Below are 72,089 nucleotides of genomic sequence, written 5' to 3' on the forward strand. Positions count from 1 at the left end.
TAGTACACTATTAACTAATGTTGTAGATTGCAGACACAGCACAACCAAAGACCACCTAAGGAAAATTAGGAGGGAGAATGATGACTTTTAACTTTGTTAGCCTGCTATTAAACTTTTGCATATTCAGAAATCTTTCTTCTTTAAAATTGCTAGTCTTTCCTAAGGAAATCTAAGTGCTCCATGAATCTTCAATAGTGAATACAGGACTTTTGGCCATAAAACATGTTTGAGGTCAATTAAATGATTTCTCATTTGTTCTGCAAAAGAAAGGAATAACCTGAATCCTCAAGGCAAGAGTGAACAGGTTTTGTAATGTCTTTAAATGACTTTAGATAGTAGTACTGAAGACTACTTTAATAAAACAATGAGAAAAGACAATTTTTCATATTTATATAATTCACTTAGAGCACTACCTTGTAGGTCAATGAGCTATGAGGGAAGGCAAGAGTAGGAATTTGTACTTTTTTCATCCTTTATTTTCCTTTTCTTTTTACTGTGCTAAAAGGTACCAGTGCAAAAGACAATTGAAAAAAACAAAACAAAATGAAACAATAATTCAAGATGTCAGCTGTGAAGGAATTAGTATCTTCTCCAAACAAACTTACTGCATAATATTACACATTTCATCTTGACAGCTGGATCAAAGAAAAAGTATTTTTTAATTAGATGGTAAACTTAAAGCATGTGTTTTGAATGTCTTGGTCACCAAGAAAATACTTCAATACTGGTGGGGGAAACTCTGACCTCTGAATCTTCTTCTGAGTGGAATTATTGGAGCAGCTATTGCTTTGCACTCCTGAAAATGAGAATTTGTTAATATTTTATTCTAAATAATAAAGAAACTGAGAAACATGTTGAAGCACAGTTGGATACAGTAGGAATTTTTACCATTCTTAAGGCCTTCCTACTCTTCTGATAAGGGGTTGGAGACTTCTGTATGTTTTTGAAAGTGACTGCAGAAAAAAAAAAAAAAAGAAAAAAATTGTTGGGATGCTACAATCTCTGAGTTTTCAAAACTGACTTCTACAAAGATATTTAGTAAACATACTGGTCGCTTAAACCGTTTTGGAAAAATTCCATATCTATTAGATGTGCTACTCCTCAGATTTTATTGTAAAGCTCTAAATTATTGTATTGGTATACCATTTTCCTTGTAATCTGGCAGAAGCTACTAAAAATTTTTGTTAGTTCTCAAAGATTGTTTGTCACTTGAAGAAACATCAACACTGAATTATTAGGATGCAAATAAAATAAGATGCAGCAAGTGGTACGCATGTAAAATGCTCTTCAGCATTGCTTCTGGAATCTAATTGATTCCTTTGTTCTCTTGTGATTGCTTCCTTTTTTTTAAGTTTTGCTCTCTTCATGGAACTGCCCCAATGACCGGCTTTATCTATTGCTCAGATTGATTCTTCCATAAATCCTTTTGCTTTGATCTAATGCATCTCTCAGGATCAACAGAGTCCTGAAGAGCAATCCTGAGTCACTACCGATAATGACACATTTTAGTATACAACCAAATTTTGAAGAACCTTTTTTCCTTTCAAAAGACTCTGCAGACTAAGAAAGTGACACTCAATATCACACTGTTGGGTCATGACAAGAGCAGGAGAGATGATAGCAAAGCACACACTCTATACATTCACTAATGTAGGTGAAGTCAGACTCTTGAAAATTTGACTGTGTACTCAAGTCAAGCATCAGGTATTACAAACTTTGTTTAATGCAACCAACAATGATAATTCTCACCCTTAATAAATATTAAAAATGTTTAATATGTACCATACATACTTAACTATTTTATGTGAATTTCAAAATACACTTTGTCATGCAGACTCCAAATGCTTTCATTCTCTCTGCTCTTGAAATAAATTTCTTATTATTCATTTTCAAGGTATCCCTTTATTAGAAGTTTCAGATACATTGACAGTTATGTGGGCTTTCATATGTAAAAACAGTTTTCTGATTTTTCCTACACTTCATAGACTTAACAGGTGATGAAAAATCTGCTGCATGGTTTAGATAGTTTATAAAACTGAACAGAATAAATGAAAATATTTTATGATGACTTCAGGCTTGTATTGACTTTGATATACTAATGCTAAACCTGAACAAGTAGAAATTTTAGCAAATAGTTATATTCTGCACGATGTGCTAACATTGTGGGATTTTGTTTCTATTATGGCACAGATTTTTATTAAATACATTTTAACCTTTTCAAAATAACTTTTTATTTTAAACTGACTGATGAATGATTCTCTATTATAGCTGTATACCAAATAAATGAATGCTTTAAAACTTGAAAAATTTCACTTGTTTCAAAACATAAATTTTTTTTAGAAGTTCATGCATGCACATTTGTGTGAATATTTGAGCTAGAAAAGGAATATAAATGCAAGATTAAGCAATATAAAACTTTGCAGCATCTTGTTAAATATATAACAGAGGTGGAAGGTCTATCTGATGTCTTTTGAGTGAACATGAAGCACCAGTGCAACCAGTAGATATGAAAGCAATAAGTCAATAGAAGTAGCAAGTGAAATCATATTCTATAAATCCAGTTCTGTGCAACAGTATATGGATGCTTCAAAAGTAAGAAATACGTATAAAAAACATATAGAATGGATGTTAGGCCAATGAGGAAAATGCAGAAGATTTTAAGGCAAAACTTTTAAATTTGCAGAATTTGTTGTCATGCTAGCAAATCAGAAACTTAAAAAAAACATTATTTCTAATTATAAACCCATGGAGAAAAATTTTGGAGAGTGGAAATCCATCAAAACACAGATTTTTGTAATGAATAAATGTTAGTAATGAAAATTAAAATTTTTTTACTCATCAGACCCATCCTATTCTGGGACAGCCTTCACGTAGAAACATTAGAGGCAAAACACAGCTCTACTTTAAAGTTGGAAAATCTTTGCTTTATGAAAATGTGGGAGGTTAGAAAGTTTCATCTTGATGTTCAGGGAAGTCCTTTTAACCTGTCCTTTTTAACTTTAGCAGCATTCTGTTTCACCATGGGCTGATAGCATTGGTTCAAAACAGTGCTCTTGAAACTAATCACTATTTGATTTGGGATATTAAGAAATGGAGTGAGCCCTGATCTTGGGTATACAGTAGTGCTGTGCTCTGTGATATTGTCAAAGCAACACTGTTAGGAAAGGTTAATGCAAAAGTATGTTATAATGATGATACCACTGCATAAAAATCATGTATTTGCCCCTCTTATCTGGATCACATTCACAACAGGCAGGATTTTAACACTTGTCAAAAGGAGAACAGTCCATCTGAAGATATGAGAAATGTGCTTGCAATAAATACATCTGCTCCTGCATTTTAAATTATTCATATAAAAAGCCACACAAGTAAAAATTTTTAAATTAATTAATTATAAGATATGAGTATTTTGTGAGAAGATGGGGTAAAACACATTAAAAGCTGAGGGCTGAAAGCATTTGCCTTGTCCTCAAGGGAAAGGAAGCTTTTCAGCTTGTCATATAGTATGACCTCTAGTACATTCAAGCCACTGAAGTCATCCATGGGCAGATAAATGGACAGACAACATACTTTGTTTTAAGTTTCTCAGGAAAAGAGATAAATAAATAAACAAGAAATCAGCAAAACCATATAAAACTACCAGCTTCCATTGTCCTCTTTCCTTCCTCAATCAAATGTGTAATATATATCTAAAATACTTAATCATTCACGTAAGTTTCTGGATAATTTTATCAGAAGAGTTCCTTGGAAATATGTGATTTTGTGAGCATACATCTCTTTTGGGGCAGCTAACTAACAAATCAAAACAAAAGCATAAATAACTAATCCAACGACTTCAGACAATGCCTTGAGGAAAATGCTGATTCTAGCCGAAATTTTCAGGGGAGCTCTTTTGAGTCTGACAAGTCTGAAGTCCTGTGTTGTAAGACAGATATCTAGTTTGCAGAAAAGACGTAATAAAGATCTGTTAAGTACTATCTGAAGTACGATCATCAAGGTTGTGCAGATGTTTCAAGAGCACGTCTCTCCTCCCACTACTGTCTCTTCACATAAAGCTGCAACTAGAATAAGACAGTGTACTCTTTCTGTGGAAAAGAAATTACATGCCTTTCTAGGTCAGCAGAAAAGATTTTTCAGTCTTTTTTTTTTCTCCTTTTATGTCTTTTAGGAAGAAACTTGTACTTATAGACCTAGACAGGATATGTGTGAAAAATAAATAAAAGCAGTACAACAATTAACAAGGAAACAAATATAAACCAATATGATCTTTATGCAGAAGATCACATGCAGATAATGTGTATTTTGGGAGTAGAGTTTGCTGTTACTCAGAGGGCTATAACATGCTGAGAAAAAATGAATGATATAGGAAAGCTACATAGCTATATATGCCAACTGATGTCTTATGAATACATCCTACCATATACTTTCATGGTTTTTACCTCTATAATTTGACAAGAAAGTCACAAAAACTCTAGCTTGAACGAATTTGTGAGATGCATGCAACATTGCCTCCCTTACCTGTGTCCCATTGCACTGGGGACAAATCTATGAGTATTCTAACTCCATTTCGCAATTAATCAATGACACTGTAGAAGAAGCATTCTCTATAAATGGTAGCTGTCAGTACAAAATAGTTTCAATGTACTTGTTAATATTCTGTGTTTGAGGGCCTGGCAAAGTTAGCTAAAGACCTTGGGCACCATTAAAAGGACTCTTGAGATGGAATATCTTTTCTAGTAAGACGCTTGTATTTCTAAGGTAATGAGCTCTGTTGGGGGTAATTTAGATTACAGAATGCTTTAGATTATAACATTATTGTTTCTAATTAGGTATGCCTTAAAAAGGAGCATGAGTTCTTGTGTTACTGAATATTTACTGACTATTAATTACCTGCTAAATAAAATACGTAATTTTAAAATATTAAGAAAAAAATTCCAATAATATATATTGTATATCTTATGTACATAAGGGAGTACAATTTCGTTGCTTAAGAAAACAGTTCCATGAATTTCAGTAACTCTGCTTCAGCACTTCAAAACAAACCTATAATACCCTACCCCTGAATCTGGCAAATGGGAGACAGATGAAAGACTGCTGAGCAAGCTGAGGGCTCAAAATTCCACTCAGAGCAATTGTGAAACTTCAGCAGAAAGTGTTGTAGCATTTCCCTTTTTGTATATGATGAGAGGAGAAGGCAGTGTCAGACGGTCTAACTCCTCTATTGATGTAAATTAGCTCATCTAAGCTGATGTTCTAGAGATAAAGAAATTTATACCAGCTACAGAGATGTTGTAATGCATATATATGAAATATATGTAGGCCTGTTCCATGGGTTAGCTTCTTTTCTGCACTCTGGTGCAAATTTACCTTTTTGGTATACTGCCTTCTAAATGTTTCTACCAAGACAATCTTTCCTTGTGTGTTTTTTTTCTGTATAACATTAGCTGAACTTTTCAACCTATTCAAAATATGGAGCAAAATAATAATAATAATTAAAAAAAGATAAATAATTAAGAATTGTGAACATTGAGTGAAGCCATGAAGTTCTTAGAACTGCATTTCCAAGACAATTAAGTGGCATAAGACAATTAATGCCCCAGAATTGACTAAGGTCTGGGGAAACCTCACCCTTACATAAAAATGCTCTAAATAAGTAGCGGAATGAAGTGTGCTGTAAAATTGTGCAAAACATCAGCATACAGCTCTTGTGTGTAGGACACCTCCACAGCTTGTCTGCGCATGAGAACACCCCGTGTGGAAAGCCCAGGGTCTGTCGTGCCCAGGTTTTTCCTGCAAGGTGCATCACCAGCGGCTGCCTGCAGCTGGGCGCTCAAGCAGAGGTGATTGCATGGGTGTGAGTCCTGTACCCAGATAATGTTTTAGCTATAGCTAATTCGGAGTTCTTCACTGATTTTATGAGGAGAAGGCAGGGTCCAGGCAAGAGCAAACCAGTGACAATCAAATATTAATGGATATCTGTTGTAATTTCTAGGAAAAAAGAATATGAAAAGGCAGCTTACATGAAGTAGACATTCTTTATGCATAATAGAAATTACTTTAAATTAGTGAAATAAAACTTTCCCACATGTCCGCAAATGTTTTCAGCTGATTATGGTTCAAGCTAAAATTGAGAAGTTAAAGTGATGCAGCAGAAATAATAGAAATCAGAAAGATTATAAGCATGGACACACTAGTAGGAATGTGACCATTAAAAGACCATAGCTGTCGATGGAATATTGAGTCAACAAACAGTAATCAGCACATAGTGTCAGTGAGAGATGCAGCAAAGAGATCACAGGTTAAATGGTGGCAAGAAAAAACTACATGAAACAGTTAACCAGAAAATAAGATTTTTAAAAAGGTGGTGCATGTTAAAAATTAACACAAACATATCTACAAGAAAAACTATGGTGTCCTATAGACAAATGTGCACGAGTGAGCAGGGATATCTCTGAATTTTTTGGTATTCTCTAAAATCAGCAAGAACCTTTGAACAGTGTTTTCGAAGTGAAAACAGGACATGTTTTACTGGTAAGAAAGGCAAAAGCAAGAACCCAAGGATAAACATAGAGGAAGTCTTAGTCTTACTTACAAAGTACATAAGAAATGAAAAACCAGAAATAGAAACGGTAGACTTTCATAGTTCATGTACTGAATTGGATGATAGTGCTAAAAATCGAAAGGAACCTTTCTTTGGACAGCATACGCAATGGCCTGGACATCAAAAATTAAGATATTTTTATTGAAAAACAAACAGCAGTAATGAAAGAAACCAGGACACAAGCTTTGATAAAATATCAGTCACACTACAAACAGTCAAAGAGTTTGCAATTGTCTCCGGGTGCAGTTGGGATTAAATGGTTATTTGTGTTTGGTGCTGTCAGGTTTTATCCAGAAATTATCATCTTGTTCAGTATTTCTGAATTACAGTGATTTCTCCTTTCCTAAATTAAGTTGGGTAGTTAGTTTGATTCTAGCTATTTAGTGCTCTAACTAAGTTTAATTAAGCAGAATAGTGACTGTGTGTTTATGAACTTCATTTTTCTCGCTGTTATCCTGTTCAGAACTCTCAGTGTGTTTTTGGCATTCTGAAAACAACAGGTGAGCTCTCCTATACTGAATTAGCACTGCACGAAATCTTACTGAGTGTGACAAAGTCTGATCCCTTGTGACTTTTACTGATCTCCTACAAGACTTCAAAATTTCAGGGTTCTAGAAACCAGACTGATCACAGGTTACTGCTATGATGCCAGTGATTTAAGTGAATAGCCAAGACTGAGTAGTGGGAATAAATCCTGGTTTTGCAAGCATTTGCAAGGAACCTTTGTTCTCCTGGTTTTGCAAGTCCCTACCAATGTGACATTCATTGCCCTGTTACAAAAATGGGGGCTTCTGTTTGATGTTGGAGCCATAACAGTCTAGTCATGATTTTTCTTTTCTACACCTGCTCTGGGGGAAAAAGTAGATAATCAAAAGACCAAAACAATCAATGGATTTGTATTGTCAAAGGGGAGCTGCTTAAGTTCTTGGGGATCAGAGATTCTTTCTGGTGGTTGAGCACCAGAGATGGCTCTGAGTGTTGACACATTAGCGACATTGTGTGAGAATAAAGATTAGGGAGAAGAAAGTAATTCTGAGCATTTTGATAACTATCACACAGAAATAGACAGCAGAAAGGAAGCAGCAACTTCAACATGCTTTTTACTTCATTTTAGTCTAGTTTCAATTAAAAAGGAAAACTACAGCTGAACAAATCTGATATAGGTGTTCAGGAGCTCCATTAAGAAAGAGTCATGTGGTGATGGAGCATAGTTTTGAGAGAGGATAGTCCTAATTAACCAATTTGTTTTACAGAAAAGTAAAATCATGTTAGAAAGAGGGGCCTTTCTTTCACAGAGCTTGACCTATGTTTTTTAAGCTTTTCTCCTTTATTCCATCTGCCTCCCAGGAACCACAGTTTCCTGTAATGGCCCTGTGGTGCTCTCTTTTTTTTGTCTGTGAAATACTGCAGAAAGAAAAGTGTCAGTACTTTGAGGACAATGGAAAAATGGAGACAGATCTGGCATCACTGAAAGACAGAAAGATTTAATGTGTGACCACCTGCAAAGGGACTAACTACTAACTACAAACAACTGATTGAAAATCAGAATAAAGGAACACACTTTTATGTTGCAAGAAGGATTTCAGTGGCGGCAGTGAAAATTCGGGAAAATAATTTCTCATGTATGTTGTAGAACAGTGGGTGTGCAAAAACTCTCTTTGGAAAAGTAGATTATAAAGTCTAACTTTCTTTAAACTTTTTTCACTTTCTGTGATGAAAAGGAAAAATAAAAACACTATGCAGAGAAACAAAGATGAGGAAGGAAAAATATAAGTGGGAGAAAATACTACAAGAATTTCTGATCTGTCACACCCACTCATTACTGATTAACGAACCAATAAAAAGATTCCCTCATATTCTCACTTGAAAGCAGGTATTTCACTGACTAGGAATGAAAAAAATAAAAGGAGAAGATTAAAGGAAAAAACAGCGTAATGAAAAATAGCAAACTATAATTAGCTGGAAGTTTGCAACATATTTTTTGGTCCTGCTTCCTGTGTTTTAACACGCTCCTGTAAAAAAAAAAGGAAGTCTTAGCCAGGGTTGCACAGCTTGCACAGCTACATGCTTTTACTTTAACTGAAGGGGAGTGAATTCAATATCTTGTATTCAACATGGCTTTTTTGTAAATCTTGACAACTCACAGGTTCTTTTTTTCTGGTGCATTTGACTATGACGTATGTCTAGGCTAAATGTGGCACCAATATGAAAAGATCTTCTGCAATCAAAATAATCTAGTCTGCCAGAAAAACTAAATTGCAGGAAGAGCCTAGAGTTTGTATTAGCATGGCTACTTTGATCTTTTGATTATCATTTTGTTATTAAAATGCATGAGAAATAACTTTATGCATATACATACCAATTTTCTTGTTTAACATTAACTTTGAAATGGGAGTGTTTGCTGGTAGTGGGGAAATTCTGTAGTTAATAAGGAACAGAACAAACTTCCAGTGAAAGAAGTGTGGCAAATTAATTATGAGAGTCAAGGACAGTAGAACACCAGATTATTAGTATCATTTTCGTTAAATCTGTAACAAAACTATAGCTTCTACAAAAATTTCTTAAATACAGAAGAGAAACAGATGTAAAAGGTTGAAGAATTTTTGAGAAAGAACATAAATTGCTAGGCTTTATATATATTACTTGTGTTTCAAGTGATAATTTTCACTGCAGGTATCCTTTCAACTTTATTTAAGCATTCTCATAAATAAAAATCTTACAGTGAATAATGTTAATTCTCTTTAAAAGAAAACCAAATGTTAAATGATGTTCTAGCACTTCAGATAAAACAATGTTGACACAGCCTATTTTTCTACACATGTATGCTAATATTATCCTCTAGTTAATGTAAAAACTTTTAAAGAATGTGAGTGATGATGATTAACTCAGCCTTGAGACAGGGTATTTTCTGGATGCTGTCCCATTGGCAGAGACCGTCCTTTCTAAATACAGAGAATTCTGGTTAAACGTGCTGCTGCTCCAACCCCTCTACCATTCTCTTGGGCTACTGAAGAAGTATATCCATGATTCTGTCCTGACTGCCTTTGTGGCAAAAGTATTTTCCAAATGTATCTATTAGGTTGACTTTGAACTAAAAACAAGTAGTGTTTGGAATTATACCTGAAAGATCATTCCTCCCTAAGTTAGTAAAAAAGGGCAATTAGGAATGTAGATAATCTAGTAGCACTGGTACACAGAGAAGCAGAGCTTTAATGGCAGATCTGTAATGATAATTAACCACCCAAAGACAGTTCTTAATTGGCAAAAAATATTTACTTTATATTGCAGTAGATGTATGAAGCATTTTTCTCTCTTTTTGAAATAGAATTCAAAAGTGCTGTTTTCTGAGTCTAATAAAGGATTATATTAGACATTTTTCAAAAAAAGGTGCAGCAGGACACAATCAATGTTCCCACAGCCTAACTGGACAGATGGGCGTGACGGCAGTGCCAATTTATACTCAACTGAAAGACTGCTGTTGGCCAATATTTACTTAATTTGTTGTCACTGCCACTCTCATCCAAATGGAACTGCACATTACATAAAATACCATACTCAAGCCTGTCATTTTTGCTATGTTAGCTATGTTCATGATTATTTTACGTAATTTAAGGAAGAAAAAAAAGGCAATGGGACTTATAATAATGTACAAACACTAAATTATGTTTCACACAATGCAGTATAAATGGCAAAGACTTTGGCTGGGAAACCTCACTGTGTTACTGTTGAGAGTTTCAAGCCTGTGGTGTCAGATTAATGTCTGCTTGCTTTTCCTTGGTTTTTTGCACTGTTATTGTTGTTGTTTTTTTCTTTTTCTCTTTTTTAAGTCTTCATTTACAGAACATCCCTGGGTGTAGATATAAGATATTTTTTATAATTCAGCATCTGAAGGTCAGTGACTTAAGTTAAACTGTGTATGCCCTAAAATATCCAATAAATAAACAGAAGGACTGGATTTGAGGAATAGGTGGAAAGCATATTTAAAATAAACTTTTTCTATTAAAGTCCTCCCTCAAAACAAGCATATATTAAGCTTTACTTTAAAATTACTGAAATATCTAAAAATGTAGACAGCTTAAATTGCGTGTTTTGTAAAAAGAAAGCATAGGCTGCTTTTAAGCTGAGAATCAGAGGCCTAATCCTAAAATACCCAATATGGCTATTTTAAAAAGCTTTCCTTTGAACCAAAATCAGTTGATATTATCACCTGAGTTAGAAATTATTGTCCTCCTTAATATACTTTTTCTTCATTTTAAATAACTTTCCAGCTAACCTATTGAAAAGCCATGGAAAAGATATAAAAATTATATTTATTATTAATAAATATATTAAATACTATATAAGAATACTATGTAAGATAAATTCTGTGTAAGAGAACTAGCCAAATAATTCTCTTAACACATGCCTAAGGGAGCTAGCCATTACAAAAACTAAAACAAAGGAGTGTGTCTGTGTCTTGTCTTCCATCTCAATATAAACTTTTCTTTTTTTGGAGGTTTCTTGTGGTTTAACTCCAGACAACATTTAAACCCGACACAGATACTCTCACTCTTCTCCCTCTCCTCTCCTTCCCCCTTATGATGTAGGAGAGAATCAGAAGGCTGAAAATCAGAAAACCGGTGAATTGAGATAAATACAGCATAACAGATGAAGCAAAAACCATGCTCAGAGGCAAAGTCAAACATGGAATTCATTCCCTGCTTTCCATGGCAAGTTCAGCCATCTCCAAAAGAGCAGGGCCCCATCACATGCAACTGTTACTTGGGCAGACCAACACCATCATGGTGAACACCCTCAGTTTCTCTCCCACCTTATAAACTCAGCTTGATGCCGTACGGTCTGGAGCATCCCTTTGGTCAGCTGGGGTCACCTGTCTTGGCTGTGACTCCCCTCAATTTCCCACACAGCCCCAGCAGGCTCCCTGCTGGGGTGGTGTAAGAGGCAGACAAAGCCTTGATGCTGCGCAAGTAGTGCTCAGCAATAACAAAAACATCTATATATTGTCTATATATTCAGCACAAAACCAAAATACAGTCTCACACTAGCCACTGTGAAGAAAGTTAACCACCACAAAGGGTTAGGTTGTTTTTGTTATTTTCCAAGTGGTGAAACATTGCATAGGATTCTCAGGCATCAGTTTGATGGAATTCTATGCGACAGTAAGTAAAAAGTAAAAAGAAACTTCTCTCTTCAGCTTTGTTGATTGTAGTTGAGGGAATCTTATTATTTAATAAATTTATTAAGAGGTAATCATTGTGGTACCTTGATATAAAAAAACAGAAATATGATATTGCATTCTTCCACCTGGTTTCCATTTATTGCAATGTCCAGGAAGTAACATGCCAAAATAACAGCTTTTATAATACTCATATTAATACTCAGGAGGCGTACTGAGTATGTTATGTTTCTGTTCTGGAGGTGACAGCAGTACTCAGGCATGCATTTTTTCATTGAAAGTTTTGGAGGAAATTCTTGATAAGCCTGCTTGCTTCTCCAAAGTAAGTCTATTTCCTAGTGTCTGTGAAAATTAATAGAAAGTAAGTTATTATTAAAAAATAACTCACTGCAGATACACTCTGTTAAAATACTTTATAGCAGTACTCACATTTTTAATAAGGAGTGGTCAAATTACATCACATCATAGTTTCCCATGGGCTGATAGAGATGTAAGTCCAGGGACTTTTCTTTCTTTTTCCCCCACTTCTGAGACTCTCACTGCCAAATTATTTTCCATTTCAAAATCTGAAAGATGTCTTTAGAGAAAAGACTTTTCAGCAGTATACCTGAAGGATTTCACCACTTCTTTATCAATCATAATGTGTTGTGGTAAAGGGCTCATTATTTTTAATAACACACATTTTTCTGAATTATAGTGTATTTTGTGTAGCTTTTTGCCATCAAGTAAAGTTGGTTTGGATTTTTCTTCTGCAACTTAGGACTTTTGAAACTGATGAACAAATTACATGCAAAATAATTTTAAAATTTCCCATTATGCAAATATAAATAAACATTTTCCAGTATGGGTACTTTCTGGGGAAGCAAAATACCTTTATGTAAAAAAACCCCATTATTTAAAAAAAAGCATATAAAGTATTGTTTTTCTTAAAATGCTTAGTTGAAGGTAATGGATATATAATTAAGTCTTGTTCTTACTATCCTAGCAGAAAAAAATAAAACCTTTCTTTTCTTATTTAGAGGAAGTTGTTAGTAGAATGAAAAAGCTATCACTCTCAGACCAACATAATCTTTACGGGTAGTTATATTGAGCAAGCAGTTCTAAGACATATTATAAGACATCTCTTATTGATGAAGCATAGTAAATCTGAAAGGCACTTGGTAGTATAAAGCAACGAAAATAGGAAATGAAAATAGGAGCATAAATTTGTAAACTGTAAAACTGAAAGCATTTTGAATTGACTATTACTAAAAAGTGCTGTATGTGGATAAGCCATCTAAAACATAACTGTGATCATGTAAGAAGGAAAATCTTCATCACAAATCATGGTCTCTTGTAAATAATTCAGATTTGTTTAGAGAGGAGTGTTGTCCAGATCATCCACAACGCAGAACAATAATGAAAATTTCTTGACAGGATTGACCAAGTGATATGTAAGAACTGAAGTAAGAACACAGAAGTTATATCATATATGAAATTGAAATGCTGATGTTTTTCAAGGGAAATATACAAACTTAAAAACACAAGGAAAGCCTGTAATCCATGATTCATCTAAAAACATTCAAAGCTATGTTTTCAAAGTATATTTATTTTAATATATATGGTTTTGCAGCCACGTAGCCCTGCAAAACCATTGTAGCATAATCTCTGTGTTTGAAATTTTGAAAGTTAAAAAATGCCACAATTTTAGGGCAAACTGTCTTTTTCCATTTCTGTGTCCATGTGACTTTATCCAAAAGTCTATCTTTGAAATCTGACTCAGGTGTTTTGTTTATTTTCTTTCAGGGCAAGAGCCTGCCCTGTCCATGTTTTTCAATTTAGTTTGCCTGGGGGCCTCATGTTTGTGATTTGAACTATTTGATCCCAGAGTACAAATACATTTGATCTCAAGCTTTACTGCTGAAATCTTAGGCCACTCTACAGTCAAGAGAAATGCAAAGACCCTCTTTCTTATTCCATCTAAAATCTCATTGTTTCGTTGTTCTGTAGAAGAAACCAACTGGCAACAGGGCTGTTCTCAGTCAAATAGAACAGAAACATCCAGGAACAATCCTTTTCAGTCTACTGTAGGCACTTGGGCTGTATTTTATATATTTCTGCTCCTTTTCTAAATCCCTTATCCCAAATTATGTTGCCTTATCCAAAATAGCATCAGATTGGATGAATGCTTGGTGAGATACACTTTGACTACATCCAGCTATGTCAGAAAAGTGATGGAGAATCATAGAATCATAGAATGGTTTGGTCTGGAATGGACCTTATAGATAATTTTTTTCTAACCCTACTGCCACAGATAGGGGCAGCCAGGTTGCTCAAAGGCCAGGTTCCTTGTCCAACATGGTCTTGAACACTTTTGGGGATGGGGCATCCACAGCCTCTGGGCAACCTGCTCCTCACCACCCTCACAGTAAAGACTTTTTTCCTAGTATCTAATCTAAACCCCCTCTCTTTCAGTTTGAAGTCACTCCCCTCTGTCCTGTCATTACAGTTCCTGAAGAAGTATCCCTCACTGGCTTTCTTCAGTAGGCTCCTTTCAGATACTGGAATGTTGCTATGATATCTCCACACAAGTGGAGTGAACAGCCTCACCTCCTTCTTCCCATCCTCATAGGGAAGGTGCCCCTTTCCTATTATCAACTTCGTGGCCTCCTCCACACTTGCTCCAACAGTTCCATGTCATTTTCATTTTGGGGGCACCAGAACTACACATATTGCTCCAGGTGGGGTCTCACAAGCAGAGTGGAGAGGAAGAATCACCTTCCTTGACTGGCTGGCTGCACTGCATTTGATGTAGGGCAGAGGCCAAGACAGTGCCACAGTTATCAGGAGATGGGGATGGATGCACTCTATGACTCAACGAAATATTTTACTTCTTCTTAAGGTTTTTTTCCATTTTTTTTCCCCAAAGGGTAGCCAAGCAATCAATGCATGCACAAATTTAAAATTAGAATCAGTATATTTTTACCCTATGTGTTGGTTTGAGGCAATTTAAGAGACAGGCATTCTGGAAAGATTTATCTCTCCCTATGATATTAACCATTCCAAATAGAGATTCCACCAATAAGGGACAGATACAAGTACATATAAGTGAAAATATAATAGTTTACTAACGAGCAAAACAGTAACAGGTGAGAAATAACACAAAATAATATCTATAAACAAAATTGCCCAATCCCATGAAATGCATGGGAATAAAGAAAATTATGGGAAACCCCCTTCCCCACAAAAGATCGTGCTCTGCAGCCGAGTGCATGGTTATAAAGACAGCTTTTCAAGGATCCAAGGTCCTGGCTGTGGGGTCTTAGAAGGACAGTAACAATTTAGATATGGAATACATGAACATTTTGAGTTCCCCTCAACACCCTGGAATAAATGAGTCACTCCTACAAGAACACTGATGAAATGGATTCCCTGTACTGCCTGGGATATACAACAACATTCAGAAAGTGATTACAACTAGACTTAAAGAACTAATGGAATAAAGAAATCAGTGCTATTGAGGTTAATTCTCAGCTGGATATTGTCAATTAAAAACAATAATATTTTAATTTACAATTTGTCCTCTTTCAAAAGCTGCTCTGGTTACATGTGTGTCTGTTACATTACAATGTTATTCATCAATTAATTGTTTATCTTTTAATATCTACTTCCTGTGAAAACTCATTTCAGTTACATTTTAGTATGAGTTACATACAAATGGAAAAGGCAGGAGAGCATAAGAGAAGCATAAACAGACTCAAATTCTTAACTCTGCTTGAAATGGAAATATTGGTAATTTCACTGCCATCTTTGGATATCATCTCAGTTTTAAGTCTTCCTGATATTTGTAACATGGCTGCATTATAGAAAATAATTTCAAGCAAATATGAACAGATTCAAAGTTTTACAAAGTGGTGACCTTTTTTTTTCCTTAAAAAACCAAAAAAAAAAAATCCAGGCACTTTTTCTGTGTTTGTTTTTGGTAATGAGAACACCTATCTCATTGCTCAGCTTACCTAAACCACTTTTCTTTAACTCTTTGAACCTTATCTTTCTGATTCAGAGATTTTTAGGATGGAAAAAGAAAAAAAAAGGCAGCAAAACCCCCAAATCCTGAGTTTTTACTTTCTATAAAAAACATTAAAAGAAATCACTTTGAATTGCAACTTTTCATATATAATTTCAATATGGAAATCATAGCATATATAGACTTGTTTTTCCTGGAATTTGAGAGAGAAGAAAGAAAAAAAATTTCCTGTATTTTGCAAGGGTGGCTAAGATCATATTGGAATGTTCAAAACTGGCAGCTGACAATAATTTGTTTTACTAAATAAATTGAAGTATTTGTAAAGGTGTGTTCTTCAGATACATGGAAAATTAAGGTAGTTTAGATGCTACTACAAGTATCCTGAGAGAAATTTTATAAGAACATTAAAAAGATATATTAATTAAGAATAAAAAAATATCTCTTTAGTCAAATTTGTAAACACATTAGATTATGCATGTAAAGGTAATGATGATGTCAATCCTAAGAAACCAGTTCCACTAAATAAGCGTAATCTTCATTGTTGATAAACATTTAATGCCAGTGTTTTCAAGGTTACCTAGGACCATCTGAACGAAATGAAGTCAGGATGATTAGGTGTGCAGCAATGGCAAATTCCTCATGCAGTACCTGTTTTGGTGGCTTGTGAAAATGCTTTCTTTGGTTTCATTTTCAAATAAAAGGTATTTATATTTAAAAAATCCAAAACCATATATGAAGAGGGAGATTTTTCAAGCTTGTTCCTTTTATGGGAAACTAAAGTTTCTCCTGCCTAACTCTAAGGAGTCGCAGAACTGCTTTTACATCGCCATGGAAGCTCAGAAAGAGGGAGTGGGAAGGCCTATAAGCATTTTGACTCCATCCTCTGTGTTACAGGGGAGGTGGTGGTGGGCTGGATGTGTATGAACAAAATTGATCCCATGGGATAAAATTCTTCACAAACTTCTCCAAGATGTATCCTTCCCGCATGCTGTTTTTCAGGAACTGCCCTATCATGGGTCTTTTCCCACAGGCCGCAATCCTTTCAGGAATGGATTGCCCCCAACATTCCCACAGCTCCTGCCAGAAAACCTTCTCCTGCATGGTCTCCCTTCAGAGGGCTGCAGTTCCTGCCAGGAACTCCAGTGTGGGCTTGCTGCAGACTGCAGCTTCTCCCAGGGTGTGTCCACCTGCTGCAGGGTAACAGGGTCTCCTCTTGCCTCGGGGGAACAGCCTGCTTCACCGCGGTCTGCAGGGAAACCTCTCCTCCAGGGTCTGGAGCACTTCTCCTCCCCCTTTTTGACTGAACTTGATGTCTGCAGAACTGTTTACCTTAGGTGTTTCTTCTGTTTTACACAGCTTCTATGCATCAGTTTGTACACGTTCTTAAATACCTTATCACAGGAGTGCCACTGGAGTTGCTGATGGGCTCAGCTTCGGCCAGAGATAGGTTTATTTTGGGGTCATCTAGGAAGGGCCAGTCCTGGTGGCCATGCCTGTTTCAAAGTGGAGTTTGTAAATATATATATATGCAAAAAATACATCCCTAAATTAAGTGGGGACTTTAGGCACACAGACACTTTTTGTGTTTCTTCTGTGTTTCATTCTTAATTTTCCCCCTTCATGTTATGAGGTTATTTGAAAATACAGTTTCAGATTTATTTTTAAAATAAAAGCAGTCCAATCCTGTTTTTAGCAGAGGATTATTGAAGTTAGAAGGCATCCCTTGAGGTCACCTAGTCAAACCATCTGCTCAGCAGAGCAGCTATTACAGTTTGACAAGGAATGTGTAGAATCAGGCTTTGAATATCTGCAAGAATGAAGATACCACAGTCTCCCTGAACAGATGTGCCATGTTTGACCTACCTCACAGTAAAAGTGTTTTTTTCTTTTCAGATGGAATTTCAAGGTTTTTTAATTTTGCCTGCTGCCTCTTGTCCTTATAATTTATCATACCTAAAAGAGCAAATAATGAAGCAGACATCTTAAGTAATTTAAGAGTTACTGTCAAATATGTAATGTGGTTTTAATGCAGAAAAGGAGGCTGTCTCTCAAATTGACAGAAGTTTCTTACTGTGAAATCTTCCTGCCAGGTTACAGAAAAGTACAAGGACATTGCAAAATTAATCAATCCAGATTTTCACTGTCGTGTCTTTGCTTCTCTAAGTTTGAGAGATACTTCTTTCTCTCTAAAGTTCTGAGTCAGCTATTGACAGAGGAAGGAGGCATATTTAAAATGCTTACCTTGGCCCAAGCCCAAAGAGGCTGTTATGGCTAGATTATAGCCCCATTAACCAAACTGCCTGTAAAATCATTTGACTTGGCTAATGTCTCTGATTCCAAGGTCTGAGAATGTCTAAACTCATTTCTAAATATTGTAAAAGTTAATTAACTTTATAGTCTGAGTTGAATGTCTATTAAAATGGATAGATCTGGATTACTGTTTGGATATAAAATAATATAATTAGTGTTGCTGAAAGGTAGATTGTAAATCAGCTAGATGAAATCCTGAGAAAATATGACACTAGAAGAATTCTTTAATAGTTTTTTCTTTAAGAGTAATTACAGAAAAGAGTACTCATGTTTCTGACATTGAGGGAAAAAGCTGCTCATCCTAATAATATTTTTCCTTTCACTCCCCATTAATTTGCTGCAGATGGATCATAAATTTATGAGGAATCTTCATACAGCCTAAACTGACCCTGAAGTGTGCCATAATTATTCCATATTATATTGCTAACAAATTTTTTGCTTTGAGATTTCAAAACGTTCTGGCATAATTAATGAAAGAAAACTATACAGTGACTCATTATCACTGCTTTGTACAGGAAACTCAAAAAACAAGGTTAAAAGCCCTGCCAACTGATCCTGTTTAGTCAAGAATTCCTAAGAGGCAGTTATTCAGCAAACCAATTTCCACCACATCTGATTATTATTCATCTCTGCATATGCATAGACTTTTGTGAAGAACTTGCACAGTCTGCAATGAGCAAAGTGAAACAATTCAAAGACAGCTAAGTTAGTGAAAAATGAACTAGTTTTGGTATTGGAAGAATATAATCACATTGTCTGGCTGCTTCTGAGAAACCCAGCAGAGCTTTGTATTGTGTTGTACTGTATTGAGTTGGATTATTCTCTGGCTGTGAGCTGGCTGCCACAGATGGCTCAAGAGAAAAATGTACAATTTAGTTTGAGTTACCCACAGAAACAAGTCAATTTCATAGATATAGTTCATAGGAGACGAAGGACTTTAGCAGTGCATTTAACAGATATATTTATTTACTCATTTTAAGTTTAGAGTATTGAGGAAGAGCTGCGTAACAGCCATCATAGTTTGATCTAGAAAAATGGGTAATAAAGACAGAGATCATGTTTCCTACTGTAATAACCAAGACAATAAAGTATTGGTATGAATCACATTAAATGTGGCGGATGTAGGTTTGACTAACATGTGCTAACCCCTCTTTGTTCTTCAGGGAGAAAAGCTTCTACTTCACCATCTTCAGCAAAAGCAGTGCCATTCATCACACCAAATGAATAATGGCAAGATGGAAGGACTAGATGCAGAGCACATTAATTAAGTAAAGTATTACTTTACTTTGACTAGAGGAAACTTTGATTTCAATTGGTTTCTGCACACTAATACATTTCCTAAATCTACTATAAATTTTTATGGATGGATTACTTTATCTGAGGAGCTCACATTGAATTACGATTTGTACAAGGCTTTGCTCTCTGAGACATAATGTGTGTTTCTCTCTCTGTTGAACCAGACTTCATAAAGGTTCTCCAGAGGTGCTAGGCATCATTAAGGACAGAAGTAAGCTCTTCTCTCTTTCACTGAAATACTATATTTATTGCTTCAATGTTGTAATGTGAGTGTCCTTTTTATTTCTCTTTGATTTTCACTGTCTATACCTGGCCCCTAATTATGGAATTAGAAAGGATGACCTTAGGAATGCATCCAAATGAAAAATAACTTGTATTTTATTTTGTGCCAATAGTCCCCTGAAAAATTACAATATATAAATTTAAAATACCAGGCAGTTAAAAGAATTAACTGGAAACCACATACTTTATCAAAAGACTTATTTCAAAATCTGAGCATTTGGTATGACTTATTATTTATGTGGAGCTAAGTCAATTTACAGGAGTAAGTACCCTATGAGGGCTGCACATTTTAGAAGTATTCTCACAGTTCTGCCTGCAATTTTGGAAAAAGAGAGTTTGCGAACCTACTAACTGTGGGAAAAAACTCTACAAACTCTACAGACAGCTACAAGCCATTTAAATCAGAATTCTAACAAAGACCCTTTAAAACTGAACTGCAAAGCAGTACTTCTTTCCTCCTTTTCAGTCGGTCCAGAGAAACAATCTATCCAGTCTGTCCTCCATCTACTGGGATTTTATGCTTTTATGGGCTGAGGACTATGCTGGAATTCAAAATATCTCATGATCTTCAACATATGAGGACACTATGATCTGCATGTGTCAAATACCAGCATCAGAAAGATATTGCAAGGCTATTTTCCTGGCTTTGTGCTCTCCTAAAAAAAAATCCCCGAACCCAGAAAAATGGTTATGCCTCCTCCTTTTCTGCCTCTCAGATGAAAAGTTAGTACCACAACTTTTCTAGGCACTGAAGACTTTCCCAGACTTTGGGGTATTCATTCGATGCTCAGTTTACACTTACAGATTCCAACTTGTACGCCAGTTGTGTCAGCTCTGTAATGAATATCCAATGCCTGAACAAGGAGGAGAACAAGCTGGGAGACATTTGGAGGCAGTCCCCTATTCTGGATACAATCTAGCCTATCCTCCTAGCGCTTTTGATAAACACATCTGAAACTGGCAAGGATATATCAGTTTTACCATGCAGAGAGCTCAATGAACTTTGATGGAAGTGTTAGCTTTGGTGGTTTGGATTTTAAGTACAGACCTGTCACATCATAGAATCATCCAGATATTACAATACACAGAATATAAAGGTGGGGCAGGAACAGATGTGTATAGTAACATTTTTAGACTTAAATTATCTGCTTCTTTAGGCAGAAGAAGAATGACTAGGAGAAAAGATTATCTGTTTCTTTCCTTTCATGGTAATAAAACCTGAATGCAATGTTTGAAAGAAGCAGTGTTCTAGGTAGGATTTTGGTGATATATATTTTATATTTTATTAGACTTTTATTTTACATGTACTTAGATTTCTGTAATGGTTTTGTTGTTTGATTTGAATTTTTTTTTTTTTTTTGGCAGCTTAATACCAATTCCTTTTCTAAAGCTTCATTCACATTAATGCAATTCAGTTGAAGAGACAAAGTTTTAGAGGCAGATGGTCTCATAAATCCAAAAGTAATATTGGTGCAGCTTTTGTATATGTGCTCCATCACTCCATCACTTACTTCTAAAGTTTGTTTCTAGTTTGTTTCTATTACTTATGGCTGGAGATTTTAATTTCATAGTTTATCATTTTGTGACAGAAACTTACATTTTTTAGCTTAAAAAGGACATTCTAGCACAGTGATAGCTTTATGTAATCTCCTCTTCCTGGATAATTTATGCACATTCCTCTGATTTAACAAAAAAACCCCATCTTCATAGCGTAATAATGACTCTAGGTGCAACAAGGTAGATGTAAGATTTGTATTATAATTTATTTTATGACATTTACTTTTTACTGTACTAATTGATCTTGCCTAATTTTTCAATGTTTCTTTCCATCAATGAATCATCTTATCATAGTTCCTTCCTAAATGGCAATTAGTAATGTGAGATAACACATGCAATGGATTTTTAAAATCAAACTCCTCACCCTTCCTCAATGAAATAGAAAATTCATTGAAAGTAATTATAATGTTATAGTACGCCAGAACCAATACAGCAGAGAATGGATAATTTGATTAAACAGAGGTCTTCTAGTTCAACAAATCTTGCTATTTGTAAAACAGATGGAATTTACAAGCTCACATGACTGTCCAAGAGAAAAACACTAAGATTTGATTAATGACCCATGTCCTTTGTTACAAGAACAAAACTGTCTTGTAATATAGTAAAGACACAGTATAGTCAGATTTTCAGATGATATTGTGATTTTTAGTCCTCTCGTGTGAGTAACAAAGTGACTCCTTATACAAGAGTGAAGCTGAGTAGCATCTGAAGGAATCATATTACACTTTTCCTGCCTGCAAAAGAAGTCATACTAATGCAGGATATCTGGAAATAAAAGCCATAAAGTATAAAATGCTCTCCTCTTGCTACACGCACTGATTTGACCCTCAGCATTATTTTAAAGCAACTTTGTACCCAGCACAGAGCACTTGATTTATACTGCGTTTTGTACGGCAAATAAAAATGCAGCAATTCTACATAAAAATGGCACATTGGTATATATTTACTTATATTGGCTGACCGCACAAGATGAAATATTGCATTCCACAAGGGAATATCATGGATAATCATTTTTTCTGTTAGGAAAATAAGGAGGCCAGGGAAGCATTTTTGTATTTTCCTATTTCTCTATTCCAGCTAAGTGTTCATTGAAAACTTCAGCAAAGGATGCAAGTAAGGCACTTTAATTTAGAAGAGTTTACTTCATCTGTAATTTTACACAACATCAAATTTAAATGTGTTATGTTATCATAATTTCTGTTCATGTTTAGGTTCTGTGATCTAGAAATAGAACTACCTAACATCATAAATAGGATTTCTTCCAGGCTTTGCTGTCAGATATATTGTGATGGACAGATTACACAGCATAAACCTTTTTCCCCAACGTAAGATGCTGCAGTACTGCAGCTAACATTGCAGTACTGATATTGATAGTAGTTCAAGATTAAATGTTCTCATTGTCACTGATGGACAGTGAGGACCTCAGTTTCAATAATCTTCTGCCAACATCTGAGAGTAATGAGCTCTGGTGACAGTCCAATGGCAGGAGTACAAACAGTAGTTTTATACCTACCATCATATGTGCAATTCTATGTCTTCTTCCATGTTTTTGCAATTAAATAGACAAAGTATATGTGATCAAATATACCCAAGTAATATACTAAAATTCAAGCTAAATATAACCCCCCCAGACTTAACATTTCTTACAGTTTAACATCTGACCACAATGTTTGTGGATTTAGACCGTGAACATTGTCTTTTTTTATGTAACTAATGTTCCTTTCTGTCAACTGCAACCTCTTATAAAAAGGAAAGATCAGAGAGCTTGATGCTTGTAGCACTCATAATTCTGATGCTCACTGTTTCCAACCAAAAAAGCAGTATCTTTCTTATTTAGTTATTTTAAACCCCAAGTTGCATGTCTGAAAGCAGGGTGTATGAGGAAAGAATTTATGCATAAAATCTACACAGATGACTCAAAATGAAAAGTTTTCATTGCCTGGTAAACCAGAGCTGTAACAGGAGCTTAGAACTGAGGTGCTCACTCCTGATTATCAAACTTCTGTTCTTCAGTGTATAGGAAAGTAATTAAATTTCTCAACCCAAAAAGCCATTAGGATAGTAAATGTATTACTTCAAATATGTTTGCAATTAACTTGTTCAGTGTTTGATTTATTTATAAAGATAAAAATATGTGGAGTTGGTGATACTCTGTGTGAACTCTGTGTAACTGCTAAGTAAACAAAAGAGTTGATGTGTAATGTTTATCTCTTGTGCATTCCCTTTTTTGCAGCAGTAGTAGCATCCTAGTGCAGTGAGTATACAGTAAGACCTTTGACAGTAGAGGCATGTGCAACCATTCACACTAAAGGCTCTGGGAGAAATTAGCCGCCCCTGCCAGTGAAACCAGCTGTAGCTTTCACCCTGCCTCACTGCCTGAAGTAGCTGCCAAAGTCCAGTGACCTCCTGCACATGAAAATTTCTTTTTTTTCTTCTGTTATGGCTCTTCTGAGGGATAGGATTTAATTCCTTTCACTTTTAACATGCAAAGAAACAGTTTACTTCTGCAGCTGGGGGAGGAAATTGCTTGTTTATTTGGACAGCCTTGAGGGATGCAATGAAATTAGTGCAGCAATTTGCAATAACCTTAGGGGAATACATGCCACCAAAGATTGCTAAGTACAATACAGTTTAATTGGAACCCTCCAGCTTCCAGGACACTGTCTAAATCATAGATGCTAGGAACAAATGGCACAGAACAGGTTATGGCCCAAAATACCATAAAGTGATCAGACCATCCCCCTAACTACTCTCTACATTGAATCATTATGATTGCAATGAATAATTCACATTTCTATTCTGGTCTGATAATCCTATGATCAAAATAGGTTGTGGAGGTAGCTCTTGGGACTTTTTGGAAACAAAACTTAAAATGAAAAGCTGTACATCATAGCTGGGATTTTTTTAGAGTGAGGCTCACATTTTGTTTACAAATACAAGGTAGGATACATACTGAAGTTGTGATGACTAATCATATATAGCCCATGTTCAAAATATTTGTGGTGCTGTAAAGTAGTACATTTGCCAGTTATAAAGATTCAAAATGCATTGATCAGGACAAAGAAAATACTAAAAGTTCAAAAAAAGGTCAAGGAAAAATGTGAGTTTTGAATGCTTTTTATTAGCATTCCATGTTTTAAATCATAAGTCACATTTTTAAACTTTCACCTAATCTCTAAGGATTTAAAGTATCATTTTAGATATGTTTATGCTGACTTCTGGAGCTGGGGTATTATGAAAGCCACTAGATATTCCAAGATTTGTGGAGGAGATTATGTGAATTTCCAAGTTCTAACAGTATCTCCTGTTCAGGCAAGATAGAAATGTGTCTCAATATGTGAAAAAGATTTCTAAACCAGTAAGAGACACATTAAAACATCTGTCTGGAAAACAGGGATAATATGTAAGTAAGATGTGCCATGTGTTGAACTGATCTGTGCTGTCATAGGAGCTGTCCTTTCTTCCAGACATGATTTGGGACTATAAACTTACAAGTCAAAAAAACTTCTGATTTTCAAAGTAGCATTATTGTCACGGTATATTTCTCTCAAGCCCACCTGCTTATCATGTCTTACACTGTAGATGTTAATGTGTCATAAATCACAGAGGACTAGGGAAGCACAAGACAGGAGTGAGAATACATTCTATCTGTTTCTACTGTTAACATAGCAACCTACAGAAGGACAAGCTGAATTTTCTGACATATATTGCAAAACAAAGCCTTAATTTTTTGTAAGGATTATTACTAGAAAATGCAAAGTGGGAAAGAAAACTGCGAGAAAAATATTTTGTCTTGATATGAATGATAATAAGGTTCATGTAAGCAGAAACTCAGTCAGTGTGAAGAGTATCTAGTTCTGGTTTGATATAATCACATCACAAGTCATGCTTTTAATGCCTTAAGTAGATGCTTTACTAGTAGTGCCAAGGTAGAGGCCTTGTCAAGTCTCCAAATGGAAGGAATGATGTGTTAGGTTTTAGCTTTCATGTTTTCCAGATTCTGCACTGCATTAATATATAACCCTGAACTTCATATAAAGTGTTAGCAAGTTCTCTTCACAGTTTAGTTAGACAAAACAATCCTTTTCCAGCCTGAGAACCAAGGACACCATTGCAGCTTCAGGCCCAAAAAGCATAAACAACGGTGAATTGAAGAGAGCAAACCAGGAGGATGGGACTTCATAACTTGAAGCTGTAATGGGAAAATTAACTCCAATATGTAAATGGACCAAAACTTACAAAAGCGTGAAACCTCGTGACTCAGTGTCTGTCTTTGGTGTTGTTCTGGCCAGGCTCTTGTGCTGCCCAAAGTGTATCCTTTAAACGCCTTTTAATAAATACCTACTTTATTCCTGTAGCACCGTCTAGCCTCAGCTCTAGGTAACCTCTCAAGGCATGACTATGTCACTTGCTACAGGTGGAACCACAGCTGGGACAAGGCACAATGTTTTTGAAAATCACACGCTGTGTCCTAAATTCTTACTGGTTAAAATGCTATTTCTACGTGAAAGAGTTTTCAAGGACATAACTCTGTCTGTACGCTGTGGCTTTTGTTTAGATTGATTTTAGATGAGGAAATGGTATAGTCTTTGGATCAAAATAGATTCAGTAAATCCAGTTCAAGGATAAATATTGCCAGTGAAAGACAAATGTGCCTCGTGATGTTTGCATTTCTCAAAGAGAAATATTTTGCTTAAATATTAAATAGAAGGGAGGTTCAAACTGTAGGTTGTGTTGTCCTTGCCTGTGAATGACTGTCTCCTAAGGTCTTTAATTAACTTTTCTTTTGTTTGGAAATGAATGTTGCATAGCAAATTATGTGGATTTGATCACATCTCCCAAAAGATGGGAGAGACCATTGTCTGAGCGCTAGAAGAAGAGCACTCCAATCTCACTGGTATTATCAGAATAAATGTGTAAATGTCTGAAATAAACCATTAGTACCTTTTAGGAGGCAGTTTTGGATGTTAACCAGTATGGAGCTAGTCATCATTCAAGATCTGAAGAGTGAGTGGCAGGTTTTCAGATATTAATGCAATATTTTAAAAATATGCATATTTTTAAAATTGCACATTGCATCTATTTACAAAATATGCATAGATGAAGATAAAACCAGCATGGGTTTTATTCCTCAAAAACAAGAATGAAGAGTATTTTTTTTCATAGACACTATTAATTTCCACATGCATCTTATATGCATCCTCTTCCTTTCTTCTCTTTCCCTTCCCTCCCGTATCAATGTCACGACCACTCTCTCATGATGATATGTTCCAGGTTTATTAGGAGTAACTTATAAGTAATCTCTCAGTAAAATATTAAGAAAAATTGAATTCCATTATATGCCATGTCACAGAATATCCTGAGTTGGAAGGGACCAACAAAGACCATAGGTTTCAACCCTGGCCCTTCACAGAAGAACCCTAAAAATAACATAATGTGCCTAAAAAGGCTGTCCAAGATAGTCTTGAAATCTGTCAGGCTTGGTTCTGTGACCAGTTCCCTGGGGAACCTGTTCCAGGGCTCAACCACCCTCCAGGTGAAAAATCTTTTCCTGGTATCAAGCCTACTCCTGCACTGACAGAGCTTCAGCCCATTTCTGTAACTGGACACCACAGAGAAGAGATCAGTGATTATCCTTCCTCTTCCCCTCATGAGGAAGCTGTAACTGCAATAAGGTCTGTCCTCAGTCTCCTCTTCCCCAGGCTGAACAAGTCAAGTGATCTCAGCAGCTCCTCATACAGCTTTCCCTCAAGACTCTTGACATCTGTATTGCCCTTTTCTGGACATTCTCTAACAGCTTAATGTCTCTTTTATATTGTGGCACCCAAAACTGTCCCCAGCACTGGAGGTGAGGCTGCCCCAGCTCAGAGCAGAGCAGAACAATCCCCTCCCTTGCCCAGCTGTGATGCTGTGCCTGATGCACCCCAGGACAGGGCTGGCCCTCCTGGCTGCCAGGGCACTGCTGGCCCATGTTCAGTTTGCCATGACCAGGCCTCCAGGTCCCTTCCCGCAGTACTAGTCTCCAGGCTCTCATTATCCAGCCTGTTTAGGGTGCCTTGCACCAGGCGCAGAATCTGGCACTTGCCATTTTTAAACTTCATATGGTTATTCTGGTTGGACATAAGGAATTTCTTAACTGAAAGGACTGTCAAGCACAGGAATGTACTGTCCAGAGAGGTGGTGGAATCACCATTCCTGCAATAGTTCATGAAATGACTAGACGGCATTTAGTGCTGTGGTTATTTGAAGAAGTGTTGATTGATCAAAGGTTGGGCTCAGTGACCCTGGAGGTCTTTTCCAACTTTCATTATGCCATGATTCCATACTGAGTAACTATTCATCCCTCTAATTTGTCTAGGTCTCTGCAAGCTCTCTCTTCCTTTAAGAGAGTCAAGAGCTTCTTCCAATTTAGTATCATCAGCACACATATTTAGTATGTCTTTGATTCCTGCATCCAAGTAATTTATAAAGGAGTTGAAAAGAACTGCTCCTAAAATGGAGCCTGGAGGAAACCTAGAGCACTAGGTGGATGTAACCATATTCACTTCAAAAGAGTTAAAAAGTCAAAAGAGTTAAGAAACACTTTGCAATTTAAAGATGGATTATAGAATTGTTAATTGGAAGTGATGAAGTTGAAATTAGCGTATAGATGTACAACTCAGTTCATATATCATCTGCCTTGACAATACACTCTCCTTTTTGAGTATGTGTTGACATGACTACCAAAATAGTCTCTGAATTTCTTCACTGTTTCAAAAATGTTTCTTCTGCTGATTCACTCTACCTCACCAGGTTCTGTGAAAAATCACAATTTCAAAGGAAATAAAATTTATTAGTTAAAATTTAATTTCACTATTGTCATTTGCATACAAAAATTTGCAAATTTTTACTTTAATTTCTTCCAAGAAATTATAGAAAAAATATCTTTTATGTAACATCATTACCATTCTTTCTGTGATCCAGAAGAAAAACGGGATACTGTCTAAAAGACTTACTGGATAAAATTAAAATACAATGCATTAGTAAAGATGTGAGTAAGTACTGATACTTTATGACTGGTCTATAATTTGATAGGTTTAGAATTTGGTCTTATGAAATATAATGTAGGTAGCAGAAAGAAAATAATTCCAGTTTACAAAACACCATGCACTGATTTATATTGTCTTTATGTTTTGTTAATAATATATCAGCTAGTTTCCAGAAACCATATGATGTGTAAGGCAATTTCTTGCATTGTATCCTTCCTCTCACCCAAGAAGTTTCCTTTAGTTGGTCTAAATTATCCCTTAGGCCAAGAGTGCAGATGTACATGATGAACTGGCTCAGCCTAGTCCAGCAATAATGCTAAAGAATGCAATTTACTCTTACTCAATGCACCTGATTCTGCCACATGTCTGCAACTTGAATTATCCTGTGGATGAAAATCAGGGCACCATTTTCCTCTGGAAGAGTGTTTAGATGGAATCTACAAAGAGGGCATCCTCTTCTAATGTATGCAGCATGATGAATGACATCAGAACGATGTAGTTCTGCTGAAGGCAATAAGATTATAATGGGTTGGTATCCAAATATTACAACTTTAGCTTTGGAATGAATATTAATAATTACCACTCACATGCTGTACATGAAGTGATGTTGCCTTAATGTTACCTCTTTTGCTGGCCTTAGTGTCTAATGAGCAGGTTCTCCAGTGCAATACTGTGCACACAAAAAGCCCCAGTATGTGAATAGTCCCTTATGACAGAGACATTACTCTTTCCCCAGGCCAATCTTTATAGGCTTATAAGTCCTGACTATAAAGCTGAAAGGCTTGACAGCCCTGCCTAACTGAGCATCCAGGCCCCATAGTTCTTCAAATCCAGCTTAAATGTCTCATCTAAACCCAATAAAGTGTTAGCAGGTTTTATAATGGGGAGCTGGTGATTAAGGTAAGCTAAATAAATTTTGTTCTGAATCTCACTTTGAAAGATGAACCCGAGCTGCTCAAGAAGCTGCATGTGCTGCTTTTAAGCCTTAGTTTAACCAGTTGTGCAATAAGGTGCTCAGACTGATTTGCACTCAAGCAAAAGACAGACTGGCAAATCTAAGCAAAACTAATGAAATTGATAAATAGACCAAATAAAAGGTATTATACAAACACATACATATACATATATATATAAAATTTTAAAATATGTTGGAAAAAAATATTTTCATCACCAATTACTATGAGGATTTATGCTTGAATATCTGTACTAATTTAAAGTACAGAGCTATTTTGATATGGCACTGCACAGCCTTGCACAAGAAATCACTTCACAGATTTGATACGGTATCCATTCCAAGCACTACTGAAATTACAAGAAGGTTACTTAACTCTCAGAGAGAGTATTTAATTCTGCATAAGAATTACTGTATAAGCAAAGAAAAATACTGATTTTTTCTTGAATTACTTCTGATATCTGACTGACCTGCCAAATGTTAACTAATCTTTACTTTCTAATACTGTAAAAAAATCAAGATTTTCAGCTAATTTTCTTAGTTACCCTGAAACCCTCTTTCCGTGTTCACACAATTCTGTGAAATGTCTCTGCTTCTGGCAGTCTCTTCTATTTTCAGTGTTGGTGTTTTGTGGAGATAGACACCTTCTTTACCATGTAGATAAGATTTAAAAAATAGCAGAGGGCACAGAGATGCCAGAGACTATGAGGTATTAAGGTAATTCTATGCCTAGAACCAATTGATGCAACTTCTAAGGATAATTGAAACAGCATTCCTTCTTTAGAACTTTTCTGGTTTTTTCCTCTTAAAAGACTGGAATTGACTGTGAGGACACATTTCTCTGCCTCAAGAGCTCTTGATTGTTGTAGGCTGGTATTTTTTTTTTTTTTTAGCTTTATAAGGATGCCTGGAATGTTTTCTTTCAGATTATATTGCTTCTAAGGAAATCAACAATTTTTCTCAGAGGTAGCACGTGGCATCATCTTGATTCCTATGCTACTAAAAGGGATTGTTGCCTTTTGAAATGCTTCCCTATATTTTCATCCTGATTTCCTGAGTGTAAATTCTGATCTGGAAAAAAAAATTATTTCTTCAAAGGCTCCTGAAAAGACTATCACTATTCCTCCTTTATCGTATTCAAAGACTCCTTTTAATGCACCCAATCTACTGTGGGTATTCAGTCATGTTAATGTGCTAACACAGAAATACATACTCACAGAGATGAGCATTCAATGTGTGAGAATCTGCTATGTGAGAACAGGCATATTCTTACTCTCCTTAATGAGCCAGTCCTTGAAATGATACTGGGCCAGCCAAGGTTAAGATATATGCATTTGAATTTCTAAACAGTAAAAACATAATAAAGTTCAGACGCAGAAAGAAATGGCAAAAAGTTATTTTGAAAAAGAGTCTCAAATAAGCCCAGAAGCTTGCCTGTGTTCTAGAAAATCTGATAATTTGCACTAAATCCTGCTTTCCAGTTTTGGTGGTGGCATCTGTCAGTAACCTACTTTTTTCTGTTTTCCCAGTAAGTTGCATTCACAGACAATAGCTCTCCAATTTGTGTATATGTGCTTGTGTGCATGCATAGGGGGTGAGTGGAACCTGTAAACAATGCATTCTTGAAAGTATCACATGATTTCTCACTTGTTATCAATTTATAATTATGCATTGCATAATGTATATATACCTGCATGTAATATACATTTCTGTGTAGGATTATTTTTATGTCTGGAGCCTTTTGTTCAAGTCTGTGCTGAATCTCTGTAACGAAGTCCCACATAACAATAGATTGGCACTGAAGAAAACATTCATGTTTTCACACACTTCACAGAGTTCCTTAATGATCTAATGAAAATCAGAATTACATGGGAATGTATGAGACTACAACCTCATTTGTAACTATAGACAAGATCAAGTGTTTAAGGCATCAGGGAATGCCTTCTGTAAAATTCTGTAAGGTAATGAAATTATGATAATTTTACTTCATTTGATTATGCTTTAATTTTACTTATTATGGGTGTAACTAGGAATTTAATGTATTGTCTGATGTGGCAAGCAATAGTACTTGCAAATGAATCTTGAATTGGTAATCTTCTCCCCCCCTCAAATCAGGCTTTCCTAATGCTTCTATAAAGCAAAGGTAAATGGCAGAAATTCCTTTATTACAATGAAACAATTTATAAAGAACTTTCATCTATTTTTTTAGGTTATTTACTTTATTTTTAGAAATTGATATTGTTTGAGTCCTCTTTTACATAGGCACCTCATGACATTTAGATGTTTGTTCATATAAAGGTGAACTAACACAGATCCCCTTTTTGTTTCGCCTTTGACAGCAGATGAAAGAATAGTCTCTCTTGCACTATATCAAATAGCCTTGTCTTTTCTAACATTCTGCCTCACCCAAGGTGATTTCTGAGCCTTCTGCAAATTCCTTAATGTCTTCCCTGTATTTCACAGTTACTTTTCTAATGTGTCTTCATACTTTTATGGTACCAATTGTGCTTGTACTTAAGATCCTCCAGTCAATTAAGCAGCTGAACCTTAATAACGGTCTATTAGGATACATCTTGTTTCTGCTAATTTTCAGGGACTGCACTGCCTCTTTTTCACTTTGAAATAATAAAAGGTTTTTTCACTCTCAATTCAAACCAATGACTCAATTCCTGCTTAGTTGAACTGACCCAGGATTTTCCCAGAAAATATCTAAGAAGAGTAGTTAACATTTGCCTTTCTGAGCATAAAATACTTTGGAAGAGCTCCATGAAATGCAACCTGAAATTTTATTTAGAAAACTGTTGTGCCACACTTATCAAAGCAAATGGTAAAACCTGTGGTTCATTAATAGATGTACTGTTGAGAACAAAACTCACTAAATTACTCATGAACTGATTCCATGTTTTCTGTCTTCGTCTCATCACACCTTGCTATTATGACCCAATTGTTAAAAGAAATGCCTCCTCCTCCTCTTTTAAGCCTGAAATTAGAGCCTTCTTTTTTTGCCATCTGGGCTTATCTAAAGTTCCTCTTCTGGTGGCTTATGGAAATTTCCTTATTTGTCAGTGTTCTCAGAGAATTAATTGTGCTTTTAAGTTCTTTCATTTGCCCTACAAGATGCAGTGATAAGAAGATAAAACCACTACTGTCTCACAGCTCTTCCCTCTTACAGCATAACACTAGCTACACAATCCTACTGTCATTGCAGATCCTATGGGGAACAGAGTGGTTTTTTGCTAAGTATGTTCATTGTCCCTTCTCCAGGCATTTGGAGTTATCTGCAGTCATACATCCCTCTTTCACTGGCCTCCTTTCAGGGATAAGCTTTCCATCATTAAGAGGCTGAAATAAACCCAATGAAATAAATAAACAATATAAGGTTCATTAAAATAGCTATTTTCATAGATTTATTTGCATTCTTTTGGATTACTGTAACAATATAGCAGCAATTGCAAATTTTCATGTATTGTGTTATATGATGCAAAATAATAAAATACCTTGAAAAGTTAGGACTTCAGTGAAGAATTCAGAATTGTATTTTGTATTATTTTATTGTTGTCCTGCTATTAGTTATCATTTTATGATTTCTAGATGTATCTATTATATATTACAGATAAATCTATTTGTATGGTTTTTTTTGTTGTGGTTTTTTTTTTTTTTTTTATTATTGTCCTTAATTAGAAAGGGCTAGGAATATATACCATAGCTAATATGAGTCACACAACACAGTCTTCTTTAGATCTACAGAAATGTGTGTGTGTGTTTATCTATATGAATATCTCTGACATATTTTAAAGAATTTCCATATAAAATTTTAAATTACACTGGGATCTCATGATAGTTGGAGCTGGACACATGCTGTGAGATAGCCAAGGTCTAAGAAGGACTTAGGATTTCCCCACTGAAATGGTATTAACTATAAATATAACGCAAAGGTTAAATGGCTCACAAAGGCATAGTGAGATATTCACTTAGCTGGTGAATCATTTTCTCACCTTTCAGTCAGGCTATCAATGTCCTTTTCTAAAGCCCAAATAAATATGTTTGCAGCTTATCTGTCTCAGCTGTCTGAATATTTTTGCCTTTTAATTGCCTGAAAAGTCTAAATATCTATGTGAAAATCTAAAGCTTATTCTGAAGTGAGACTATATTGATTAGTTGTATACAATCTTGTATAATTACAGTTTATCTATCTAGCAGTAGAAAGCTTTTGCATGTCCAGGCTCCTTCTAAGCAAAACCTCAGGTCATACAGAAGAGTTTCAGCCAGAGCAGGAAATGAAAGTTGTTTTGCTTCCCAAAAACTAAAATAGCAAACAACTAAACTTTAAAACCCACTGTAAATATCCTCCTATGATATATACCAAGATACTATGTCCTATATTCCTTGGTGAAGACCATGTGAGGCTTTAAAGAAGAAACAATCCAGATATTCTTTTGTGCTCTCTGGTCATGGTTTTCTCAGTCTTGTCATCTATGTGTCAGCACTGACACACAGGTGGACAAATCTCTTTTATTTTAGCTCAGTGCCCAAAGGCAGAACATAAGAGCAGAGAAACAGCAGACAAGAAAAAATAAATGAGATTCTTTTTTTGCTCAAGGTCTTGGGTCAAATCGGGTTTTTAATCTTTTTGACATTCTTGATATAAAGCAAAAAAACCCCAGTTTAGGTCTCTTTGCACAAAAAGCAGTTAAATATTTCTTGCCAGTATATGGACTGTTGCTAAAAAAGCACTTTATTTTGGTCACCATGCTCCTCTGCCATATTTTACTAATGATGTTTCATTCATTTTTCTCCAATGACACAGAAAATCTGAAAGTGACTTTGAAGGATAGTGGCCTTTATTAGTTCAACATTTCTGCTATCAATGCAGTGCTGCTGTGATGAGAGTACTGCACTTTGATAAGAGTAAAGGTAGATGAAAGAAATGTGATTTAAAATTTTAGTGTGTTTTTAGGAGAAGATTGAAATGCCTATGTATTAAAAGAATAATGTTTTTACTTCAGTCAGATTGTGCTTTTAGAAGCAGAAAGGCAAAGAAAGCTTGACAACCTCTACTTGTTTTCCTGCTTCCATATTTATTGCAATTTTTTAAACTAAAAACAGCTAAAACATTAGCCCCAAAATAAAAAATGAGATTTTTTTTAGGTGGAGCAAAGGTGATGTTTATGTCAGAGAGTAACTAGTGTCTGTGCTCTTCAGATCTCTGGCTGAATTGTGCTACCAGAAGAAACTGTGCAATAATATAGGAAAAATAATATTGAGTAACAGTAAAACTGCAATACATATCAGAATAATGAGATCCTAACCACAAAATTTTACTGTCTTGAAAACAGGATGAATAAAAAAATAAAGGATTCAGAACATAATTATGATAATGATTTGAGGTCAGGAAAGAGTGTCTTATAATGAGAGACTAAAGACACCTCAATTCATTTTGTTTACCAAAAAGTAAGTTAAAATGTTACTTGATCTTGATCAATGCATAACTAAATGAAGGAGAGTTTTTGATTTAAAGACTACTTTCATCTTACAGAAAAAACGCCACACACCCAAAATCAAACAAGCAGGATACATTTTTGAGAGAAAAAAATAGACCTTTTTATAGAAATAGACTGCAAAGTTTTAATTTATTAACAGATGAATAGCTTTCATTAGGAATGCAATGGGATTCCATATTTTGAATCCTTTAGATCAATATTGGGTAAATTCCTTATAAGACTTTCTAAGTACCAAATGGATCTGTGGGATGTATACTAAGGAGAAGAGGGAAGAAACCACCCTCCAAAACCCCCAAAAATTGCAAATTATATATAAGATATATAAAGGAGGGGGGATCCATCTAGACTCATAACAGCCACTTCTCACTCAAAACACGTGTCTAGGTTCAAAACTGCTATGTCATTTTGGAATTATGTTTCCACAGACTGTATCAAAGACTAAAGAGAGTAATTTCTAGAATGTAGGGTATTTTATTTGAACACATGGTAAATAAGAGAGACTAGCTCTAACTTTCATCATCTCTTCCATGAAGTCAGATACCATTTTACCCAGCAATCTCTGGTTGAAATATTATACTGCTTTATGGAAAGATGAAAGGAGAGGAAAAAAGTTACTTTGTATATTTGTCTTGGAACTATCTGGGACAATGTCCTATACACATGTACTGCCCAGCAAAGCCCGATCAGTTTTAATCACCTGCAATTTGACTATTGGGGCATATTATATCCAGAGAAGAGGACAGGGACAAGATGGTCCTGGAGAACAGGAGGCTGAGGGTCTCATAGCAGCAGTCTACAGCTTTCTCATAAGGTGTTCAATGACAGGACCCAAGGGAATGGCCTGAAGTTGTGTCAGGGGGTGTTTCAGTTGGATATTAGGAAAAGATTCTTCATCCAGAGGGTGGTTGGGCACTGGAACAGGCTCCCCAGGGAAGTGGTCACAGCACTGGCCTGACTGAGTTAAGGAGCATTTGGTCAACAGTCTCAGTCACACTGGAGTTCTTGGGATTATTTTATGCAGTGCTAGGACTAGGAGTAGAACTTTGATGATCCAAGTGGATCCCTTCCACTTCAGGATATTGTATGATTGTACCATACTCATGGCCCCCTTGGCTTTCTTTCCCCCACACAAAACAGGGTCTGGAAAGTCAGTGAGCATCATGATGCTGACCCTCTGTGTCCAAAGTGTGAAGAGTGAAATCAACCACCCATGACCAGGATTCATCAAAAAGTTGAGGATGATGTGTGAGCCTTCTCCCAGGACAGCAGCCACAAGTGCATAGGAGCCTTGTAGATTTGGTGTTATTTACAAGTCTTTTATGAACTTATGAGCCCCAAGTTACCACTTATCCCTACAAGCTTTTCAGGTCCTGCATGAACTTAATGGAAACTGCAACATTTTATGCTGACACGATACCATCGAGTTTGAGTTCTCCACCATCCAGGATTTAGGCCAGGAAAACATCCATGACTCTCAGTCTGCACAGGTCTGACTGCCTCGTGGCAGATGCTGTTTACGCAATTCTCCTTTTTTCAGGCCCTGCAGGTTATCATGGGTCTCACCTTCAGCTGGCCTGCTGAGAGGTGGCAAACCTGATCAAACAGCACAGCTGTGCTGGCCATCACTTGATGTGCTTTGTACAGCCTGTGTGAAGGCACGCAGAGGTGGCTCTAGGCAGAGTGACCACCACTAGGTTCAGCTCCTGCCCTGAATGTGGAAAAGTGCTCTAAGGGAGTGGGGAAGTGTATAAACCATCTGTGCCCATCCGGTTCAGTGCTAGTTCCATCCAGGTGCCCACAAACACTAGCAGTAATCCACCATGCCTTCAAGCTCCAATAATCAAAAAATACATTTAACTTCTCCCATCTAAATTCCTCACACATTTGTCAGTCCTTTCTACCCATTCCTTTGTGTTATTTTCTTTAGCCTCCTGGGCTCCCTGCAAGACAAAGGTTGAGCTATTTATACAGATTATGAAGACATTCTTTATTTGCATTTATTACCCGCCATCATTGTCCTTACAAATTGAAGAGACCTGTCTCACCAGGAGATATGGTTGTCTAATGTTATAGCTCCTCTGTACTCCCTTTTCTCTTTTGTCACAGGTCTTTATACAGTCCACAAATAGTGTTTTCTCTATTTTTGACTGTCATTTTAGTCTTTCCCTAAGACTACATGTTTTGCAAAGTTTATTTTTCTTTTTTTCTTCTTCCTTTTCTTTTCTCTTTTTGTTTTGCTCCTTCTCCCCCACTATGGAGTGTTGGCTTCTTTAGCTTCTTTCTTTGGCTTTTTGTGCAAAAAACACCAAACAGAAAGCCTGCTCTCTGCAAATCAGGTTCTTGAGAGAGAAAAGAAGGAAAGGTCACCCTTAAAAGCTGATTTACTTACTGCCTTCTCTCCTTTGAGCCATTTCATTTTCTACATTTAATTGCTATTCTCTTCATTGAGGGCCTGTTCTGAGCTTTCAAACTATTTTGAGGAAAAAACCTTAGATTTATTGAGTTACTTAAATACGTATTAATTTACTGTCACTGTCACCAGTATTTGAAAGGCAGTTGAAATTGTTCACATCTAACATGACTTTAACACTTAGAATTTACTAAACTTGAATTTTTAAACCTTAAACCTTAAATTTTAGTTTTTATCTTGTTTCAAATTTGCTTAAAATGTACACCTAGATCTATAGTTATGAATCTTATGATACTTACCAAAAGGTGATTCATCTGTCTAAGTATCTGAGGCTTTTTTTTTTTGAGAGGAAAAAAAAGTGCTATTTCTCACAACAGTATTATGTATCCAAAAAATTATGAAGAATTCTTCCACTGCTCTGCAGAAACTCTTTTTCTTTCTCTGGATAGAAGTAATTTCCTTTCCAATTAATTCAAAGTTCAGGACTAAGGGGAAAATAGACTGTATAATAGCCAAGATCCAGGACATCATATCAGAGAGGGAAGAATGTAACTAGGGAGGAAAGTGGCTCTGAGATTGCTTTAAAAAGCATTCTATTAGGGAACCATTAACATCTTAGACTACACGTGAACTGTGGAACTCCAAGCAATAATTTTAATTTTCTTGGCTGCTGACTCAAGCTGCGTTGCTGCATCCTGCTAAGGAAAGGACACAGATATCACAGAATATGCACCATGTTTATTGTCTTTGTATGAGTATGAAGAAATGTGGAACCAAATACAAGGGCCACATTACAGAGTATACCTCATTTCTGCCACAAAGCCCCTGGCTTAGACCTCTTTTTGTAAACTGGTCAGAATGTCTTCAATTTTTTTTTTTCACTTCGGCTAAATTGAAATTGGCTCTGCTCCAGAGCTCCATTGTTCTCTGACTATTTAAATTTCCTGAGAAATTAGGTATAAAACTATACTAATAAGACGTTTGCAGGCATACGCTTCTGGCCTTTATTTTTGCTGGCCTTTTCCTGTTAAAAAGTCTGAAAAAAAAGTCCAATTTTGTGATACAAGAATTCAGTAACATATGTGGGCATTAAAATCAGTTTATTATGGCATGAGTTACCTCCTCTCTGTTTCCATAATTTCCCATAAAGGTTTAAGTGTTTTGCAATAGTTAAACCCTTTCTTTTGCTCTTTAAAAAAAAAAAATTAGGTCTGAGCAACGTACAAAAATGCTCCTTTCAAGAGTTTTCTACTTTCGTGACCACAGGAGTGTGCTATTATATCCTTCTGTCACCGGTGATTGATAATAATGTTGAGCTGTCCATTGCCCCTACTTGATCCTGCACCTACATAATATTGCAATGATGCATATTTTTTGTTTAGACAGTTAGGTTTTCTTGAGTGGAAAAAAGAAAAAAAAAAGTTTGAGCTGAATGTGTTGCTGTAAGGCAAGAAAGACAAGAAAATGATTGATTGGGTGAATATAAAACAAGTGGAGAGATGTGTGTCTTCACGTGTGTAATAGGTTGTGCCAGGAGCTGAAGTTGGGTGGGGAAATACAAGAGAAGATGAAAATGTGTTCTATTATCTGGGGTATTTTTGCAATATCAACATGACTGGAGAGGTCCCTTAGCAAGCTGTGCTGACAACTCAGAAAAGACGTGGGTTCAAAGCACTCTTGCTCACCTCATATACCTGCTATTTGAATGCAGCAAAAGATGTTTCAACAATAAAAGCTTTATTAAGATACCTTTAATGATGGGTGCAAGTTCTTATGTTATAACCATTGCAAAGTCTACATACTGAATATTTCTCAGTTTTCATTAATATTCTTGGCTAGAGAAAATCTTTCTTATTTTGGAGATCTACTCTATACATTACAATAGCCCAGGTAACCAGTGACAATTTTTAGCAGTCCCTAGTCCCAGTTGTTTTGCTACATTCTTTGGCTTGCTTTTCTTGTCATGGACAACTGTATGTTGTTGCTACGTCATATATAAATTTGTAAAGTCTGAGATTTTTGTGGATACAAAGTTTTCCTTAATTCTGCTAAACTCTCCACTTGCCTCATATCCACAGTCATACCCTGAAAATTGATTCCTTTTTTCATGTCAGTGAAATAATTTCATTTAAATTTTCATATCTATAGTTGAATATTTCTGGAATTAAAAGTATATTTTAAAACAAAAGTACTTCTAAACTGCAATGTATTTACAAAATTCAGAAAGTCAGAAAACACTTTCAGATTTTTTTTCCAGATAGCCCTTTAATATCTCAATTATTATAATAATTTTCTTGTATTCTTTGTGTACTCAAAACTTACATTGAGTTTTAGGTGCACAAAAAACTCCTGCTAATTTAAGTTACTATCAAAGGTGATTTTGACCTCCAGCTCCATAATTTCTGTTTCTCATTCTCATGACACAAGGTGATTATGACTCAGATTTAGTTCTGCTATTAGACTTACATTAACTACTTAGGGTACAATTTTTATGCCCAGTTGAAATACCAGTTTCATTCTCTGTCTTCTGAAATTTCTACTCATTGTTACATTTTAAAATGTTCTCCTTTTTATTTCAAATATTTACCTTGCAAGTGTAGTAGATACTGACTTTCTAGCTTTTCTGTTTATTTTTAATTTATTTCATGATTGGCTAAGCTTCCTTTGCTGCATCTGTAAAATGATGTTTGCATACATCATTATTCATCAATTTAGCTAACTTGCTCAATTAACTGGCATAATTAAAATTCCAGAAATCCCTAAGTAATTATTATAAGTAAGGTTTCACATTTTTTAATCTAAACAAAATCTACAAGCCACTAACACAACAGCTGCCAGCACAAGCTCTATCATTAAGGTGCTGCTTTTCTTCCCTTTTAATCGTGAATACTTAACAAAAAGACAGGCCACTACAAAAAAACCCCACAAAACAGCGTGTTATGTCATGTCATTGCAAACTCAATCAGCTTTTGAAATGGATCATTTCAAAAAATTAAAAATAAATGTTTGGAGAACGATTAATGAGAGATGCCCATAGGAACCAGTGTTAGGATTGTAAAAGAAATATCTTTAATGAATGAGATTTTAAACAAAGAATATTATTGCTAAAGCAAAAAGTGAAAGCTGTTACTCTGTACTAAAAAAATGTTTTTTTCTTTTTATTCCCCCACTGCAGACCTCTACATGCCTTTCAAGGTATGATAGCAGCATCCATTCCAGCTGCCTGGTTCCTAACACAACTGAACTCCAACAGAAAGCTCAAGAATACATGAGTTATCACACTGCTGCTAAAGCAAAATATTTTCTTACTATCTTCATTCTTGCTTTTGTGATGCAGAATAATACTACTTTTTGTCACATGACATGAGACCTCAGATTTATATATACCATTACAGGAAAGTATGATGATCCCTTTTCACTTTGGTAGGAAAAACATTAAGTACCTTTTTTTTAATTTCTGCTCTGTCACCTTCAATTTCTTGTCCTTTCCTCTCCAGAGCAACCTCCCGCAATCCAATTTTCTTCCTAGAAGGCACTTATAGTCACTTGGGGAAGAAGTTGCACATTGCTGCACTGGTTGAGAGTAGCAGAAGGATACTGAGCCAATGATATACAGAAAACATTTATCTTTCTTTTATATCTTTTTGTCTGTGGGTTGTTTTCAAATATAAAAGCCTAAGTAATGTATTTAGAAACCAGCTTAAATGACATAGTCTTACAAGTCTTAAACACTCAGTGGGTCAAAATGAAGTGAAAGCTCAAGATATGTATTGGGTTTTAAAATTTAACCACTACTTATAAAGTAAAATGCAGATCCAAAAAGCCTAATTAAGTACAGATTTGAAAAACTTCTCAAATGTTACCTTTTGATTGGTGATTTTTTTGATTAAAAGGGGACGTATATTAACCTGGAGAAAGGGAAGCTGCGGGAAGACCTTGTCACTCTCTACAATCACCTGAAAAGAGATTGTAGCAAGGTGGGCTTTGGTTTATTCCTCAAAGTAAGAGGACAAGAGAAAATGGCCTCAAGTTGAACCAGGGCAGGTATAGATTGGATATTGAGTAAAAATTCACAGAAAAAATTGTGAATAGTTGAAACAGGCTTCCCAGGGTGGTGGTACAGTCATTATCCCTGGAGGCATTTAAAAGATGTATAGATGTAGCACTTGGAATGTGGTTTAGTGTGGACTTGGCTAGGTTAATGGTAGGACTTGATGATCTTAAAGGTATTTTCCAACTGAAACTACTCTGCGATTCTATACAAAATCTTATAAAATAACGTAGGCTATTCTAAGAACTTAAAAATAATTGTATGTTCTCCAGGTTGCAATCAGTCAAATAAAAAGTCATAGGTGGAGAGACGTTGCTTGTCTTTCTTTTCTTTGTTCCTGACATTGCTTTTTCTAAGGAAATGTCACACAGACGGAATCAGAAACATTTTCTTCTGCAGAAGATCAAAACTGTGACTGCATTGCAAATATCTAACAGACAACAATGTAAACCTTACATAATACACATATTCTTTCTAATATTCACTACTGCATATGTGTGTGAAGGAAGAGCAGCAGGTCTATGAAGAAGTGATAGTCCACCTCTATATAGAAAAGTCAAGAATGACCAAAAAAATGAACTCTGTTACAGTTCAAATATATTATGTTACTTGTCTTATGCCACAATTTGCCTGTACTTAAAATTTACTATAAATTTAGACTTAATCTTGTGCTTCTAAAATGTTGGGTAGAATGCCAAACTCAGACTGTCAAAAGAAAAAGTTTCAAGGTAAAGAAAACAAGACCGTGGAATAATCAGAACATGGGAAAATAATGGCAATACAGTTTCTTTTTGAGCACTACATCTTCTGTAGTTACAGTTTAATTGCTAAGGTAGAAGTAGGTATTTTGTAAGAATAAGGTAGACAAGTTGTTGGAGAACTGTAAGGCTAAATGGAAGTTTTATATATATTTTTAGTGGGATATAATGTCTCAACAAATTTTGGTAATTTACTGCAAATTAGTAGGCATTAAACTGATATCCGACTTCTCAGAATTTGTGTTTGAAACCCTGTCTCCTAGTGTGGTAAAAAAAGTCTAAACTCCTCACCCAGCTTCTGCTAATTACAATAAGTCAGTCAGTCATTTAAAGTAATGATGCAGGCCTTGAAATTTTATGTTTGCCTTTATCATGAGGGCATAAAGGAAGGAAGGTCATTGACATACAGCAGTAAGTGTCTGAAAACCATTTAATCAGGTAGTCTGCATAAAAATTAGTTGTTTGCATGGGCAACGTATAACGTAGAGAGGGCACATACCAAAGTGATCTTAACTTCTCATAGTGCAGATCCTCAGGTTAATTCATTAAAAATGCTCAACTGTCTGTCTTATGAAACAGAAGGAAAGTCTTAAGAATAAAAATTGTGTTTAGATACCTTCAGGAAAAATCTGGACATCTCATTCATGGCTAGTCTTGAAATTAAGAAGTTAATTACTTTCATAAAATTGTCCAGCTTCCTCAAGAGAAGAAGATGTAACTGGGAGGCGTACATCTTTATGCATCCAACTGTTTCTATATACATAATTTTGGGCCATAGTTAGCTTTGTCCTTTAGGTAGTAAAATGATGAGACATGATGGATGAGACACAGGTAGGACAGACTGGGAATTTAAAAAACTTATGGTTTAAACCCAACTGGCAACTAAAACCACAAAGCAGCTCATTCGTTCCCTCCATGAGGGATGAAAAAGAGAATTAGAAGGAAAAAAGTAACAGAACTTGTGGATTGAGATAAAGGCAGTGTAATAGGGAAGGAAAGGAAAAACAAAGCAAAGCAAAGCAAATAATTCTTTCACTAGGTCTTATGGGCGGGCAGGTGTTCAAGCATCTCCACAAAAGTGAGGTTCCACCACATGCATCAGTGACTTTGGAATACAAAAGACATTGTGAGTGTGATGAAAGATAATTGGGTCTTTGAGTGTAGCCTCTGCTTCACACAATCTCCCTCTCTCTTTGCATTTTCCCTGATTGGCAATATGAATTGTTCTAAGACAAGAAAGCCAGGTGGGAATTGCAAGTACTGTCTGGATGCTCACATGATTGATAAATTCCAGAGATGCAGGAGTTGTCTGTGATTGACCGAATGTTTGTGATTAACTTTGGTAAACATTGTCCTGCAAAAGGGTGTAAAAATCTGCTGGACACTGGATGAACGAGGCCAATTGGGCAGACTGGTCTCCAGTTGTTGCAGGCCACTTCTGGGGGGATCCCCTCCTTGGCAGAAACATTTGCAGTACATGTCCTGCCCAAAGCCAGGGAGAACTCACTTTGGAATTGGTGAGTTAAAGTGAAATAGTCAGATATGGAAAGAAAATAATGAATTAGCTACACAGGTACTTTGTTTGTTTGTAATTGGGCATTCTATAAGGCCATAATCTGTAAACCTGTATGTTTCTAGCTGAACCTGCTTATATCATAAATCTTTAGACCTGCTTATATTAATATTGCATTAAAATATTTAAATATTGCATTAGCAATAAATCGAATCAAGCACAGTAAAAGATGGAGAGGGAAAGAATGTGATATGTGAAGTGTTTGCAGCACAAGTAACTGCTGCTTTAAAAAGTGCCAGAGACTTACCAAAGGAAAAGGCCAAGACAGAAATTAAGGCAAAAGGGGTCATATGAGAGAATAGTCAATTGAAAGAAAAAATAAGGAACTTAAAAGGAAATATAAAAGTTAAAATAGCACATTCAGAGTCTTCAAATTTTCAAGTTAAAACATTGATATTCTTATATCTGTGACCAAGACATTTGGAGTAACACTGAGAACACAGAAAGAGTCAGAAGAGGAGGAAAACAGCCTACCCAGACCTGTAATTAAAACAGAGACCACAGCAGTTATGGGTGTTAGAGAAAAGAAAATACACTAGTAATCCATCCCATATACACCCAGAGAGCTTACAAAACTCCAAGAAAATAGCTCTATAAGTTGTTGTGAGTCACTGGTAATCCTGGCTTTGATATTGTTTGTCTGAAGTCCCCAGTCAAAGTGTCAGCGCTCACAGGAATACATCCAGTCAAGAGCTTTCGCTTAGAGTGACCCTTTTATCTAGGCAAGGCACTAGAGCTGTCCTATCTGGGTCACAAAAAGCTGTTCTGAAAAGTTATACAGTGCACAGTGCCAATTCACACACCGAGGTGAGGTATTTCTAATGTTATTCTAGATTGTGCAAAGCAGGGTGGTAACCAACAAAAGCACGGCTCCCCAACCATCAAAACATTACACTATTTATAAATTTTAACAGAGAAAGGCATCAGCATTCACTGGTTAAAAATTGCTTAACTTTATTATTAACTCGTATTCAACCCCCTGTGTGCTAGTTATGTTTCTTGCTTCTCATCCTAATTAATCTACATGAACAATTCCTCTCTACATTTGAGTCAGTTGTCCATTTTGAATAGGTGGCCAATGAGTCTGTGGTCTTGATCTCCCACTGCTGGTATTATCTTTACCCCAGTTACTGCCCAGTAGTTTTATTTCATAAAACCAGTGGTTAAATTCTTATATAAATTATCTCCTTTAATCAGATCAGACAACTGTGATATAACAAAAAAGCTGGGGTTACTATAAAAATATTTATCTGTACTTCAACATGTTGAGTAAACTTTTGGTTTTTTTTAAGAATCTGAAATTTATAAGGATAATATTAAACTGAAAAAGCACTGTGAAATAAGTTATTGGCACTCTCGGTATATAAATGAAAATTTTAAGCCTATTGTTTTTTAATAAAAGGCTTGATTACTTTTTTCCCCTGTACTGACACAGGAAGCCACTTGATGAAGGGAACCACTGTGACTTCTAAAGAATGTAAGTATTTAAGTATCCATCCAAGGACTGTTTGAATAGTATAATGCCACAAAGGTCAAGAGGAGTGTTTGTCTTAGGACACCTCTAGGGGGAAGGGGAGTGAAAATAAGTTCAATGAACCCCCCAGAAATTGAGTTTATTATTTTGTAAAGGTATTAGGTGAAAAGGTTCTTCTCAGATTTTTTTTTTATCATGGGTTTGGAAGTAAAAGTCATTTCTAATATAGAACAAAATGGTATTAACTTATTCCACAGTGTTGTTCTTTGATTTTGCTGGAGCTTTAAAAATACTTTGAACCCCTCAGAGAAAAAACACTATATATGTGTAAAGGATTACCACTGGATTAGCAGTCAGTTATGGGAAATAACTAGCATACTAGTGTTGAAACTTTTAAAAGACTAGGCTTTTGGCTTTTTTCAATGTTTAACAGTTAAGCCTCCTTTTCCTCAAATGGTGGAAAATTAACTAGGAATGAATGTTAAGGCAACAGCTACATATGGAAGTTGTACTGCATTCTTTTTGTATAATTTGAGAAAATTTTTAGAAAGCAGTTTTGTTTTTATAATATGTGTGTTTCTGTTTGCCTCTGGCAACTTGACTTAGAAGCTGATACTCACTATAGTACCAGTCGTGACCGGATGCCCCTGCAGCAGAAGAAAAAGCAAAGAAAAAGGAAGAAGGCAAACAAAATTGTTCAAGCAAAGCTCCAAGGACCACAGGCAGAACACGACAGAAGAGTATGAAAAGTAGGTTGGAGAAACACTGAGTTTTTCTGAAAAACTGAGCTGTGGGGCAAGAATAAAGTGGCTGATCAAGAAATCCATTTCTCACACAGCACCAATTAGTTAGGAGTAATTTATGCAAGAAAGGTGATGCAGAAATAAAAGGTGAAAAAACCTAAAATGTCAACCAAACTACATGGAGGTAAGAAGCTTCACAACAAGAAGAACAGGAAATTCACAAATGAAGAGAAGGTAGTATAAAAGCTCACGAAGTCTTAATTGTTTTTTCTGAATATAACAGGGTAGGAAGTTTTAATAACCTAATCATACTAGGGATTTTTGATAGTAATGAAGGCCAATTAAATCTCCGTATGTACACAGTAGAACTGGAAGCAGACACACTGACAACACAAGTTCTAATTGTGATTCACAAAAATGTTTATAAACCAAGCAAAAATATTTTCAAAGCAACCTAAAACACAAATGAGCATAGATTCAGAATATGTAAATTTCAAGGCAAGTAAAAAGGTCAAAAAGAACCACTGAACTGCAAATCTGAGCACATGACAGAAACCACTGCAGGCAGATCACAACACATAGTTTAATGGTTGTCAGGTGGCCTGAAGTTTTGGCAGAGATTTTTGGATAGTCTGAGTTAAAGCAGCAAAACTCTCTGGAAAGCTTACAGGTGACTATCAGAATAAATGGGGGATGAAGGCATCTGCCAGAGTCAATGACACAATTCCCTCTGATATTCACCACACAAAACAGCATAAAACGCCAGATCCCCACAGTAAAATAGGAAAGCAGGTACTGAGTCATTAGAAAATATACTGCTTCCTCTCCTTACCAATTAGAATAAAGATGCCTAATTTATTTGCTGTAGAAATCAATGATGTTGACACCTTGAGGCCCTTGATACCCGTTGTACAGCAACGTACCAGGGGAGGGATGTGCCCCTGCTATTTTAGGAGCTCTCAAGGTCTGGCAGTTTGACTGTCTGTGGTCCTGTCAGTTACCTTTTTGCTCCCTCTGGCACAATCTTCCTTTTGATTTCTACTTCATAAACTAAAAGGAAATGATGAAAAAAAAATCTTCTCTTTTTAGCAAAGTCTTTATTTGAGTCTTCTGTAGAATAACATTTTAATCCCAAGAAAATGTACAACATCTCAGACACAGGTAACATCCACTTGTCACTTTCCGGATAGCTAAAATGTGAGCTTCATAATCTTGTCGAGCATCAGACAAGATAAAGAATATAAATTTCTTTTGATCTGAGTTTCATCAAGAAAGAAAAGGTTCATCCTGTACATTCAAGGGTGCTTGTCAGTTTGCCAACCCCATGGCTTCTTTAGCACAGGTTTGCATAGAATTAGACGTTGTAAGACACACAACCATGCAATAGTTGAAACATTCTTTAAATGGCATTGAAAACCTAAATTGAAAATTTATTTGCTCTGGTTTCGGCTGGGATAGAGGTAATTTTTTCCATAGTCACTAGTTACTGTGAGGCTGTGCTTTGCATTTGTTCTGGAAACAGCCAAACTATATGGAGGTAAGAAGCTGGTATACCAGGATATTTCCAGCAATGCTGAGATCTACTTTACACAATAGTCAAAATATTTTGTGTTACTCACACCACCCCACCATAAAGTTTGCTGTGGCTGCATGAAAACTGGGAGGGGACACACCTGGGACATCTGACCCCAGCTGACCAAAGAGATGTTCATATAATGTCATGCTCAGCGAAAAAAGCTGGGGGAAGAAGAAGCAGGAAGAAGAAGTGTGGGATGTATTTGTGGTGGTGAGGAAGACATCCAGAGTGATGGTGTTTATCTTGCCGAGTCACTGTTATGTGTGGTGGAGCACTGTCTCCCTGGAGATGGCTGAACGCTTCCCTGATCATTGAAAGAAGCGAATTAATCCCTTGGTTTATTTGCTTATCTGCATGGATTTTGCTTTATTATTAAACTCTATCTAAGCCCATAAATTTTCTCGCTATTAATCTCCTGATTCTCTCCTGAGTCTCACTGTGGGTGAGTAAACACATGACTGTGTCATTTTCAGTCCTACTGACAATACACAGGACAGCCCACTGGGCACCCAATATGGTGAAGTGGTCCAGCTGAAGAAGGGCTGTCCTTTTCGGACGTCCCGGCTAGCTGGCCAGCACCGCTAGCAGTACAGGGGGCACTATCCCGATTTTCATGGTTCGGAACAGCACCTAAGGCAAATGCTCTGTGCTATGACAGCAGCGCTACCTTGTCGCAGGACATGGCTGGGCTTATGGCTACAGGCAGGAGAAATAAGAAGAGAGCACTCCCTGGTTGTGGTGAATGCAGGTTTATTCTGTCCCACGGGAACCAACAACCTAAGAGAAAGACGGGGATGTTACAACAGCTTAATAGGAGGGAGGGACACAGGGGAGGAGCCAGTCCTTGGACAAATAGAGTTTCAGAGGGGAGTGGGATACAAAAGATTGACTTAGGGAAAACCCCAATGGGGATAACTTGAGGGTGCGACCCCAGCCCCTGAGCCAATCATTCCATGCTCTAGCTGGAATTTCTAGAGAGTTCTAGAGAGAAGGGTGGGAGCGCCGAGTGACAGACAGGGCACCGGGGAGGGATTTGAGAAAGGGTACCTTAGTCTCCAAGGCATCTGGGGAGGAGTTGGGATAACTGGCAGCACAAGGGAGGGGGAGAGAACTGGGGCAGAACCATTACATGACTGGTGGAACAGAACAGTCCAACTTATACAGACACAACACAACAATATGGGACTTGAAGAGTTTGAGATAATGACAGGTTTGGCTGTAACGTGCTAGGTTGAATTCCTAGCTGTTGTTAGTACCATTTAGCTATTAATTAGCAGCTTCCTGTGTTTGCCATGGGTCTCACTTGCGATATGAGTGTAGTGCTTGTTAGAGGCTGCTTCTGGCTTTCGCTCGTCGCTGTACTGCTGTGCTGCTGAGCTCCGTGCTCTGCTGTGGCCAGGAACACCTGGATAACAGCGTGGAGATCTGCCTGGGCATCAGTGTGGTTTCTGTGCTGCTGTGCTGGACAGGCTGGAACTTCCAGTGGAATGGACAATGACCTGTGGGTGAGTTCATGTGGGAGCAGGACAGCCAAATGTTTGTGGCTGTGAATGAGTCAACAGAACAGCAGATGCATCTTGACATATCTGTGGCTGTGGTTACGTCCGTGCTGCAGCAGGTACGCCTCTGATGGGATTTTGGCCCGAGCAGAAGTCTCCACTGGAGAAGGTACCCCTCAAAACATCAGTGTGTGTATAAGTTTGTACTGCATGTGCACCATGAAGCATCCGTGGTTGTGCATGAGATGGTGCTGCAGCCCCTCAAAGTATGCGGGCAGGGATAAGGCCCTGAGAGAGCATGTATTCTCCTTACACCCATGTTCAGTGTCCTGCTTCTTCTTGAACTGAAAGTTTGCAATGTGTTTTGCAAGGAAAACAAACGCTTTTTATATCCTGAAATACTTGAAATAAAAGACAAACAAAATTCTATCAGCAGGTGTATTGAATAAAAATCCCTTTAAAAAGTGAAGAAGATAGTTACTTGGGATAAAATTCAACCTGGGAAATCTGTCATTAAATGATGATTTGTAAGTTTTCTGTGCTGTCTAGGTGGCCTGGAAAGGCCCAGGGATGGCCTTGAAGAGCCCGGCACTTCAAAGGACGAGGAGAGACTTCTGATCTTGTCTCGGTCTTGGTGTTTATTAATTGTTTATCTAAAAGATTTTCTTTCAGCCCGACAGAGGTCTGCACAGCAAGTCAGCCATGGGCACACACCACAACCCCCGGGGCGGTCACTTATCTTTATACTCGAAGTTACGTGTACAATATTTATCATTTTTCCCCAATACCTTCTACCCTTATTAACCGGTGCACTTTTAGTAATAACCAATCCCAAAGTGCCACCACCACCAGAGAAGATGGAGGCCAAGAAGAAGAAGAAGGAGGACAGGACACACCCCAATTCCTCCATCTTACTTCTTTAGACCCCCCTGTACCAAAATCCTAAACCCTGTGTTTTACACTTTAACTAACTTATCCCTTCACCATACACCCAGTGAATTCCTCCCAGCCCTCATACAGGTGTCGTCTCCTGTGTAGGATCAAAGTCCAGCCACCAGACACTTCTGGCAACATTCCAGGACTCCCGAGCCCCCCAAGGGTGGTCTCGGCCTCTCTGCACCTCCATCCTGAGGTGCTGTGATCCCACAATGATTAAGAATGGAATGTATTTGCCAATCCTCTGCTGTAATGATAACAATCACTGAACACCTGATCCTGTCATTGTCATCCATTAAGACAATTGTTTTTTCTGGGGCAGAGCATGATTACAAGTTCTAATACTATTGTAGGGAGTGATTCAAAAGAGTGAAGATTTTCAGTATTTGTAGTTAAAATAAGATTACTACATCCACAATTAGCAAATTTAAGAAGTATTCTGATTTTTTAAGGGCTTTTTTTTTTGAAGTGGAGTTTAAGACATGGAGATCTGAACACTTTCCAAATGATTCAATAATCTCTCAAAAATCAGTTACTCTTGGAAAAACTATATCAGTTGCCTACTTTTTAAAGATTTTGCTTTTGATAGTCATTCTGTATGTTGCAGATGAAACACATTACACTGTGAGGAATATTTCATTGGACGCCAATCTGCTTATATTTACTTTAGCAACAAATCCTTTGCTTTCTTCTGAAACGTATGAGCACAATAAAGGGAGCAATTATTTCTACATCTTAATTTCCTATGCCATGTTTTCAACTTTTAAGTAAGGAGTAGTAAAAATATTCATAACATTCCAGTATTGTATAGGTTATGGAAAAAACCCATATAATTGAACATTTCACCAATAGATAAAATTCACTAATGCTGAAACTGTAGAAACATACTTTCTTTGATTTAATTCTCTTCTGAGTGTGCTTATGATTGGATTTTATTACGTACCAAACTTTACCTCCAATAGAACCAGTGTGTCTTAATTTCTTTGTAACCTTTGTCTGTCCATCATTAACTTTTATTGTGTATCGAAGTCTATTTGCAACTATATATAACATTGCCAGAAGGCCATTCTTCTCTCAAGTTGTCTTAAAAACGCTGCTTCATTTCTTTTGACATAGGCTTTCTTGAAAGTTTTTCCTTCACTACACTCAAGTGATATTGCCGGGGAAATATTGCCTGGGATCAGGAGACCCTGACACCTAAGCATTTTTGTTCATTAGGATGGTTTTCAATAGTATTTGAAGTCCCTTTTGTGTTTCCCATGTGTATCACAGTGGTTTCAATTCTAGCCTTTCCTACTATACTTGCCTTGGATTTTAATATAGTAGCATTACAATACAATTTGAGCTGTACAAGGCATTTAGCAGTGTGAATGTACTGCTGTGTGATGTGAAGCATGTTATATTCTTTCTGACTTGATTTTAGAGGTTTATCTGATTCTTTCCAGCATAGTATTTTGCCTAAAATTTTTCTCCATCATTTGAACAGTGCTAAAATATTTAGTCACAGCTTTGTGGACAGATGTATCACAGTAAATTCAGAATAGATTGGGAGCCAAACAGCTCTCTGTAGGAGTATGGTTTTAGTAATCTACAGTCTTAAGAACAGATCTAATTGCCTGGAATCAAGAGATTATGGAAATCTATAAAATGTGCAAATAAGCTGGAAAATTTATGTACCAGGATGTAAGGATGTGATTTGTAGAATAGGGGTCTTAGTAAAGTTGGCTTTGCATTTTCTTAAACCTTTTATACATCTGGCACTAGAACTCAGTAGTTTTCCCTTAACAGCAATAATCACAATAAAAAATTCTCTTCCACCTAGCCTGTTAGCTGTTTTACCCTGGAATCTGTGTTAATGAATACATTTCTTTACTTCAGGGAACATTTAAAAAGCATTGAGCTGATTTCTTTTTTATATTGCTCCATAAATTTGATAATATATATGGGATGACAAGACTGCATAATTTCTTTGAAGTTAATTCATTAAAAGAATTCTTTTTTTTTTACTGAGTATTAAAAGATGATTTCTTAATCTGTGTAAATAACCTGACTTGGAATCCAAGGATGTTGTGTTTTTTTGGAATAGGTACATTCTCAGTCTGCAGGATTACTTCAGGTTTACATTACTGTAGCCTGTGCAGAATGGCAACTAAGCATACAACATAATGGCACACTGGAATGGCTTTTGACTAATTTAGCTAGATAGCTTAAAAATTTTGCTGCTAACAAACCACACAGTAAATACTAAAACATATACAATACTAATTTGTATTTTCTTTACCTTTAAGTATACCAAGTAAATAATCTGAACCTCCTATGAAGACATAAAATTTATAATGTGTAATTATGTATTAAATAATAGTTAAATAACTATTTTTAGCAGATGGAAGAATAGTAATAAGCTGAATATTGTTAATATCTTTACTGTTAATAGAACAAACATTTTAACTGGCAGTTAAATGTTAGTTTTTCTCACAAATGCTATGCTAACAAGGTACAGAAGAATGAATAAACTCTATCAGGAGAGAAAGAGAACAGTGTAAAAAGGGATGATGTTGCCAGCTCACTGCCTGATACATTATTTACAAAAGAGTATTTTAGCCATTTGAAACCTATGGACCTATCTTCACATAACTATATATCCCTGAGATTCACATATATGTTCTGATTTGTTTGTAGACAAGTATGAGTGAAAATGAAAACTATCAAGTAGAGATATTGTGTAATTACTATGAATGTCTGTGGAGTTTAGAAGCCAAGTCTCCGGCAATTATATTTTGAGATGGTGTAAAAGGGACAGAACATCCAAAGGCGCCAGGACCAAAGATAATGCACTGAAGAATAACAGAGGACTGTATGATTTTTGGAGGTTTCTAATGTCTCTCAGATATTATAATTAATGTGTAAATTATAGTGAATTTAAAGTGCAGGATTTGCCTTCCCATTCAGAAAATTTTGGGTTTTTAAGATAAAAAAACATCCTTGAGACAAACAAGTCTGCTGGGACCTGACAGCATATCCAAACCATGGGAGACTATTCTTTGTTTCCAGGCTGGCAGGATTTCATGTGGGAGTTTTAAACAAGGATCAGTGGGAGAAGGATATGACATCAGGAACTGGAAAGGTAGGGGATAGCATGACACTGTTTGAGGGCAGCAGTAATGATGGGAACACTCAGGCTGCTCCAGGGAGCACTGAAGGTTTAGGAACACCTCTGAAATGTGTGTACAGCAGTGTGAGAAACAAGCAGGATGAACTGGAAGCATTGATCCTTTCCCTGTGATGTCATTAGTATCAGTGAGACTTGGTGGAATCAGTCCCATGATTGGAGTGCTGGAAAGCTAGATCAGGTGGGATGGGCTGTGCAGGCAACGTGCAAATATTGCACTGAATGTAAAGGAGAGGCTTGAATCTAAAGACCTTTACAATTAGTGAAAAACACTCTTGGTGAAGATTTGAGGGATGGAAAAAAAAGATTATGTCTCCACAGATGTCCACTGACCAGACCAGGATATTAAAACAGTGGAATTACTCTGTAGGCAATTAGGAAAAATAATCTCTGGATTCATAGCCTTTGACCTCATGGGAAATTTCAAGTTTCCAGATATCAACTGGAAATACCATATTGCTTTGACAAGCAGCTCTGGGAAATTCTCAAATGTTTGAAAGTAATTTCCCATCACAAGTAATCAGTGAGTCAACTACAAAAGGTCCTCTCTTACATTGTTATTTACAAATACAAAATTACTCAGGAGAGATATGTGATATATTATCCACAGTGATGAGGATATAGTTGAATTTAAAATTTTTGGCTAAATAAAAAAGGGTAAGCAGAATTGTTATGTTGAGTTTCAAGAGAGGAAACTTTAGGCTGTTCAGGTCTTTAGCAGTGATTCCTGGGAATCTTCATTTGAGGGTTTAAGGATCAACAAGTACTGGTCAGTTTTGAAGAAACATAATTTAAAAATAAAAGGAACAGATTTTAAACTTGTGACATAATGAGATGGACATCACATTGTGTCATAGGTCAAGCAAGGGGGACTAGGTTGGCTCAACAGGGAACTCCTTTTGGAATTTATAAGGAAATAGAGATTTTATGATCTCTGGAAGCAAGATCAGACTTCACCGGCAGACCATAGAGCTCTCATTCACATACATAGGGGACAAATACAAAAGACCACATCTCAACTAGACTTGACATTGGCTAGTGTTGTGTCGAATAACAAGAAGGAAATTTTCAAGTATGTTAGTAGCAGGAGGAGGCCCAAGTCAAACAATGGAACTGTATTTGATGGTAAGTTGCCCAATAGGAATTCAGAAAAAAGTGGATATATTTAATCTTTTTTCTCTCCTCAATCTTTAATAATGCTGATACACATTGGGCAGCCTGATTCCCTGAAACAGCAGACCAAACTGCTGGAACAGTGACTTTCTCTTTGTGGACACTACTGCTTTTTCACTTTTCCTACTGCTTTTCTGAGTTTCTGAGAGCAAGGAGTTGTGGAAGATGTCAAGGAGGGAGTGCAGGCAGGATAGCTGACCTAAAGTGGGCAAGGGGATATTCCAGGCTATAGAATATAATGCCCTATGTATAAACTGAGGGGAACTGGCTCAGAGGGGCCAATTGCTGCTGAAGGACAGACTGGCATTTGACAGCGAGTGATAAGTTTTAGTTTTTTTTCTTGAGTTTTCTTTTTCTGTCTCTTTTTGATATCTCCCCTTTTTTACAACTATTATTGTTCTTATCATTGTTGTTGTTGTCATTATATTTTACTTTAATATTTTTAAGGTGTTTTTTTATCTCAGTCTACAACTTTTACCTGCTTACTGGGCATCTGCATGGCACATAGTTGCCAGCTGCAGCCAAGCTACCCTACCACCAGAGGCATTTATGATTGTCTTAAACTCAGTTTGTTTCAAACGCAGACGTTCAAAAATCATGGTCAAACTTTGAGGATTCCTCACAAATCCACTCTGAACACTGAAATGCCTGTGCTTATCAGTGATAGACTCAATTTTCTTCATAGTAGCTATTAGAGGACTATACTTTGGATTTATGCTGAAAATATAGCAAGTTTCATTATTACTGAACACTGCTGAGACAAAGGCAAGGCCTTTTCTGCCCCTCCTACTGCAACACCAGCAAAGAGACTGAGGGAGGAGAACTAGCTGGGTGGGGAGGCTGTTTGGGAAGCTGGCTTCAGAAGACCAAAGAGATATACCATACCACAAGGTATCAGTTTCAGTATTAATAATGGGGGAAGCAGAAGAAAAGGGGAGATTCAGAGTTAGAAGAACAAGTTCATGCAGTTCTTTAAAAGCAAGACAGATGATGATTCTGATGATTGATTATGAGCAATGATTAAAGTAGAGAATCAGTTGAACAGTGTGCTAACATTGGTGCTCACGGAGTTTGGATATGTTTTTTTCATGTACTTTTCCTACATGTAATGTCATTAGCCTGGTATAAACAAATAGTTCTGAGTGCTTCTTGAGGTGCACTTGTGGCTGATTTGCCCTCTCTTTGGCTTCCCTTAAAATTTTCTTAACCCCAATCCCATCTTCTTTTTCTTCAAGCTACACTTTTAATCAAGCAACCTGTGGGGGCAGAAAGCTATGGAATTGTTTAATTGATGTGATCTGACTAGGAATATCCTCTTTTTCTAAGCAAACAGAGTTTTTCTTATATGCTTTGAAATATTGTGTTTAATTTACACAGTAAAAGTATGTTAATGCAAGATCCATGCTGGCACTTCTTCCAGTGTGCATTATGGGGTTTTTTTGGAGGCTTTGTGTGACTACAGTCTTCTATTAAATTGTTATACAACATATGATGTGAAAGCAGAAGGAAGAAATTGAAAAATGGTTTACTCATCAAAAAAGGTAATTTTTAATTATGCATGTGTAGAATTACCAGCTATGGTTTTAATTCCCTTTGTTGGTAGAATATCAGTTTAGTACAAGTAGTAAACATGAAATGGCAGCAGACACTGTTTGAAGAAAGAAGTTCTTAGCATACAAATCCATAGTGTAAAGGATACAGACATTGAGAACAGATGGTCTGCCAAACATAGAGAACTGAAGCAAATGAAGAAAACAACATAAACCCAAAATTTTATTTTGCAGCTTCAGGGGAAAATTTAACAGTCTATTCAGAACTTAAAACAAGACTGGTCTTATAGCTCTGTCCTCATCTCTGGTGTCAAACTATCCCTTCTTTAAGATTTTTTTTTTTGAAAGTCTCCAAAAATGATTTTCTGAACTTCCCTGTCTTGAGGTTAACACAAAATAAATCCTTGTATATTCTCTTTCCTTAGGGTCAGACAAGGCCCAGTTCTTTTTCCTGAAGGTTAAAGTAAAAATAACTTCAGACGCAGCTGTTTCCAGGCAGTTTTCTTTCCTAAGGAACTTGTTTACTTTTTCCCAGCAGAAAACTACCTTATTTCCATATTATTTCATCTTTTTGTAAACTTTCAGCCACTCAGAAATTGGTATTTTCCAGTCTTGTTTCCAAATAGTAATTCTTATTTAATAGCATATAGATGTGGCCTCTGTTTCCTACCCCAGTACTCCAGCTGAGAACCCTGACCCTGTAAGAATAACAGACTGTATAATGTGCTTTTTTTTATTTCAAAATGAGGAAATCAAGATCACATATAAAATGACCTAATTAATAAAAGAATTCAAATTTTTTTTAAATTAAGATTTTATATGCCTGCTGTACCATCAAAGCCGTGGCAATGTTTTCCTGTGTTTTTCAGGAAGAATGTTTTTTTTCCTTTTATGCTGTAACATTCTTTGGCATAGATGATTTTTTAGAGTGCAGATTTTCAGAGATAACAATTAACAAGTATTTGAACAAATTTGATTAAGAAGCACATATTGATGGCAAGTTATGTTTACCTGTACTTGCCCAAATGAACAGTAGACAGAGATATAATTACTTGATCTTTTCCACATGCAGATGACTCATTCATTTGAGCATGCAAATGATGATTTATGCATTTATTGCTAAGGAAGGCAAAACCTTAAGCTCTCCCACACTGATTTAGATCTGACTCAAAATTCTCGATCTAGTCTCAGCAGGTGTCTGAAACTTACACACAGATTTTTGCAGCTAAACATTGGCTTCAGAAAAGCTTTTAACCACAGAGCATGTAGGACGCTCTGGTGATTGAGGATGCTGCCATCTTTCTTTGGCGGACAAATAAAACGTGTGAGTATTCTCAAATGTTCTCCAGACAAAATAAGTTGGATTCATTTTAACTGTCCCGTGAAGAGAGTTGAACCAAACTGAAATTACCTGATTTCATGTTAGAAGAAGATATCTATCCTGTTTTTACCTATTGCTCTTCTTCTTTTCCCATTTCTTAGCAAATAAAATTAATGTTTAATTTGGATTAGAACATAAGGCACAGATAATTTTCAGAACAGACATGAGCTGTTCTCTTAGGTAGCATTGATCCAGTCGTATTGCTGATTTGTGCAGTATTTTTTCTGTGCTATGTGAAGCAGGTGTAAATAGATGTTAATTACAAAATACATAAATGACAACACCATAAAGTTTCCTTTAATACCAGGAATGTTACATTTTTTTGTTACTGTATTTTTTCTGACTCTTCTCATAGGTTAATGGGTTAAAAATGAATAGATTTTTAAAACTCTACAGAAGTAATTAAAATTTTCTTTACCCAACCCAATTTTTCTGACTCTGTAGGTAATGTTAACATTGGCGAGATAAAGAATTATACCCATGTGTATCTCAGCTCTTTTCAAGAAATGTGCTTCACCTTTGAGCTGCTCCAGCTTTCTTGGCCTCAATGAAAAGAGACAGCTCTGACCTCCATTTACCAGTGGATGAAGGTGTTCCTGGCATTTTGCTTAGAGACAATCTACACTCTGTCACAAAAATCAAACTAAGATTTATAAGATAATGCTGAACTGACCAAAACATTGTATCTTCATTAATGGAAAGTAACAGAGAAACCAGTATAGCTAGTGGCATTCTCCTGAAGAAAAAGCAGCAACAAGAAAAATTGTGAAAGCGAGAAAAGGGATGGATGAACAAAAGAACAAATGAAGTGCAAACACTTTTTTTCTAGTATAACTGGGATGTGGAATACAAACAAACTTTGTTTTAACCTGAACTCCTGAGGGTAGATCAAAGGAATTTCTACTACCTTGATGTAAGCTTAGAATTCCTACATTTATCCATATGCTATTTTCACGGTTCTATTTCAAATCCTTGTTGGTCAGAGTAGGAGTGAAAAAGCACAATAAAAGGATTTAAATCTAGGTTTTAAGCAGATCATTGAATTCTCCTCTGGTGTGAATTTCTCTGCTGACAGCATTTTTATAATTTTAGATTTACTTTAAATCCTCTTAGGACACTAAAGTAAATAATGAACATTTGCCAAATTTCCCACTCAAAACTATTAATAGAAATTGCACAGTTAACCAGTAGTAGTAGCTGGAGGATTGTCTTATATTGCTTGAATATTACTTAAAAATGTGCTTTATTCTCTGGGTAAAGTGTTCTCTGAAATAGATCCAGCTGTACTGTTTGTATACTGATGAGTGCTGTCCTACTGAAACTCCCTTTTAAGCTACAGCAGCTGAAATTTTCTGGACATACACAGAACTCTGGTTCTATACCTACACAGATTCATAACAGGATTTCAGCTTCAGATTCCTTTGTCTAATCTCCATTTCTTCTCCTAGCCCCTTCAGTTAAGCAAATACTGCATTCACAGAAATATCAATTAGAATTATTACAGAAGAATTTCTGGATTTTTCAGTTTTAGAAGCACAGTATAGTGAAAGAGGGCTGTTTTACAGGTGTGAGTGATCATCCCAATGTGGCAGTTTACAATACCTGCAGCATAGTGGTCAGCTTTATGGATATAGGACACTGAAGAACAATGGGGTGTGAGTCTTATGCATAATGAATAGAACTGCAGCTTTTATAACAAGGGACAAAGGAAAGCAAGTAACTTTTATCAATAATTTTTATGAATACTTTTGCATTTCCTTGTTTTGCAGTCAATAAAACAAGATTTCTCCATATCACCAATTAGAGTTTTACTCAGGTAGAGTTTTACACATTTCCTGTGTTTAAACACAGGGTATCTTATGTCTTACCCCAGACAGACAGACATTACTTCTGAATGGTGTATTTCCAAATTCTAGTCTTCTTTCTCCTAATCTTATTAACACTTTCAAATATGATTCAGGAGTTGGAAAGATTTGTGTTAATTGCAACCTTGATCATTAAATTTGCTCTCTTCATCTCTGCTTCTGCCATATCTGCAAATCTACCTACTTGCAGTGCGACCATTATAAGATGTATCACCTTTTTAAATTCTGAAAGACAAATCTTTTGCATTTATCACAATATGTAAGTGCATGTGTTTCCAGAAGAGAATAATAAAATTGTTTTTGTTGAAAGGGACCTATGGAAATCATCAGGAAATTTTCAGTCAACACTAAGTTGTGTGGGAGTGTTGATCTGCTGGAGGGTAGGAAGGCTCTGCAGATGGATCTGGACAGGCTGGATTGATGGGCTGAGCCAAATTGTGCGACGTTCAACAAGGCAAATTGCAAAGTCCTGTCCTTGGGTCACAACAGCTTCAGGCAGTTTTACTGGCTGGAGTCAGAGTGGCTGGAAAGCTGCACAGTGGAAAAGGACCTGGGGGTGCTGGTTGACAGTGGCTGAACATGAGCCTGGGTGCTCAGCAGGCCGAGGAAGCCAATGGCATCCTGGCCTGTATCATAAATAGTTATGTCAGCAGGATTGGGAAAGGGATTAGCCATGACAAAGGGAGGCTTGGGGCAACCCTATCACTCTGTACAACTACCTGAAATAATGTTATAGAAAGGTGGGGTGTGGGTTTCTTTTCACAGGAAACATGCGACAGGATGAGAAGAAATAGCCTTAAGTAATGTCACAGAAGGCTCAAAATTGAGATTCAGAAAAGCTTCTTCACTGAATGTATGGTTAGTTATTGCAGCGGGCTCCTGAGGGCAGTAGTAGGATCACCACTCCTGGAAGTGTTCAGAAAAAATGTCTAAATGTGGCACTTAGGGACATGGTGTAATGGTGAACACGGCAGCTCTGGGAGGTTTTGGACTTGGTAATATCAGAGGTCTTTTCCAACACTAGTGATTCTAGTCATTAGTCATCGATTATCTGGTCATAATAATTGTTCACAGGTGGGCCAAAACTCAACCTTTTGATCAGGTTGTTTAGGGTCTGTGCACACACAATTTTTTTTACCTACAGAGCCTTATATCCCATAGGTTAGGTGCATTCCAAATATCCATGCAATCTATGCAACTCACAAGAGATCTACTGGATAGGCTTTAGAGCTTATAGATTTTTATACTGAATTAGAATGTAGAGATAAACAAAGATTTTAAAAATGGCCAAAAAGGAAGAGTTTAAACACGTTAAAGTGTAGGGACTTCCACCTTTCATTCAGATATTAAGCAGTAGTTTATTTTAAGGGTTTATACTGGGGAGAGTCCATCTGAAAGTTTTTCCTTTTCCAGGTTTTCCCAGGGGGTAAACCATTTTCCATAACTCTGTTCTAGCAGTGGGTCCCATATTGCACACAGCTGTTGACTTCCTTGACCAGCTTTAGGTGATTTACCATTGCTTTCCCTGAAGATCTGAAGCTTCTCTAATACCAGTTGCTGCTTTTCTGCCCTTGACTCCTTAGAGACATCTTTTTCTCATTACAGGTCGATTTTGGTTTAAAACTTCAGGGTGTCACATTACTCGATTTTGTGCTCATTGGTCAGCATGTCCTTTAGAAATTTTATTCTTGCAGTTTTCATCCTCTCTTAGCTAGGAGGAGAAAATAACCCATCATGTTTATCCCAGAGGGCTAGAGCTCAGTGAGGGGACAGTTGTTGGAATTATAGCTGCTTCATCACACGACTGAAAAAACTTACAAATTAAAGGAGAGCTATGCAGTCTGAGGTAGAGTAACTGAAGAAGTATAAGAGAGGCCTGCTTTGAAAATGAATTTGTTTATCTTATCATAGTATTCATTAATTCTGGAGTTAGCTCTGTGGGAAGGTTGGATGCTGGGCAAAACACTATGGAGATAAGCCTATTTCTTTCAGGTGAAGGCTTATATGTATGTCAGGATACTTTTGAACTCAAAAATTTTGGTGGTTGAATAGATAATGACAAAGGGAGACTGCAACACAACTCTAGGCTAGACAGAGAAAATGTTTTTTACCAAAACTGCTTTTAAGCTCTGGTTTGTTTGGGTTGGTCTCCAGTTTTGTAGAATTATGTTTGTCAAATTGTGTCAGAGAGGGAGAGGAGTGTTAAAGACAGCAAGTCAATGTTGAATGAACAAGGTAACAGATTTCACTCTGTCTAAATCAATGTTAGCTACTTCATCAGCATTTTTTTTCCTCATCAGTAGCTACCAATTACCAAACAGCTCAATAAGCTTTTTCAGTTTATGTAAGAGGAGCATTTGTAATATGCCTCAAGTGTTTTCCTGCTTAAATAGCCTCGTGACTACACTTCTCTGTTTAGAGTAGAAGTAGTGGCTTTTGCACAATTGTCAGAGCTTGCTCAAAAATAAACTGTTTTATAGTAACTTTTCTAATTGGTTGTCAAGATTTGTTTTTCATAAGTAATCATTTCTGAAAACTACCAGCACTCAATTGAGAAATGTTCATTCTTCTGTTCAATCACAAACTGTCTATGTGGCACTACTAAGCCTGTGCTTCTGTAGGAGTATAATGGAATTCTAGCTCCTCTGCCTCTAAACTGAGTACTTGATAGGGATTGTCACAGTTTTTTTCCTCTTTGCAGAAACAATGTGCTATATAATAACAAGTATCTGATTCTGCCATTGTTCTGCTACCCAAACATGTCAAAAATTCCAAATTATTGATCAGCTAAGAAGAGCAGTAAGGTTATTTATTTCTCTTTTAAAAATTCAGGTTTAGCTGACATATATTGACTTGTCTTATTTGAGAATATTAGTATCTCTTTTCCTAGACAACATTTAAGGCACCCAAGGGCCCCGTCAGTTAAGTTCTTCTGACCTCACTAAGCACTAAGGTATGCATGATTTGAACCTGCACAGGGGAAAACATTATTTGACATGTAAATCTTCCATAGAGAAATGGAATTCTCTATAAAACACTGATAATGTTTTGATGATTATAATAATGCATTGGTGATTATCATGTTGGAGGAACTTAGGAAGGCCAAAGGATCACCTTTTCCAAATGAGTGTGATATCTCATATCCTATTTTTTCTATTTTATTTTCAGTACTTCACTGTTTTCTTTCTGTAATACCAAACCCCCTACCTCCACAGGTCAAGTATTTCTGTCAAAAAGAGTGACCAGCCTCAGCACTCTGAACTGTAGCATTTAAAAAGCATTACCAGCTAGTAAAGTGACTTTTGCCACTGATGTGGCTTTTCTTGTGTCTGCTGTGATGCAACTTTGCCAATTTTTTTTTTTGCAACTGTCATGGTTACTTCTGACAAAACATGTAAACTCTGAAGTGTGTAACTACATTAAGGGGGAAAAAAAGGCATTTGAAATGCTATTGATGTGTTATCTAAGACTATTGACAAGTTCCAAAACTGTAACTGAATTGGTGTGAAATATTCTTAAGGCAGAATTAGAGTTGATTTATTTGCTTACCCAAGTCTGTTCCTCATAAAATGATTGGATTTCCCTTCAGAACAATCTTAGCTTTGAAACCTAGAATAACCACGATACGTCTCAGGATAAATTGCTATTGTATAATGCATTTAATGTTATTTAGATGTTCTCAATCTTATATTCACTTCATATGTATATACATGTATATATTTTTATTTGTACATATGCACACAATGACTTATGTAAGAGAAATAATATTATTAGTCTCTGATTCACTGTGTCATCTGAGCTGTTTCTTTAGTATTGAGCTTTTTTGAGGTTAAATATCCCAACACACCTTTCCAAATCAGGTGACTAATGTGCAGGAATTCTCAGATTCTAGAATCACAGATAAAGTGGGCCATACTCATAGTAAGTATGTATATATATATATATATATATATATGTATATATATTGCTATGCAGTACTTCCTTTATTAGTTACTGTTTGTAAATCAACATGAATGCTGGTTTTGAGGAGCCTTATAACAAGTATAATTTTATAAAAAAAAGTGAGGCTTGATAGAGGAAAGAAGTACTAGGATTTTGTAAAGACTGTATTGTATAAAAAAAAATAAAGCTAGCTATTTTTTTCTTGTCAGATAAGACTGGACTCCAGAAAATAACCGAGTCTCTTGGTAAACCTGCTTTCTTTCTTTCTCTTCAGCTTTTCTTTTAATGACCCTTAACTGTTTTGCCTAGGTATAAACTGTGAGTCTGTAAAGCTGTGAATAGGGTTAATTTATCACTAAGAAGATCCCAGGTCTGGAACACTTTTCCTGTGAATACAGGTTGAGAGAGTTGGGATTGTTTAGCCTGGAGAAGAGAAGGTTCTGGGGAGATCTTACAGCTCCTTCCAGTACCTAGACAGGACCTGCAAAAAGGTTGGAGAGGGACTTTTTTTTAAAAGGACCTGTAGTGAGAATGGCCTTAAGCTAAAGGAGGCTAGATTTACATTAGGTATTAGGAAGAAATTCTCTGCTGTAAAGATGCTCAGGCTCTGGAACAGGTTGCCCAGGGAGGCTGTGGACTCCCCATCCCTGCAGATGTTGAAGACTAGGCTGATCTAGTGAAAGGTTTTGGAGCCAAATGATCTTAAGGGTCTCTTCCAACACAGGTTGTTCTCTGGTTCTATGATCCTATGAAGAATCAACTATATACACATTTCAATGGAAAGAAATACTGTGTGTAAGAAGTCTGAAAAAAAACGTGTTTGTAATGCAAGGAATTTTAAGAACTGCAAAAATTGCATTCCAACTCTGCAATTCACTGCTGGAGGTGATATTAGAAGAATAAAATCTTGACTGAATTTGACAAAGAGGGAGGCACCTAAATATGAGCACAGGTAAAATGGTATGGGTAAAACTCAAGAGAAGGCATAAAGATGATGACGGTTTTTCAGAACACTGAAACTTTGAAGGTTTCAGTGTTCAAAGTTAGATTTTGGAGGATAAAGGTCTAAACTAAATAGACCTTTTTGCCCCTTATCTGAGAACAGCAAGGGGGTTGCTTGTCATAATTTACTGTCAAATACTTAACTATCAAAACAATATTGAAGAAGTTTGTTTGGATTGTCCGAATATTTTAAAGTTTTATTAGTACCAAAATGCCAGATATGTTTTGAACTGAAGCCAGTAAAACTTGTTAATCACATCAGCATATTATTCTGCTTTCTCAGTCTGGTTGCTTTACACTTAGCTTCTAGGAGAATGTACCTTGTATTAGGTCTTTTCCTTACCTGACACTTTTGCTGATAAAGATAGTTGACTTCCCTGGCAAGCTGCACAGTGATTGCAGATCTTCTCCAGGGAACTTGTTTTTTTTTATCCAGTATGAGATTTTGCTGCTGTGGGTTTTACAATGTCAAAGGTGCCAAGACTCATAGACTCAGAGTTTTCTCTAAAGATTTCTTCCAATAAAAGGAGGAAGAATCTCTTCCATGATGCAATTAGAAAACTGTCTGGGTAGAAAGACATTAAAGGAAGAAAATGAGGCCTGGGTGTTAAAAATTAACCAAACCACAAAAAGAAGCAAATGAACAAAAACCCAGACCAAACAAAAAGAAGAGCAAAGGTTGCTGTAACTTTCTCTTATAATAATTATCCTTTCTTTGCATTTGGCATAACAACAGACAGTGTCTTGGGAAACAAATTTTCTTGACTGCTAATTAATCAATGAAAGCTCTACTCTTCCACCAAGATTCTACTACTTTGTTATTTCTTCATTACTTTCTAATACCATTCTTCAACTTCAAATATCCTAAGCTCTTACCTTACACTTATCCTAAGTGCTTAATTTTAGGCTTGTCCTGGTTGGATAAACGTAGATCTCACCTGCCATTCTGGTTTTTGGTGCTCCATATGTCCTGTCTTTAACTTTCAGGTACCTGAAAGGTGCCTTTAAAATGTGTATTTTGTTCCTGGAATGAACACTCTCTATTCAATTGTTATTAACAGTGATGATCGTCCATCAGCAAATAAAACAGCAGTGATAATCCTCAAGAGAATACAAGTTTGTCTTTTACCCTACTGTCCTGTGCCTCTTTTTCTCTGTCAGAACGACTGGCATAGATAGGGTTGTATTTAGACAGTGGTTAGATTCCATTATTGTAGCTATAAAACATCTGCTGACTTGTGCTTCAACAATATTCATGTAAGCTTGGTGCACTCAGAATAAATTACTCAACATAAGAATACTAGTAAGTCAAAAAACAGGACATTTTCATATTTTATTTGTAATACTGGGTGGGTAAAAATACCCCACAATTTAAAATGAAATTGAGTCACATGCAGGCATCTACAATTTCTATGTGCCCTGAAGATAGTATTTGAGGTTTATAAATTATAATAAGCTGTAACCTCCCGAGGCTCAAATATTACCAAGAAAAAAAGGATGATACTTTTTAATAATAATATTTTTAATACTATGTTGGATGGGTTAAAGCATCAGGCAATGAAAATGTAGTATTTTAAGATATCTTTCATTGCCTTGAGAATAGGCTTAAGGATTACTTACAGCTTGATTGGAAAATGCTTTTCAGAAGATCTCCACAATTCATCAAACAGGTATAAGAGGCTAGCAAGTTTACAGTAAAAGAAAATACTTGTAAATCCAATTCGTCCTGTTGTATTCATTTTCTGCAGTGTATGTAATCTTTAAAATCAGAAATCAATATGACTGTCAGGATGAAAATCAGGATTAACTGTATCACATTGATTTTGCTGCTGCTTAGAGTAGCATCTGCTGTGGTTCTGAGCAAATCTTTAAATCACCGTATACATGAACATTGATGAGAAAATTATTTGTCTCCGTTATCCCAATCCTGTTGGAAAGTAGGCAGCTGACCACAGTGAGCTTCCCAGACCTTTTGTCTAACTGGAAAGAAACCAGTGGACATTCTTTGGAAAATGCAGGTACATATTCAAACAATTCATATGAAAGAGATTATAAAGGAAAATATTAAGATAAAAAAGATATTATTTCTCTTAACATCAGTTGGGTGCTTAACCTTATTGTGCAGTGGCAACTAGTACTGTATATTATGTTGATATTAGTGTTCTGTGGGGCAGCGTGTGGGAAGACAGCAGTTTAGGGCTTTTGTCTCTTAGAAGTTGACAAGGGACAATTTTAATTTCCTGGAGGCATGATATTATTTGACACAGTCCTTGTACTTGCACCAAAGTGCAAAGTAGAACCATTTGAAATCTTTCTTACAAGTCTAATCTTCCTTTAATTTGTATGTGCTATACAAAACTAATGCCTATAATATAGCAATAGGGATTCAAAAGTTCTCTTTTTACTGAGGGTTCTTTTTTGTGTTTTGTTTACTCAGTTGTTACTGAGTGTATTTGCTCACATAGATTTTTGGTACTTTGACAGATGGCAGTGAGAAATAACTAATCCGTTCTCTTCATACTCACCATTTTTATTTTAAGTAGGTAAAATTAAGTAGTAATATATTTATTTCCACCAAAACCTTTTTGCAATAAGTAAGCCTAGTAGGAGCTTTTATACACATACATTGATACAAACTCAGAGAAGAGTTTGACCCAACCTCACCAACCTGTTTCTTGGGAAAGAACACGTTTGTATTGTATGAATTCTCTATTGACAAGATAGCTAATAACTCTTCATGGGACAACCAGCATGAGGGAATGTCTAAAAATCACTCTGTTGTGCTGAAAGAAAATGTGTTCTCAGGCAGTTCTGATGAGTATGAGTTTTACAGTATTCTAGTGCATTAATAACCAAGACTCTGGATTACAGGAATTCCTAGAAGTTTAAGTTGTTTGTTTTTGATTACTTCCTTAGTGAATAGAGATGTTTATATGGAAGGAATTTGCTCTAAGTAATTAGCTCCTGTTCAGAGAGACAAAGCCCATGGGATATAGCTCACTCAAGTAATGTGACTCAGCATTTAAAAGCTATAAATTTGTGTTGTGGTCTCTCCTAAATGAAAAGCAGATGACAAATTGAAATCAAGTCACCTAATAAGATACATTTGTTGGTTTGGCTTTTCCTTTTTCATAGAAGTTTTCCTATTAACTGGGGTCCTAACCTACACAATGAAACTCATTTCCCCTCTTTTATCCATCTAAAATTGAGTGTAAATAGAGATTTCAGGATGATCTGCCAAAAGCTGAATTCTCTAGAAAATAAAAAGGGTAAAAGATACCCCAACAGTGGATTGCTTTTCAAGTGCTTTGTGTCTCCTGTTATGGAAGAAACTTGCTGGACTTGGCAAGGTTTCCTTTGTGATTGCAACAGCATTAATAACAACTTTCTAGTTTGAAGATAGTATCAAGTCATGCAAAAGTATTAGAAAACATATATTGCACTTAATGAGTAGGGGGGTTATAAATCTGACCCTTAGGATTCATCTTAATAACTGTGGTTAAATAAAGCTTTCCTCTGTGATAGACTTGGGAAGCATTTCTATTTAGCAGCCCTGCTGCCAAATAGAAATACAATAGGAATCATTTGTCCAGTACTTGCTGTCTTGGTCTTCTTGTGCCTCAAAAGATATTATGTTTATTCCTGTTAAATAATCATGCTTTAATAATGGCCTTTTCAGTTTCAACTTCTGTGATTAATTCAAAACTTATTTCATCTATGTGTGCATACACACTTTCATATAATTACATGTAGACAAGCACAAACTGCCTTGAGTACTGTTTAGAATGTTGTAGATATTACTTACTTAGATTACTTCAACTTTTGTTCTCATAGAGATAATGAGGCACAATATCTTTTCTTATTTTATTTTAATTTTTAATTTTTAAATAAAATCTAGAAGTTCAAAATAATATTGACGTACTTTAGCTAATACGGCCATCCAGATAAATGCTCAAACTTTTGCTTTTGTTGTAAGATTTTAGAGCACTTAATACTGATGAAGACAGGAAAGAGGGATGTAATTAAGAGGCATGAGTAGTTTCATTGAGAGTTTGCAAAAGTGGACACGTTAAAAAATTCAAGAAGGAATTTAAACATTTAATTAAAAATACTTCTTCAAATTTGGAAATGGTGAACCAAAGTAAAGAACATGATAGGTTCATAGGTGTGGTTGAACAGAAAACACAGGTGCAGTAAACTCTGCCACTTATTTAATGACAATTTAAACCACTAAGAACAGAATAATTTCTCAACATAGGTATTATGGATGAAGACTAGGGAAGAAATTGTAATTTCCACTGAAGAAACATCAGCAGTAAGATGAATAAGAAAGATTTCCCTGAAGACAAAAAGAAAAACGAGATTAAAAAAACCCAAACAAGATACCTTATTGTACAAGGACAGCAGGTTATCACAGACGTGATGATTTCCCATCTGTTGAAGGGATCAGCAAAAGAGGTTACCCCATTCATTTGTGAGGACAGTTAGAATAGGATTGGTATGTGAAATGCAAACAAGAAAGTGAGGAAATAGATATGGATTGGTACTCATACACGTTTTTAAGAGACCCACAGTAGGAGTTGTGAGAAGGGATAGAAAGAGAATTACAGTCAAGTAAGAATGCATTTATAATAAGGAGAAAGATCAATGGATGCAGAGGAAGAAGCTAAGGAGGGGTAAAGATTAATGATAAATAGAAAGTGAGGAAGAGAGCACCGCAGGTCAGGAAACATGAGAGGATGAGGTCAAGCTGAATTAGATCTGAAGTAGGTCAGTGAATTTAACTTCATTTACATATACTTTTTTGATCATTTTTAAAGAAAGTCATAATTCAATACGAAAAAGCAGGAGCACACAAAAAAATGCTAACTCTGTTTCTTCAGAGGAAGTCTTTCAGGTATGAAATAGAAGACCAAAGGTTACCTCATTTCAATAACTATTGTGAATAACATTTGTCTAGATCATTAAAGCAAAATCAGAATAATTGCCTGTAGTAAAACAGATAATATATTTAAATTAATTTTTTGAAATTCAACTAAAAAGGGTATTGATATTTTATGAAATACTTTCCAGAATCTTTTAGTCTTTTCTTGTATTTTATCCTCAAAAAAACCAAATTATTTTTCATCTAGATTGTAAAGACCACTGACCCTACCTAAATGTGTTTGTGAAAGGTTCCTTCATGAAGAACCTGCCAGTTTAATAAAAGAATCTCCAAGAGAGCTTTTGAAGAATGGTTGAGGTACTCCTCTCGAGGTAATGACCTAGGCTAACTTTTTTTTTTTTAATTTTTAGATTTTTTTTTAAATGAACAATGATCTCAAATAAATAATAGAGCTCCTCATAACAGGAGTTTATTTAATTAACCAAAGTTAGTATTCAGGAAGTTATATGTTATATAGTTTTCTAAATAATTGTATTTGGACAGATACACATTAAAAGATTACTTCAATCTTCATTGAATATATTTAAATTAAAAGGAATTTTCTAATCGAATAGATCAGAAGTTAATGGTGGTCCTTTCTTCCATAATGCTGATACAAAGAGATCTGGGATACCACCAGCTGTTCCAAAATATGAGAAGTCTCTGGAGAGAACTCACTGTCACCTTCCAGTACTTAAAGCAGGCTTAGGAAAAGGCTAAACAACTTTTTGTTCTAGCAGATAATGACAGAACAGAGGGAATGGCTTTAAACTGAAAGAGTAGAGATTTATATTAGATGCTAGGAAGAAATTATTTAGAGGGAGGTGAGACACTAAAATAGGTTTTCCAGAGAATTTGACGATGAATCATCTCTGGAAGTGTTTAAGACCAGGATACGTAGGATTTGAGCAACCTGGTCTTGTAGAAATTGTCTTTTCCGTGGCAGGGAGTTGGGACTAAGATGATCCTTTAAGGTCCTTCTAACTCAAACCATTCTATAATTAACTTTTTGGATAAGAGGTCTGTAGACTACTGAAGAACTTTGAATAGAGGCAGAAGAAAACACTCCTCCCTGCTTCAGCTTTTAAACATAAAGTTTCTTTTTATTCCTTTTCTGCATGCACTTACAAGGCATTTTGAATTATTATGTAGATTTTCCACTGAGACTTCTAACATAAGAGAAAACTGGGACTACTTAACTTTATAACATGAGAACTGTTTTACAATTTTATTGTACAAACACACTGTATGTATTAGTAAATCATGGCAAACACATCACTCACGATTATAGACTATGACTGTCTTTGCTCCAAAGTATTTCCTGAATTATTTGTCTGTTTCATATAGTGTTTGGAAATGTGAAAAGAAAAACATAAATGAATAACTGTATGATGGTCTCTCCTTGGTTATGAATGTAATATTGTTGGGAGACCCTTAATCCTTTTCAACTTGACTTCTGTCCCTCTCTTACGGCCATATTTTAAATCAATGCATTTGGATTCATTTTTGTGCTTTACATCTTGTTGATTTTCCTTGTTTTTCATCCAGACATTGTAAGTGACAAGGCCCAAGTGACTGTGCCATGTGCCTGGAAAACATGCCAAGGAAGACTTCCAGAATTTCTGTTGGTGTGTCTCTCTCTGTCTCTACCAAAGAACTCTGTTGACAGGTCTGATGTAGACACCAGGACTGGGAACCTCTCCCTCTCCCTCTCTTTCCCCTGCCCCCTCCACTGGCCCACCCCTCTCTCTTTTTCTCTTTAAGTTGTTAAATCACATAAATCCCACCTTGACTTCTCATAAAGGCACATAGCTTAGGTAAATATAATTGTGGGAGGGTCAACATTTGCAGAGCATTTGTTCCATTAAAGCTGTTTTTTATGTACAGACTTTGAGAGTTATCTCAGCCTAATCCATGTCAAGGGTATTTGTGAATCTCAGTCAGTCTCCACTTCTCACAGGTGGGCTGTGACAAATGGGGAGGAACACTCCATTAAATTATAAAGTCTTCATAATCTGACCTGGTTGACCTCTTGCAGATTAGTTTTATTTTACTTGTAACTTTATAGTTGATCACCTATGTACTGCGTTTTAGCTCTCTAATAACTCACTGCATTTATTTGGAGTCTAAGTGTACTACTTATTGTTAGTATATTTTTCTTCTAAAATAGTAAAGAATTATTTTAAGCAGGGGACTTATTCTCCCATTAACCTTGGAATAGTTTCTAATTAGTTCAGCCCTTCAAATGCTGTGACACATGCCTTTGAAATTTTATAAAGTTTTTAAATATGAAAGAACATAGGAGAAGTGGTGCCTGAAAGATCCTTTTAGCATGAAAATTATTATGAATTTGCAGATACAGATATTAATAATTTTAAAAGCTAAATTACATTCCTGTGTCAGCTAAGGTTACAGAGTGATGATACATTAGTTTGTCAGCTCTGGAATAGGCCTCTTTTCCAATCTGATTTATTATGACTCATCTACAGAATGAATAAGGTCTATAAGCTCACCAATTTACAAAACACAACACACTTTTCAGATAATCTTGGAGATGTTCAGGGTCAGAATGGATGGGATTGTTGCAAGTGTGTTGCAAGATTGTTGCAGTGAATGAGTAAGCCGGTTTGTATCAAATAGGATGTGTTTTGATATACTGGTATAAATCCAAATTACTTCCATCTTGGCCTGGTATTAAGGAAAGCAAAGTTCAAACAGCAAGTTAGTTAAAACTTCTGCCAATATAAATGCGCAGGAATCTGTGTTATTTTGTCTGATTTATTCTATACTCAAATCAAAAGTACAAAACCTATTCAAGTCATTAAACATGCGGTACAAAAATCACTCTTCTGTCTCCAACATTACGATTGGCTGAAGAGTAGAACTAACGCAGAGAGACTAAAATTCACTTTCTTTCAGCAAAAAAGGGAATGTGTGCTTATTAGTCTCTCTAAATGAGAGACTCTTATAATTCTTTCATTTTGAATAAATTGTATGGGTGTGTTTATTTTTAAGAGCAGATCTGTGAGTCCCTTTTTCAATAATATTTGTATTCCAATAACACTGATTAAAGTGTCTATCACATTTTAAGAGTGTTGGAATTGATATATAATTTATATTCCTTTAGAATATGCTTTTTAGAGATTTTTCTGCTTCTGTTCAAGACTTCTGAACTTTTTGTTCAATCCTCTTTTTTCATTACTGGTATAATTTTTAATTATTTGGAATATTGCTTTCTTTATTCATCGCTCCCATTTCCTAGCAACTGATAACTTTTGAAAGACCTCCTTATATTTGCTTTCATAATGATAAGTAAAGAAATAGATCATAGAAAAACAGAAGTGAGGTAGGAAA

The sequence above is a fragment of the Ammospiza caudacuta genome, chromosome Z, assembly GCF_027887145.1.
Source record: "Ammospiza caudacuta isolate bAmmCau1 chromosome Z, bAmmCau1.pri, whole genome shotgun sequence".
Classification (NCBI taxonomy): domain Eukaryota; kingdom Metazoa; phylum Chordata; class Aves; order Passeriformes; family Passerellidae; genus Ammospiza; species Ammospiza caudacuta.